The 60,948-nt window shown below is 38.1% G+C and overlaps 1 protein-coding gene across 1 annotated transcript; it reads left to right on the top strand.

Annotated features, from left to right (window-relative positions):
* Positions 1–323: 323 nt before the first annotated feature.
* PLPPR4 (phospholipid phosphatase related 4) lies at positions 324–31,471 on the top strand. The gene is made up of 7 exons (XM_036387467.2): positions 324–648; positions 13,704–13,889; positions 18,170–18,299; positions 19,985–20,180; positions 23,226–23,283; positions 24,555–24,728; positions 26,693–31,471. The coding sequence occupies exons 1-7, from the start codon at positions 571–573 to the stop codon at positions 28,028–28,030; spliced, it is 2,160 nt and encodes a 719-aa protein (XP_036243360.1). The 5' UTR covers positions 324–570; the 3' UTR covers positions 28,031–31,471.
* The last annotated feature ends 29,477 nt before the right edge of the window (positions 31,472–60,948 follow it).

The raw sequence follows: 60,948 nt of genomic DNA, 5'->3' as shown, positions 1-60,948 counted from the left end.
TCAATATTGCACATGGGGTTGAAGAGCTCAGTTTGGCTCAGTCCCAGTCACACTACTCCCCCTGACTGGCACTAAGACTGAGGTGAGCTGTCATTAACGTCTTGATTTCAAAAAGAGTACACCTGCAAGAAAAGAACATTGGTTGTATAGGAATGCTATTCCCTGGAACGTTCTACTGCTCTGTTTCAGAAAAAATATTTCCCAGAAACAAGATAAACGCCGCAGACTCCTCAAGGAGCATCCCCAACACCCTGATGCCCTCAGGGATCCCGTTCAGGTCTCTCGAACCCGTACGTGTGCGCACTAATCTCCCGCCGCAGCCAGAGCATCCCCGTGGTGCGGCCGCACCGCCCGGGGCTCCCCTGCCCCGGTCCCCGCGCGGCCGGCGCGAAGGAGTTAAGCTGGCCGGGACCCCCGCCCGCCGAGCCGGCTCCTGACGTCAGCCCCGCGCACGGCGCAGCGCTCGGCACGGCGGCGGCGGCGGAGGAGGAGGAGAGCCGCGGCGGCCGGGCGGCTGCGAGCGGCCGGGGCAGCGCTTGGCCGCGGGGCCGCCGCCCGCAGCCCGCCAGCATGTCCGCGAAGGAGCGGCAGAAGGGCAAAGTGACCAAGGACAGCGTCACTCTCCTGCCCTGCTTCTACTTCGTGGAGGTGAGTGGCCGCTACGCCGAGCGGGCTGGCCGGGGGCTGGCGGCGGGCGCGGGGAGCGGCGCGGAGCCGATCCGCGGGGAACGCGGTGCGCCCGCGGGGAGCGGGCTCGCCTCGGTGCTCTCTCCGCACCGTCTGATGCAAAACCCTTACGCGATGTCGCCGGAATCAGCATCGAAGCTCCCCATAAGGAGCAGGGATAAATTAATCTCATCTTTCGAGCCTTTTGGAGCAGGAATTATTTCTAAGAATTACTCAGAACATGAAAGGGTTTCTCAAATAATTCGGACTATGTGCACAGGAACCTCTCGGGAGGAAGACATGTTTCAAGAAGGGCTGGCTTCCAGGCAAACGCCGCTCGCATTGCTTTGATAGAATAAAAATCGCGTTCATAAGGAAATGCTTAGAAAAATAGAAATGTTCTTAAATTGGTAATCACTGATATATTTTTGCTGACCCCTGAAGTGTATGTTTCCTCTATCAGAGCTTAAAATGTCTGCTTGGATAACAGAACAAGGTTCTCAGCACATCTTCTAGGGCAAAACCTGCTATGGCTGCTCAGCTGGTAGCAGGTGGAGTTGCAGAGACACTGGCTGCTTGGTGTGTCACTTGGAGGCACTTAGCCTCCCTGGAAACTACAGTCACTTAGGTACTTCTGGAAGATCATGTGTAGACACAGTTCAAGCTTAAAGAAACAGTTGTGATGTGGATTTGTTTAACGGCACAGCAGAAAGAGGAAGGTACAAGTGTTTTATGGGTTGAGCGAAGTGTTTCATGTGACCCCACTCACAGGGAAGAGAGCCTGAGGTACTTTGAGGTACCTTTGAGGAAACAGATGGTGAAAATAATGTGAAGAACTTAATGGTAAAATGTGATGTAAGTTAACTATACCTGGCATACTTAATATATAAAAATATGAAAATATAAACATAGGGTGAAATATAAAACAAAATGTATTTTCTCTCAAATGCTCTTGAAGAGCTTTGGAGGTTCTCTAAAAGGTAGAAGGGGGTTGGGCTCAGAAGGAGTTTTAGGTAACAGTGGTGTGTTTCTGTTCTGTAAGCACCTTGATATGGTCAGCAGCTAACACTAAGCTACACTAACTGGAAAGCTTAACAGAGTTTGGTTATATGGATGCACCAAGTTCATCGTATCCATGTGATTAGGCCTGCTCAAAAAAAGCCCTTTGATGGAAGGTACTTGCTGTGCCATGTATCTTATATTGGCTTTGCACAGGAGGCAGAGGTCAAGCTTGGAGAAGCCCCTAAGAAAAGGTAAGGGGTTCTTCACTCTGTGCTCTCTTTGCTGCTTTGGGAATCCAGACAGGAAGGGAGGTTGCTGTACCTCAGCCTGAGGAGGACTCTAATGCTGGAAATGGTGTAGAGGTCCTGCAAGACACAACAGAACTTGTGCTGTGCTTTGGCCTGCAGCAAGATGGGATGAAATGCAGAGCAACGGCACAAAGTGTGTGCTTGCTGCTCTTGAGAGTTGCCTTATGTAATACTGATTGCATACATATACTTCCCCTAGAAGCTCCGTGCAGCTGTTACAAGGAATAAGGTAAAGGATTCTGTGAGCAGCGAAGAACCTACACTGAGCTCTGCTTACAGCTCCCACATGAGGCAGGCAAGTTCTCCACTCAGGTCTAGACTGTTAGGTCCCTCAGCAAGTCATTCCAAGCTTCATTTAAAAACAGGTAGAGATCTTTTCAACACCCAGTCGCTCTGAGGAGTCAAAGCCTTCAATTAACAGAAAGGTCTCCTAATGAACCTTTAAGACTCCTATGTTATTCAGTCACAGGAGCAGTCAAGAGCCTGTGTGAGCCCTTCCCCACCAGGAGTAATTTCTAATTACTGAACTGCAGACTTACAGCCCTTCTTGAACTGAAAAGTAAAAGCAACATCAAGAGAAAAAACTGATTGCAATACATCCGAACCTAAACGTTGATTAGGAAACTTTTTTTGTGATTTATCAGCCGTGTCCAATTACATAGCATGAGGATTTGAAACCATTTCCCCCTTTTCAGCTGAGGACTCAAATCACTTGGGTGAAAGGGTAACACCAATTCATGTGATTCTTAAAAGAGCATGCAGCCTGTGTCCCCTGTGAACGCCCACTGGATTTGACACATGCGCACCAATTTTAATCAGACTAACGAGAATGCCTTTCTGAAGCTTTGGAGCACAGCAAATTGCCAGCACTACAGCAGCATCAGGGAAAGGACATGACTTAAAATCTCCTGTTGTGATTGGCTCAAACAGAACTAGATTGAGTTGTACTCCATAAAGAGGGATTTATTCAGAGATCACTTAATTGCAATGAGAAGTTTGCAAGTGTAAGGGATAGAGGAGTCACCCAGTGTGGTTGATGGACATTACCGTGTAATAAGGATTTCCTTTGTAAGCAGGAGGTAAGGTCCTAATGCAATCCAACAACAGCCAACTACTTAGACCCAAAACTTACCTACTTTAAATAAGGCTTTCTGAATTTTAAAGCTTTTACTTTAATAAATGGATGGTAAGAAACAGGCTTTCAACCTCTTGTCTTTGAATGCTGTCAATTCTTTTATGTTTTTTTTTTCTTTTGGCACTCATCCACTTCTATCTTCCCTCTCCTGTTCATAGAAGACAGTGCCTTCCCTCTCTGAATTGCAACAAATAAAAAACCCATAGCCCATTAAGTTTCCATCTTCAAACAAGAAAAGTAGGGCTCGCTAACATCCACTTTCCAGCAAGATCTATTTAGGAGGTCTAGGCCCAGGGAAAACCACATTTTTTATAAAATACATTTCTAAAAATGTGCTTGTTTTTTTCCTCTTGGATGCTAGACAAAAGCATAGACTTGGAAAAAAAAAGATGTTGAGTTGAAAGTTAAATTTTTTTGCAACATGGTAGGAAAGGGATGTATTCATGTTATACAAGTGAAATATATTTTAAAGAGTGAAATGAGTGAAATAATAAATGTAACAACCAATATAATGCAGGCCTGCTGAACTTAGAAACAGTAACACACAAACACAGTTCAGACACTAAGGGGTTTCAACTGTTAAGATCCTTAAGAATGTGTTATGAATGAGATTAACTCCAATAAACAAATGTGGTTAGTGGTAGTGACTATCAGGCTTAGATAAAAATATGATTACACAGAATATAGGCAGGCCAGCTGACCTGGAGAAAAGGAGACTGAGATGAGACCTCACAGCTGTCTACAGCTTCTTCACTAGGGAAAAGATGAGGGGCAGGTACCAATCTCTCCTCTCTGGTGACAAGCAACAGGACCCAAGAGAATGACAGGAAATTGTGTCAAGAGAGGTTTAGGTTGGATGTTACACAAAGATTCTTCACCCTGAGAGTGGTTGAGCACTGGAACAGCCCCTCAGGGCAGTGGTCACAGCACAAGCCTGACAGAGTTCAAGAAGTGTTTGGACAATGGTGTCAAGCACATGGTGTGACTCTCGGGGATGGTCCTGTGCAGGGCCAGGAGCTGGACTTGAGTGGTCCTTGTGTGTCCCTTCCAACTCATATTCTCTGAACTGATGGATATAATTCAAACCAGCAGGTGTTTCCAACAAAAGAGTTAAAACATAAAACTAACATGCTCCTCTTAAGATCATTAGAGCTATTCTTCATTTACACAGGAAAGGCAAAAGGAGAATGAGGGTAGAGCTTTGAAAGACAGGGAAATGGAAAGAAAATGAAGAGACAGCTTCGAAAAAATGTGTATGGGTCATTCTCTAAAAGCATTAGAGGCAAATAAACGTTATGAAGTAAATCTCAATATGTTTTCAGTTACATGTTATCAAGTTTCATGATTCATAAAATAAAGTAACTTGATGCCTTATCCTATGTCTTGTAGGAATATTTTAGAGGTTATTTTAAAGGACTGGTAATAGTTCTGCTTAGCAGAACCTCTGATTAGCACACACTCTTGAGAGCTGAATAATTTTAGATTGCCTTTTGCACACTTACCTGAAGGGCATGGTAATCATCACCATCAGGCAGTTAGGCCTCTTTTATTCCTAATTGTGCTTAAAGCATTTTAGGGTTCTGTAGACTGACTCTTCTATGGGTTATCTGAATTTCATTTGCATAGCTGAGAAAGACAAAGATTTCCTTGAAAATTCATAGTCCCTCTGGCCTAGTGGGAATTAATATTCATGGTAAAAAGTCTACATACCTCTGGGAGATCTTGAAAATGAGTATTCCTGGAATAAGTTTTGGGTTTTGTTAACTGACTTTGTTTTCAGCATATTCAGAGACTATCGTTATTGTATTCACTTAGAGAAAAAATATTGATGTCTTGAATTTTAATATCAATCTGAAAAACCTCCAGAGTTATGTAGTTTCCATTCCTGGCAGAGTGGTCACACTTTGGAGTCAGGACAGATAGATTTCTCTCAGTGAAGGAAATAGACTGTCTTTAGTCATGCTGTCCCATTTCAAAAGCTCCTGGTTTAAATTCTGCTCTCATGGAAGTTGCATAAATTTTGCCTTTGACTTCAGTGGCATTACAGCTTCGTCCTGTGCCTAATATGTGGAAATGCAAAAGGCCAAGGTGTTGTCAATCTGCATAACTTGATGCATTTATTCTCCAGCTAAATTGTTTTGCTGTAGCACAGCCTTCATCTGCTGGTTGTGTAACTTCCAGGGACTAAAACTGGAGATATTTTAGACACTGTCCCTTGTGCAGTTGAATTTTCTTCCTTATGTTGTCTTCTAGACTTTGTGTTATGAATGCATATGGATACAGCTTCTTTTTCTACATTTTCCAGAGCTCAGCCAGGCCTTAGTCAGTTTGGAAACACTACTTCCAGTGGTAGAAGACCACTTATTTTCCTTGCTCCCCAAAGGAGTTGGAATTCTCACAAGCAGAAAGCACAAAGATCTGTTATCATTGTAGAACTCCAGGCTGCAGAACTCAGGAGATCATGAGACCCCTTGAAATAAGTGCATGTAGAGAATGGCTGCCAAGTCTCAGTAACAGATGCTTTACTTCCTTTTTTTTTCTAACATACGCTGAGAGAGCTGGGCTTGAAACATCATTTGAAACTCAGTAGCACTTCTTAGTCACATCTGGAATGCTTTCCAGCTGTTCAGCCATGCACAACCCACAATATTTAAATTAAAATGACCCACAAGTCATGTATAGGTGTGACTGCAAAAGACAAAAAAAAAAAAAAATCAGTGGAGTGCAGTGATTGGAATAAGAGAGAGAATAGGCTGTAGGAATAAATCTTTCTTCCTAAGAATAGGATGTTTGGATCCAATGTAAAAATTAAACTGTAATGCTGTGCCTTGGAGGCACAGTGTAGTCCTCTCTAGATTGGTTTTCTGTTATACTTAAATTAACTGGGGGTTGCACCCAACAAAGATCCCAAATGGCAGAAGATGAAATTATCCCTTTGCTACTGTCAAAGAAGCATAGTATTTTCCAACCATATCTTTTTCTTTCAAAAGAGTCAACCATGTGTGAGAGGAGGAGAAGGAGAAATACACTTAGTTCTCTGCTCATTGAGCTGACCTAGTCATGTGGCTGACTCTCAGAAGATAGATGTCACATGTGTTTATAAAGCTGCATTACAGACCAATATCCCCAAAATATTAGGGAGCTATCCAAGACCTGAGGAGGCTGCTATGCATTCAGAGCAGCTATATAATTCATTGGCCAAGTCATCAATGTTGCATTCTCCCTGTCACTTCTGTGCTTGTAGAAAAGTTGTACAGCCTAAACAATACCAGTTTTAGCAGAAGATGCCCATAAAAGAGGAATGAAAAGGGAGATGTCACACCTGTGCCAAGGCTGTCTTTGGGAAACACATGCAAATGGCACAAGCTAGATGTCCCTTCTGGTTTTGGCTATGTGCTTGGGTGCTGTCATCTTATTGCAGGGGTTCCATGCTGTTATCTCCGTATCACAAAAGTTTCATACCTTCTTGCTGTTTCTCATGGACAGCTCCTCAGAGCACTACCTCTTTCTTCTTCACAAAGCAGCCAGCTGACTCCAGTTCCCTTCTCACCCAGCCACCCCACTCTTTTATAGCATCTTCTTCTCATTGGTTACAGCTGTGGCCTGTTAAAGTCAGGCCTGTTCCTAATCTTTGATAATTGGCCCAGCTGCAACTCCTTAGGGGTAAGATTACTTGCTACACTATCTTTATTTTCTTATATTCTATCCTCCTACACTTGGCAAGTGTAGAGTTTGAGTATTTCTCAGTGAAAGAAGGCCTTGCTTCCTTTTCAGTTCAGCAACGTCCTCTTGACCTAATACTTCCAGTAGTAAAAAAAGGCCTGAATATGTTGGAAATTAATGGAGATACATTTTTCTGAATTACTACCTCTTCCAAAAATTTATAATTCTACCATCTGTGATCTTCTTTTATAGTTGTTCAAAATCTATTACTCTGAAGCCAAAGTTAATAAAAGCCAGCATATTGTGGAACCTTAACATGCCCAGGAGCTGAGCTATTACAAACATGGTATCTTGTCTGATGGTCCTGTCACTTAAAAGTTCAGTTTGTAGGGAGTTCAGAAGTGGCTAAACAGCACGGGAGGAAGCCACTGGAGAAGGGCACCTACAGGATTAATTTTTTTTTGTATGTAGGGAAATCAGCATGCTTTAGAGAGTACATGCCTTAGAGAGTACAATAAATTGTAGCATTGTGTAGGGACTGGCAGCTTTGTCCCTTAGACATGGGGTTTTTGAAGAAACCTCTAGCTGAAATTTGGTGACAGACCTGAAAACGACCGCCTTTTGTTGATGTACTGCTGTTCTTGATTTACCATAACATTGCAGCAGAAGCATAAATTTTGTAATCAACAGTATGTGTAATATCCTAAATCTCATTGTATATAGTTATTAATTGATTATAACAATTATTAATTTAATTATAATTGATATAATCAAACAATAATAATTAAGATAAGGAGTCATCAATTATGTTTGAAGTCACACCAAAAAGAAATGCATTACTGGTGGTTTTGTGTTTTAAATTTCTGCCTGAAAATTTACTTTAAACACATATATTTAATAGAATATATGTAAATATATAATGTAGAAATTTTGTAAAATATTTATAGATTTATAGACTCCCCAAAAATATTTTTGTTGAACAATTTTTATTTTGTTTGTTTCTCCCTGTATAATTGCTGCTTCACATATATTTATAAAAAAGATAAAAAGAAAAAAGCACTTTTAGGGTTACTGTGCATTCAGCATGACTGAGATTTCTGAAATAAATAGAAATTGTATCACTGATATATCAGCTCTGTTTTAGGTCTTACAGGTACTGAGACTTTTCTTTCAAGATCTGGTAAAATATAAGGATAATTTGAAATTACATGAAGATAGCTGTTGTATTTCCAAAGCTAGACTGTAATTGACAGTCACAAAACAATTAAGTTAAATTCTAAATCCAATGCTGGAATTATATATATAACTTAATTTTACAAAATGGTAATTATAATAGATTTCAAAGACATCTGGGATTTGAAATTCAACTTTAAGTTGAAATTAAATCAAATAGCATTAAGTCTACGAGAGGAAAGACCTTTATATCATGTATCTGTACACAATTTCCACAAAAATTAGACAGTGGTGAGGCACAAGTAGTTTAGAGAAAAGACTAATTCCTTCTAGCTTTGGGCCAGCTGAAACTTGCATCCAAAAAAGGGACAAGGAGCAGCAGAAAGTCAAGTTCAGGCAGAAAAGCAAAAAAGCCTTTATACAGATGGAAGCCTTAAATTTCTGAAAAGACAGAATACCTTCTTTTATAAGCCTGCAACATTTAAGAATTAAGTTTAGAGCATAAAAATAAATCAAAAAATCTCACTTTCTGTCAAGCCAGTCTCCTGCTCTATAGGCATCCCCTGCTTAGTGCTCTCTCTTCAGAGAGTCATGGGTTCTCAAAAACGAGAAAATGGTAGAATTTGGCTGATGCCATTTCTTAATAGTGACCTATTCTGGAAGGTGTTCATCACAGTAACGAGCTCAGTATTCATCCCTGTCAGGATAAGAGAAACCTCTATCCTCTTTCCATTCTCTTCTCCTGTCCATTTGAATCTTGCAGCAAGGTACCACAGGACAGCAGCCAGGGTGGCTGAAAGCTGCAGTTGCTGTTAGGAGTTGGCTAAGGAACACCTTGTCTCCTCCAACCCACTACAGCCCTCTTTCTTGTCTCATCCATCTGTTGTGTCTTGTCATTTAGACCATGAATTCCTTGGCACAAGGATCGACATTTATGATAAATTTAATAGAATCTTCCACAATGCACAGCCTTGTCATGGGAACTAAACATAGTTATTAATTAGACCATCCTTCTCTGAAAGACTTGGCTGATATTTTTTCATGCTGGGAAACCAGTGGCATTCATTTATCATCTCTTTGAGGCAATCCTGTTTATTTACTTGATCGCTTACAAAGATTCCCAGTTCCCAGAAAGCAAGAGAAATATCAGGAGGCAGTTCCCATACTCAGGAGCCTGTTGCTTGCTGTGGAAGGATTGCAGAACAAGCTAAGAATCTGAGAAGTTCCTGGCCATCCAAGTCTAAAAATTATTTACAAAATACAAAATATCCAGACAGCGTATCAGGCATTCCATAATCCTTTCTTTCAACAGCTGCTCTAGTCATACCATCTTTAGTTTGCATCTGGCAGATCATCTTGACTCTCTGAAAGCTACATCCATGCTGCTTCTCTCTTTTCTGCCGACCTTTTATACAGGCAACATCACCATGGGATCTGGGTATAAGTTCATGGTAAGAGAGAACCCTCAGACAGTGCAATTTAGCAAAGCAGAAGTCACATAACTGCAACCTACAAAACAGATTCAGACATCTGAGTACGTGACATTCCATAGCTGAATCCTCACGAAGCCATGAATTTTAAGATGCTATTTTCCTGAAGATAAATAGGGACTTTTTGCTTTGTTAAGTGCTGATGAATATGAGAGTAAAATATAAAACTAGCAGCATACAATTTTAGAGAATTTATAGAAGCCAGGGATTGCCAGGTTCTATCCACTCCAATAGGACTTACCTACTAAGCCTTGACCTTCCACTCTTCATTCAGATTTCTGTGATAGCTGTCCGGTGGCTCTTGGCCAGAAGGAAGATTTGTTACATGCCCCATCAGTTCAGAGAAGTTGTGTGCTGCTGAATGCTGCTTTGGTTTGTCCTGCACTATGTAACACAGGAAGTTTTCTCCTTACAACATCTCTGGGTATTTGCATCCTTGTTGAACTCTTGGGAACAGAGAACATCTTTTCTGATGCTTGGACTATTCCTCACTCAATACAGTAAAAGGTTTTAAAATATTAATAACGTCAATTATTATTAATAGCAAAGTTCTGGGGTTTAATGAAGGCTTTTAACTTAAAGTTTAAGAAAATTGCAAGGAGGGAAAAGACGGAAAACCTCTTCTTAAAAAATAAATAGACTACAAATCAAACTTTTTCAGTAGCTATGCTGATTATCCTTGTGACTTTAAGGCTCTAAGCTGAACAGGGTTTGACCATTTGGGTTAAACTTTAAATTTACAGGTCTAAATTAAAAGCTAAACAGGCATCTTTTTCCCTTATCCATCCAAGGAAGTAAGAGTATAAAGACTTATTAGTCAGGATTAGTCAAGAATTGACGTTGGGGGTTTTATTATTCTAATTAGGCACAGGAAAATTCCTATTCCATTTTGTAATTAAAACAATACACATTCTACCACCTAATTATATTTGACATTTTCAAGGTGTTGGGCGCCGAAGTCTATAATTACAGAAATGCTGCTGCCTTAAGCAGAACTCTCCATAAATATTCATGTATTAAATAGTCAGTTATACTGTTTAGAAGACTTTAGAAACATTTGCCTTTTTCTTTTTATAAATGTGAGACTTGTAGAAGACATATTTTATATTTGTATTATTAAAAAGATGGGAATAAAAATGTTCTTTGGGATATGACATACTGTATATAGCAAATTGACTACAGACTTAATCATTAGTATTGTAAGCAGTTATGTCTGAAGTTCATAATCCTTTAGAAGTATATATTTTCTTTAGCAGGACAGATAATTACAGTCAGAAATAATACAGGAGTCCTGTACTGAAGTCATAAGACAGTAAAATGCAATTCCTTAAATTCCTTGATTTTTAAATTAATAATAGAGTCACAGCTTACATACAGTAGTTTAAAGAAAAAGTTATTCACTACCTTTTATTTTAGTGTTCCACAATAAAATACCACTTCAAATATTGCCTATTTTTGATAGTTGAATACTGCCATTTAAAACAGTTGCCTGTCTAAAAATACTGTGATCCAAGTAGAGTTTGCCTTGTGGCTAAAGCATACAGTATTGTTCAAGAAGAGGCTTTCCCTTCCTGATATTGGAGAAATGGAAAAATATTGAAGATGAAACTCTGAATGTAAGGTGTTCCATGAGTGGGCCTTCTCTGTGTTTCTGTTTTGGGAAATTAACCTTTGGGGACATCTTGATAAAAGGGCATAATTTCTCAAAAGAAGGGACAATAGGTATCTGCTTGTTTTGTCCACTTAGCCCACTGAAATAAGTTTGTGTCCTGTTGTAGGGTGCTTTGCCCAATGGGACCTGGACCCTGACTAATTCATTAAGTATGACTTTCAAATAGTTATTAATAGAGGACATTGCAAATGTTTCAAGAGTTAAATGTAGTACAGAAGGGAAGCTGAGAGCTCAAATGCTGTGCAGAATTTCAATGTCCTAGCACGAGCAGCACAGAGTTAGTGCAAGCTCTCTGCACACCAGGACAGGGTACACTGTGGCAGCCTTTGGGTCCAAAAGCCTATGCCAATCAGCAGGATCTCTGTGCAGGCAGGTGTTGAGAGAAGGCCACCCAGTTCCACAACAATCTAAATTATTCCCAGAGTATGAAGATATCAGGGAAGGCCTATTTCATCCTACACATCTGTGTAATGACTGGAAGCAGACTAGCCCATGCTGACAGATCATGAATGTTTGCATTATGGTCAATCAGGCTGCATTCAGCACAAAGTGAGGATTATATGTATTTTTGATATATATATATATATATATATATATATATATATATATATATACATGTAATAAAATACATCCTGCTAAAGAACTGGACTTCTTCCTGTGATGGGCAAGAAGCAGAACTTAATTTAGTGACATTGTATGTAATTACTCCATACATATATACATATTTCTGTCAGATTATACAATAGTTATATATTATGTATTCACATAATATGTATTACATATTTTTTATGTTATATGCTGTACATAATATGTATGTATGGTATAGTATGTGAGTGCAAATAGGGATGTGGTTGGGTTATACATATATATATATATACATATATATATATATACACACACACATACATACATACATACATACATATGCACACTATTTACTGAAGCAAACTTCCTAGATGCCTGGTCTTATTTCTGTAATGCTCACAGCACTTAAGAATGCCCATCCATATTTCTTCCCTTTGTACACAATCACAGCCTCTATACTATGTGATATTACAAGGCAATCAAGGTGAACACAGATTTAACCAGACAAGCAACATTCTTTCATTCACCACCCTCTTCAGATTTTGCTTGTAAACTTTGAAGACAAAATTCACCCTTTTCAAATCAGCAAATCAAAGATAAGCTGTTCTTTTTTTAAAAAACTCTCATATTAAAAGATGTTTCGATTAAATTTAGCTGGAACCCTCCTTCTTTAATCACCCAGAATTACAGTTTATGCACAAAGAGCCTGAATTTTATAAGCTCAGTGCTTAAAAAACTGAAAATTGCATGTTAATGCAAGAAACCATTGTCCCTCTGCCCTGTAGAGCCGATTTTATTCATAATTTTCCCCAAATGCACATGGGTCCCATTTTACCTCTGCTTTCATATTGCAATGTAGAATGGGATAAATGACAATGATTTTAAACAATCAGTTCTATTTGTAAATTTGAACTGGAGATTGCAAAAATAATATAATTTAAGTACGCTGAAAATTCTTTTAGGATAATTGCTGTTTCTCCTAATCTCAGGTGCTGTTAACCATAAGTACCTTCATTGCAGGACAGACAGAAGGACTCCTTGCATCTCAGTGGCAGAGCAGGAAGTTGTTTTGATATTGCCTTGTTTGTGAAGGACTCTGGAAAACAATAAACAAAAAGTGTTTCTGAGTGTTTACTAAGGAGGATGCAGAGAATAATCCCATCCTGCTGCTCACCTCTGAATGCCTCAACGCCCATCTGCCAGGGCAGCAAGGCTGTTCTCTTTGTTCACTTATAAACCAACAGCTTTAAAATGCCTTTTTGCTATATTTTCTGTTAAATTACTTCCTTCCACAGAGATTTAGTGCTTTAAGGAGCTCATGGTCAGCAGAGGTGAATTTGGGCTCCAAGAAGGGCCAACTTTGCTCTTAATAAATTAGTGGAAGTAATTGCAAAGGGTTAGATAACTAAAAAGCTAGAGGATAAAAGAATTGTGAACCATAGTCATCAAGATTCTAAACAGACTGAATCTTGCCAAAGTTAATTGCTTTTTTGGTAGAATTGGGAAATAGTTGTGCATTATCACATATTTAGATTCTAGGGAAGGACTGGATACTGGTTTTCATTAACTATTACTTTGAAACTTAATGCAAAATGGCTTTGATGTAAAGACTGTCATACATGACAGAGAGTTGCTGAAGGACCAAAAAGGGTGATTGATGAACAGCAGAGTGCTGAGGCCCCCACATGGGAGACTGCAGTCCTGATACTTTCCTAAAAATAAAATTAAATCAAAGTTTTTCTATTAATGATTCATAGATGAAATTATATGTGCTAAAGATTGGGCTGGGTGTTTTGACTAGCTTGGTAGACAGCAGGGTTATTGATATCAACTGAGTAGTACCATATCTCCAGAGAATTAATTATTTAGAGATAGTAAAGAGGCATGACAAGGAGCAGTGAGCTATAAACAACAAACATCAAAGAGATTTATTAACAGACTATGTTGTCTTTGCAAAAGCATTGCTATTCCATTTCCAAACAGTAATTTGTTGCTTTCTTCTCTTCTAGTTGCCCATACTTGCATCTTCTGTTGTTAGCCTCTATTTTCTTGAACTTACTGATGTCTTCAAGCCAGTTCACTCTGGATTTAATTGCTATGACAAGAGTCTGAGTATGCCATACATTGAACCTACACAAGAGTCTGTTCCCTTCTTGATGTTGCTTAGTCTGGTTTTTGCTGGACCATCAATTACGGTAAGTTTGAAGTGCTAATGTCACTTAATAAAGATTTTGAACAGAGTTTCAGTTGGGATAAAGAAAATAACTCCTTTGGTTTCAGTTAGGCTGTAGAGTGTCATGCAGGTTAGTTTCCTTAGGATTTTAAATTCATGTTTCATTCTTCTGTAACAAAAGGAGATACACTCCTTATAACATTCCCTGTAGCACTTCATCTACTCTCATTGTCTTGATGGTGGGCTTTAATGTTAAGAAACAGCATCTACAGTTGGATGAGAATAGCTTGAATCATTCTGTTACACTGTACAAATATTTGAACCTTTACAGACAGGACATCTCCATAATCTCAGATATAGCAAAAATCATCAAAAATGCAAGACTTTTTTTTTTTTTTGAATGCAAGCCTTTCACAGCCCTGAACTTGCCACTTTTGTTAGAACTAGCTTTATTCAGAAAGAAGGTATATCAATCTTGTCAGTGAACTCAATTACATTTTCCAAAAAAGCACTGAAACACCTCTAAATTATAAGTTAGTCATTAAGAGCAGGCAAAAGTGGGCTGGTTTAATCATTCACCCAAAGGGAGGAGATGATTTCAACAGAACCGAAATATCCTGTCAGAATGAGCAGCTGGGTCAGTATTTTACATAAAAGAAAAGCAGAAATTGTCTTTATATATATAAATTCATTTTGTCTGATTTTAGTAGTTCAGATAGGAGCCTTATTTCTCACACCACTCCTGTCTGGAACATGGAGAGACAAATTCACCTTGAGTGGGTGATTCTCTGCACCTAAAGAACATGATCGACCTTTTGAAAGGATCTCTTCTTCCCCCTGACAGCAATGACTATGCATCTCAGTAAGGCACTTCTCGAAGGCCAGCTGCAAATATAACTCTGCTTCTAGCTCCTCTTAATTTCCTTAACTTCAATCAGTTAATTCTTTTAATTATACTGTCCAGTTTACAGTTACAAAATCTATAAAATGTGATGCCTGTATAAAAATTATCAAGTGCTGTTCTCTCTTTGCTTCTTTGCTTTCCAAAATGTTCTTTCTTTATTTGTCTTTTTTTTTTTAACTGAACAGTTCTTACTGCATTTGGTTTCCGTTGCTTTAGAAACCATTTTTGAAGGATTTTGCACAGCCAGCAGGCTAAAAATTGTACATTTAGGAACTGGGAGCTAAGACTCTAAGTGATCCTGGTGCAAATGATTTTTGCACCAAATACTACGATAAAAGCAAAACATTAGGACTGGGGTTTGGCTGCGTTTCTTAAGTGTTTCTGCTGAGAACAAACTGGACTTTTCTGAAACACCTATAGAAGAAATGTACCTAGGCTTACTTGGGCCCCAGTAGGTGGGAAAACCTGGCTTTTACTTGAGAGAGTTTCTGCTAAGCCTAGGTAATATCAAACACCTTAAATCAGGATAAAATATGCCTTTTTAATTATATATTATTTGTTAAGGGCTTTGATTATAATTCAATTCTTTCATCACTGCATGGAATTTTGCAATAGAAAATGTTATTCTTGCTTGAATCATTCTACCAGCAGTATAGAAAATTAATCAGAAGCATAACATGTGAAGAACTCAAACCCATACTTGAGCATGCCTATAAAAAAGAAGGTGTGCTAAAGAAAGTAAATCCCAAAGCTTCAAAGTACAACTAGCTAAAAGCTGCAAGCCTTGGAAGATATAGTTCATTTGTATTGGTGTGAGCATGAATGTGATACCTGTGTTGGTTACAGGCTGGGCAGTGACAGTGCAAAATACACAACCTCCTTCAGTTGTACCGAAGGCATTGACTCCTTATTATTTGATACAACTTTAGAATTAAGGAACTAGGAGACATTTCTGTCCAATCCTTCCCTTTTCTTTGGAAAAATAGGCCAGTGAAGCTCAGTGTAAATAAATTACAATTGTGCCATTGTCATATTGTAGAGTTTAGCATTTTGTAAGTTAGTTTTCATAAATATTTAAATTGATTACACACTTCATAAAACCTGTAAAAGATAGAAAAGAAAGCATGAGCTGTTTGAGGAATTGAGGATCTCCAATAATGTTGCATATCCTGGCCTCTGTCCACACTTCAGGAACTTACTGCAGTATGAGACAGAAGCTCAGCAAGACTCAATAAAATACAGGTGTGATTAAGCCACATTTTAAATATTATCAAACAGTGTATATATAAGAACAAAAAGGAAAAAAAAGTGTGTGTGGGGAGCAAGACAAGAAAATTCCAGTGTCAATCCCTCTTTAAAACCCTATATAAATATTAGAATAGGATTTTTTTCTATGTTATTTTTGTTCATATAATACTTTTCCCAAGACTGGAGAACGTATATAAATCCATTCACTTTAGAGTAATTTTTTATACAAAAAACAAAAATCTAACATTTTATGACTTCTTTTCCCAAGCCACTATTACACAAGGCTTGTGTTTGGCTTTGGGGCTTTGCATTTTGGTTTTTCTCTTTGGGCTTTTTTTCTCATTATTAGTAAGTAGAAAATGCATTTTAAAAGGTCTGTTCTGTAGCCCTGAAGGGTTACAGAAAATAACTACCTGTATTATTGACATATGTCTTATAGCTTGTGACAGAGATGAAATTTTGTATATGTATTCAAAAACTGCAGGAGACTTCAGTGTGGAACACCTGGACTTGAAGAAATTATCAAGATAGATATTTTATGTCTGGACCATAGATACACCTGGATTGCAGCATTTCACCTGGATTTCAATTTGCTTCAAAGAACTCTGAGTCTGATTCTCTGATAGATTTTCTCTCTAGTTACCCATTCAGAAATGTTAGGACCAGTTATTTAATCGTATCAGTGAAGGTTCACACTTTTATCAGCCACTGACTAAAAACCTGTTTAGAAGAAACAATGTCCTTTCCAACAGAGATCACTAGGACATCAGATCACATTGATTTGGGAAATGAATTCTCAAGGAGAGAAATTCACTGCTGGCAGTTTCACTCCTACTGCCCATTCTACTCTGGGAGTTTTTTCCTCTGGAAATGCCAGCCTCTGAATTTTCTTTACATGGGCCTTGTTGTTTTTTGCTCTATCACACAAGGTAATCCATCTGTCTGGTGTTTTCCCTGTACCAGACCATTCCCTAGAACTTGGCTAAAAACTGTTACAGTTTTTCTGAGTTTTAAGTTTTGAATACTACTGGTGTCTCTGGGAAGCTTCAGCAAAAACTTGATCAAATATAGACAGATAATAGTGGCCATAGTTTTCAGCTAATTAGAATTCCTTTACCGATGTTTTTTCCATGTCATAGGAGAACCTTCACTACTTCGATCTTCCTGGTCAAGAAATTTCAATTTATTAAAACTTTAGCTAATAAAGAATTAGACTAAGCTTTTCCACTTTACCTGACTTTTCCTAGGGTGGAAGTGTTACTATAGACAAATAGCACCAGCAATTACAGCAGATTCAGCATAATTCAGATGCTTTGGCATCTCATTGCATTATAAGCTTTGTGCATTGCATGGATTAGTATTCACTGCAGCTGTGGATAGGCAAAGTGACTCTTCTTTTGCTGGTGAGAACTGCCTCATTAATTGCAATATTTCAATCCAACCCTTACTCTGAACTCTGTACAAATCCTGGACAGAATTCAAAATAGTCACACTACTGAAGAAGGAAAACAATAAAATCTGAGGCTGAAGATGTATAAATGTGTCTGGATTTTCCAGCAAGCAACACCATTTTTTATTTATATCTTCCTTTTAGAAACTCTTGTCTAGGGTTTTGGTCATAATCTGTTTTGCTTGGTCTGTTGCAAGGGTCCATAAGGACAGAACTTTTTCTGCTGCTGTGGATCAGGTTAAAACCCAAGCCAAATTAAACAAATACAGAAGAACAGGCTGTCCCATAATTAGAAGCTGCTCAGGATTGCTAGGCCTGTGGCCAAGACTGAATGCTAAACCACTTCAGGAGCACTAAGATATTGCAGTGGCTCTGGATTATTTTAGAGGCGATATTTTATAATTACTGCTTTTTTGTTGTGGAAGCATCAAGTTTCAGCTGTAGATCAAGGCCTGGATACTACTGAGCACTATATACCGTATGCCATTTGCATTTAATTTCAGGGCCATCTTCTTGTCTGCCCTCATTCAGGCTAAGTTACATTATTTTATGTTTACATATTGATATAAATCTTTTAAGGTTGAGTGCATGTCAGTGGATGACATTGGTTTTGTTACAGTTATATTACAGCCCTTTAAATTCAATCAGGATCTTCCGAGTAAGTGCTGCATTCAATTTAATGGCTCCTTTGTCATTGCAGATAATGATAGGAGAAGGAATTCTCTACTGTTGCCTGTCCAAAAGAAGAAATGGGATTGGAACAGAGGCCAATATTAATGCAGGAGGATGCAACTTCAATTCTTTTCTTAGAAGAGCTGTCAGATTTGTTGGTGGGTTTCAATTGTTACTCCCAAAAAAGAACTTTCCACATACATTCAGTTTTCACCATGCAGGTTTGCTTCTCTGAAACAGCCTTTCAGAACAGTGCAGATCTGTCACTAGGACAGATCTGCTAGAAAACATGGGAAGAAACTCAGACTGCAACAGAGCAGCCCCATACTCAGTAATGCAGCATCTACGCTTTCCATTTCCCCTTTCCTCTCCTGTACTATTGTCAGTATTTCTAAAAGAGTAATTTTTTTCCTTCCCTGCCCACCTTGAGCTGGCTGCTTTTTAATGATCTCAGTGTATAGCTTCCCCTGCCTGTCTTCAGTGCATGATAAGGATTCAACCCACCTGTCACAGTATTCAGCATGACAGTGAAAGCTTGTCAGAAACTCTCAGTAGGTTTGACATTCTTTTTCTGGAATGTGTTTATCTGCCTCTCAAAAAGGGCTAGAATCTGGCAACTTAAATGATGGAGGAACATGTCACATTCTTTCATTTTACTTTAATTGTCATTTATAAAAAACTTCACTTTGAAAGGTAACTGGACTTTGATCCCCTTCTTACAGTTACTTTCCTCTCCCAATGAGTGGCTAAAGAAAAGGTTTCCTCTGTTTCAGAAATCTTTCATTAGAGAAGGCAGCCTAGGCAAAGACAACCAGCAGGACAGCAGACTGAAGACCTGGTAGAACAACTGTTCCCTGGGTTTTGGTAGTCTGGCAAACAGGGAGATAGTGGCAAGTGAGGCTGTGCAATCTATGACCAGTAAAGCTTCATAAGAGCAGCAGTGAGGAAGAAAGCAGAGGCTTTGTGGATTACACCATGAGCAAGGAGGACTGTAAACATACCCCACATCCACTTCTCCTGTTTGGTATCACCAAGGAAACAAAGACACATGAATTTCATCCCAAATTCCCACTCTGATTTTGAAGTTTTTTTCATATTTTAATGGCTTTAACATTCTTTCAATTTTAGGATGAAAAGTAAATTTATCTCTATGAATAAAAGTAGGGAATTATAGGTAAATCTTTAGGAGAAGAGCAGTTGAAAATGTTCAGTAAAGCAATTACATTACTTCAATTCTCTTGTGAATTATTAATCAGTCTGAAGCATTGATCCCTTCTGAAATAGACTTAAATATTTGGATTAGTGACAAGGGACACAATACTCAAGAAACATCAGAGGTGTGAAGATAGCCAAAGTTATCACCAGCTGATGATTCTGTGGTAACAAAAAGAGAACAGGTCTTCAGAGCAATGATCTAATGGGCAGTTGTCCACACTCCTAAAAGCCTGTCTTCCAGTGAGAAACTCCATGGACTGGATAAGCACATATGCTCTCAAATAGTTGGCTACTCTTTAGTTAATTCAGAAAAATTCTTTCCAAACTGAAGCAGCTCCAGTGTAGCACTCTTTGATGAAAAGATGTTGGAGGACATCAGGACATTAAAACAAAATTTTAAGTATCAACGGGAAGAAAACAAGCATAAACAATTCTAATTTTTATATTAAAGAATTCAACTTTGCAATAAGCCTTTGTTCTGCATTTAAATTCTCTTATTCTGCATTTAAATTCCCTCAAATCCAATAAAAAAAAGCCATCAGAGCTCTGTTGAATGTAGTTTGCACTATTAATCAACCTAATTAATGCATATTATATAATTAACAAGCTCTGTTGATTTCTTTCCTAGGTGTTCATGTATTTGGTCTTTGTGCAACTGCTCTTGTTACTGATATTATACAGCTATCAACAGGATATCAGGCCCCATATTTCCTGACTGTTTGCAAGCCTAACTATACATCCTTAAATGTATCTTGCTCAGAGAATTCTTATGTTGTGGAAGATATTTGCTCAGGAGCTGATCTCAATATTATCAACGCTGGAAGGTTGGTTCTATTCTTCAGTGTATACATTTTTAAGTATTCATTTTATTTTTTATTTTCTGTCCCAGTTTCAAGATTTTTTTCCATCTACTTAAAGTCTCTGATTTAAAGGTGAATGCATAAATGTCTATTTAGTGATGTTCAATTTTCTCCATAAAGGTATTTGTCTAGCAGTGGGCTTTGGAAGACCTTGTCAGGTTCCAAAGCAGTCATTAGCAGCTGTTCTGCTCCCTCACAGGAGGCAATTTCCTATAAATTTATCACTATGTATAGCTTCTACTGCTGTTGGAAGTGGTATAGGAACAGAGTAAGTTCCCTGTAACAGGCAGGGGAAGAAGTCTCCCAAGTGTTTGGTCTGAGACCTCTGTATAACATACATTGCAGCTTGGATGTTTGGGAGTTGTTGGATAAGTTTGTTTTCTGTTTCTCTAATTATTTTTTTTTATATAAACGGCATTAAAAAGTATCTTTTTTAAAGGAAATACCACAATAGTACAAAGCAGTGTGTTCCCAAACCAATCTTTTCTTGCATGGTATTTCTAACTGTTTTTTTTCTCTCTTTCCCCATAACCATTTGCTGATACTGGCATATTGCCAGTGAAGCCTGATGCTTGCAAGCAGTGTCTTGCAACTGCATGGTGTCCCAGGGAAATCAGGACATGATTACATAGGAGCAGGCAGGAAAATTTTCACAATTACATCTCATTAATTTCATTATCTCAAATATGATGTCTACTGCTTTGAATTGACTGCCTGTAGCCATTCCAAAATCACCAATCACTCCTAAGTTTAAATACCATCACTTCTAAAAAGCCAGTGAAATTAGTTGAAACATATTAAGACTAAGCAATCAGGTTTGGGGTGTTTCTGTTTCCCTAGAAAAACAACCATGTATTGATATCTCAAAGTTATTCCCATCATAGAGGATACATTTGGCTATCTCTAATATTCTGGCACTACCCAAAAATTATCCTTAATTCAATTTTATTGCATTTTTTCTTTTTTATTTGTTATTTCCTTATGCCAGTCTCAACTTTACCAGAGCAAGCAGCACTTGCTACTCGTTCTTCAGTAGCAAGTGCTAATTCCTTCAGTCACCTATGTAGAAACTATGGTATAACTTCTACAGTACAGGAAGTTAATTTGACTTCAATAATTTCAGTTTGGAAGGAACTTGTTCTGAGTTTGCTAATGGCCTTCATTTTTGATTTGTACTTCCCAGAAACTTTGGCTCCAGAAATTTGCCTCTGGACTGCTGTATGAAAAGCATAGAGAGCAGCACATAATTATCCAACTGATTACATCAAATCATTTTTCTGCAACATCCCAAAATATCCAATGGTTCATTTTGTCCATCTTTTTCTCTATTATCTTCACAGAGCCTTTTCAATCACTTTTGTTCAGCTCTCTAGTGAGGTCTCTGTCCTCTGTCATCTCTGATGTTCTGACTCAGTGTGACTCTCTCTCTCTCAGCAGGACTCTCATTGTTCCCCCACTACACATCCTCATGCATGAGCATTTAGAGTGATACACTGTCATCCAAGTTCAGGACATGTTTTCTTTGAGACCTTTGTTCACCTTTTCAATACAGAGCCATACAAAAAGGCTACATATTTTTAGCTGGAGTTATTTTAATTTGAGATTAAAAGATAACAAATAGAGGAAGAAAAGCAGTGACACCATTAGAGAGTACTGAGAGTGCATTTAGTCTGTTTGCCCTGAAAGCATGTGAATAAAAAAGAGAACAAAAAGAAAATTGACTGTGCCATTGTGACACACCTTATATACTATTAAAATGCCATCAAATTAAGGTTAAGTGCTAGAAAAGTTCATAAGACTCAAATATAAACATTAGCTCCACAGAGATGCTAAATAGATTTCTATTTCATTAAAGAATACTATTTGTGAAAGATTTGTTCAGGGAGGTCAAAAATAAGATGAAGAAGAATTTATGTCTGTCTTTAGAAATGCAAAAGGAGCCATGCAGATTTCATCTTGGCTAGAGTCATGAATCTGCTGGAGCCATAGGCTCAAATTCAGGTCAGCAGAGTGGCATTTACACTGAACTGCATGCACATTTTTAACTGCCAATTAATTATGTAGAACAGACACGGCAAAATGCATAGGAAAGAAATTTAGAAAGCAGACTCTGGTGCTTTGCAGAACAAATGTTTGTCTAAAGTTAAAGAACTGTGTTTCAGTCTCTGCTATTTTAAACTAGCTCACTCAGGTGTTGCTAGGAAATTGACTGTACTGGAGCCCAGTTAGGGTGGCAAGACCCCCATCTGTGAAGCCAAATTATAGTTGAAGTATTTATCCCAAGCTGAGCTTTCTCAGGTGAAAGTTCTGTTGTGACTACAAGGTAGACATGCTCTTCTTCACCAAGACATGCAGCATGTTAAATTGCATATCTATACCATCAAAATCTTCACTGTATCTGACTCATTCCTAGAGCTCAGAGGTCACAGACTTTTTTTAGGGCTTCTGTGATCTCGATGTCCACTGCAGAATAGGAATTACTGAATTCAAACCCAGCTTTTTTCTCTCTCTACTATGTAAAAACCTCCTTCGCATTCACATCACTTTTCTTTAGTTGTTTTTAGAGAATTGAAATGGTCCAGTCCACATCATTCAAGTCTCCAGGTTTTCACTGGGAGCAGAAGGCCCTCAGCAATATCAAGAGCAGACCTAATATTGTCTACTGTCTCAAGAGTTTGGACATGTTTTCATTTATTCTCTTTCTCTGGCCATCAAGAAGGGGCCCAGTAATTCTTAAAATACCCTCCCTATGTTGTTGTTCTCCATTAAGTTCTGTCATGATGTAAAGTACTGTTTTGTTTTTTTTTTTAATAAACCTATAGACATAGCAAACAAAGATGTAGTTTGCCTCTCTCTGAGAAAAATGTCACCCAATGACAAATGTTACCGATAGATCACATATTGCTTAGGAAGTATAAGATGGCTGTGCTGCTCAGTGGTTTTTTTCAATGAGCACTTGCACTGTGCATTTGAACTGAGAAGTATAATTTGAGTGTCCTTTCTTGGCAGAAAGTCATTCCCTTCTCAACATGCCACCTTGGCAGCCTTTGCAGCAGTGTACATTTCGGTGAGTAACCAACTCTGTTCAGTTTCATTTATACAAGACAAAAGTCAGAAAGTAATTTGCTGTATATTGTAAAATTATGTGTTGCCTGGATATCTTAGATGGATGGATGGATGTTTTTATCCTACTAATCTGAAAGCAAAATAAAACTACTGATAAAGCTGATTTTATTGTAGCTATTAAAGAATAAGGAAAAGATTCAACTGCTTCATATTCTTTTTTAAGAAGCAAACAAAAGTGTTATGTTAAAGTATGTTTAATGCCTCATATTATCCTCATATAAAATGCAGTGTTTATCTGTCTCACAGAGTGATACTTTAACTTACCAGTCAAATTAACTGTTATGTATGCTGCCTTTTCTTTGTTGCTATCTTCACTTGATTTGCTGCTTTTAAACTTGAGGTACTAAGGGCCATACCTTGATGTGATGTAGTTTGATTTCACCTCCAGAGATTTGCAGCATGGATGAAATGGCACAATCACTCCCAGAGGCCTTCAAGGTGTTACTGCAAAGTGAATAAAACCCATCAGTCACTAGCAGAGAATTGTGGGACATGCTGCAGCAATCACAGATGATTTTGCACTTCTGAGCAGTAACATTTCTTCAGTATGGCCCACAATGTCTGCACTATAGACAATTTACTTGAAGTTTAAAAAGTAATTCCATCACTTGTGCTGTAAAAGTCAGAGGCAAACAACAGTAACAACCAGTTAATGACATTAGATAATAGTATTGTGCATGTACTGGGAGCTTGTCAGTATTTATTCTGCCCAGAGAAAGGCCAGAATTTGGAATAACGCTGATGAACCACCTCCACTTAATTTTTGTAACCTCCCTGAAATTATGCCTCTCAGTTGAGAAATGGCTCTCTAAAGCATCTGGTGGCAGTTTTGTTGGAACAGGTTACTGCGTTCATCTGGCATGACATCTGGCTTCTGTATTTCACAAGTGGTGGCTCCTTAGTCACATTTATAGAACACTTAGGTGCTGATTGGGAACAGTACTGAGGCATAAAATACTTATCCTAATTGATGTCAATTAGCAACACTGCTTATGTTTCTGAAAATCCATTCCTTGTGATTTCAGATCTTTCTGAAGAAAGTGAGCAAATTTTAACAGGGCTGTAAAGTAAAATTAAATGGATTACTTGTAATATTACTGTGTACTAGTGATCTATATATAAAAGAATATATATATATTAGAATATATATTAGAATCCTCTTAGGTATATTTAAGTTTCTTCAACTGCTTCTTTATTTCTTTCTTTTTCAAGATGTACTTCAATTCTACATTAACAGACTCCTCAAAACTTCTTAAACCACTCTTGGTCTTTGCCTTTATCATCTGTGGAATTATATGTGGTCTGACTCGTATCACCCAGTATAAGAATCATCCAGTTGATGTTTACTGTGGCTTTCTCATAGGAGGAGGAATTGCTCTCTATTTGGTAAATATAATAGTCATGGTTAAGTTTAAAAAAATTAAACTTATAAGGCTGGAATAAGAGTACTGGTTATTTTTATGAAAACTTACCATCATGCTCATATGCCATAAGTATAAATAACGTCAATATGTGTTGAAAATGATGAATTAGGGATAATGACTTTAAAAGCAAAAAGGAAAAAGCAAATAAGTATTTCAATGTAAAGTTCCATAACAGTGCATAAAGCAGAATATAATCATCTGGCATTGTATACAGAAATGGTTCTGACTTTATGGGCTTTATTAAATACTTAAAAATACTCATCTCTTCTAATCCACACTTAAAAGCATAACACAAGAAAAATATTTGATTAATTGGTATTTGTTGCTGACCTGAGTTGATATTGACAGTGTCTGCTTTATGATCTAAAAAAATTATTGAATTAGTATGAGCAACTCATCTGTGTGAATTGCTGAATCTGCAGGGAATTAAAGGCAATATTATACACTTGTCATTCTTTGGAGTTCTCAGGGAAACCGTGCAGGGGAAAAAGGATGGTGAAATCAGGTTATTCCTATGCTTTTCCTATGTACTGTGTCAAAAGAGATGGAGCACCTTGGAAGGGTCCTGTAAGGAAGCATGTAGGTCATACCTGTCAGTAGGAAGTTCATCAAGCATTTACTTTTGCTTGCTGCTCTCAGTATGTCTCCAGCAGGAATTTGCTGCCCTGGCTGCTCAGAGAGCAACACAGGTGCCTGGGAGCAATCAGAGCTTCTGCTGACACCACTGCTTGAGTGTAGGCAGATGAACAGAAGAGGCTTAACAGGCAGTGGGATGGTTTTACCCCCAAGAAGTCAATGATGAATTTTACTATAATACTAAAATAAGTTCATTTCCTGACCCCCTTTTTCCTGTGATAACATAAGCTCAACTACCTGCAGATGGTCAGTGAAGGTGACCAGGGAAAAATGGCTTTCACAGTGGCAGAAGAAACAGCAGTCAGAATAATAACAGAAACCCCATGAGCTACTAAAGTCAGCCTCCATGATTGCACTGTGAGCAGAAAGGCACTCTGTTGAGAATATTATTTCAAATGATTCTCTGTTGTAGATCTACCTAAATGGAGCTGCTGTCCCCAGGTTTGATATATACAAACAAGTATACTTTGTTGTGTGAGATCACACAGCAGAGAGTATGTTTTCCTGTATACCCAGAGCTCAGTAAATCTGCCCTCAAAACTACACACCAATAGGAGGATGGGGAGGAGAAATAATGTGAAACTACAAATAATTCTGAAAGGAGTATAAAGAACGAGTAACTCAAGTGATTGAGTCAGATATTTGACCCTCTCACAGATTACCCTCAGTGGAGTCTTTTTAAAATGACAGCACTTTAGAGTGAGTCTACTGATTAGGAAAATGTTTTAGAAGTAAATCTTATTAAAGTTCTGCACAGCTTGGAAAGCAATTGATTTAAATTTGATAAACTTTTCTGTGATGTAGATATTATATTACATGGTTATTGTGCAGTAAAAAGAATCTGCAGACGGCAGAGAACAACTCAAGCTATAACAAGATTCAGTAAATCAGGGTGAATGGTAGTATAGTTGTAAAATAGCTTTGCCTAAGAGACTACAAACATCTATTTTACTATTTTTCTAGCAAAACATTATTTCTGTATCTGTATCTGTTGCTTGATAAAAAGAAAAAAGCTTGTGGAGGCTAAATCCTTACCTCAACTATTTATTGCCATGAATAATATGCCCTAGTGAGACTACTTCACATGTACCTAGAGGTACCAGATTGAGGACAGAGTCTGGGCTAAGTGAGGAAACAAACTAGTATGCTTACTTGCATACCTGTCAGTTTAGCTGGAGTAATTATGTCACTGAATTCTATTGAAAAGCAAAAGAATGCAATTACAGTACCTTAAAACGTGTCCTTTTTAACTTTCTTAACCGACTGTTGATGCTTCTGTCCAAATATCAGGGCATCTATGCTGTGGGGAACTTCTTACCAAGTGACGAGAATGTGTTTCACCCAAATTTTCACAGAGAACCTCTAAGGTCATTGACAGACCTCAGTCAAGATGCCAACAGAATCCTGCCAGGTAAAAATGGCAGCAGCAGTGATGGCATTGTCTCTCACCGTACAGAAAGTATCCTGAATAGAAACCACAGAGATTCAGGCTCTCTGACCAATCTCAAGAGAGCAAATGCTGATGTAGAAATAATAACACCACGAAGCCCAATGGGAAAGGAAAACATGGTTACTTTCAGCAACACTTTGCCAAGAGTCAACACACCATCCTTAGAAGATCCAGCAAGACGCAATGCAACAATACACGCATCAATGGATTCTGCCCGTTCCAAACAGCTGCTGTCCCAGTGGAAGAACAAGAATGAAAGTCGAAAATTGTCCCTGCAAGTGATAGAGACTGAATCTGGCCAGTCACCACCAAGGGCTATCGAAATGCGGTCAAGCTCAGAACCCTCCAGAGTGGGTGTAAATGGTGATCATCATGGCCCACCTAGCCAATACCTGAAAATCCAACCTGGCAATGTTCCAGGTTGTAACAACTCAGGTCTTACTGGCGGGCCAAGGGTCTCTATTCAGTCCCGTCCTGGCTCATCCCAGCTAGTACACATTCCTGAAGAGACTCAGGAGAATGTGAACACATCACCCAAAACTAGTTCAGCTAGAGCTAAATGGCTGAAAGCTGCTGAGAAGAGTGTTGCATGCAGGAGCAATAGCCAGCCAAGAATCATGCAAGTAATAGCCATGTCTAAGCAGCAAGGAGTGCTTCAGGGCAGTCCAAAGAGTTCGGAGGGAAGCACAGTGACCTGTACAGGAGCCATCAGATACAAAACCTTGACAGACCACGAGCCAAGTAGCATTGTTAGAGTTGAGGCCCATCCAGAAAATAACAGACCTGTAATTCAGATGCCATCAGAAGGTGAAGGAAGCGGGTCCTGGAAATGGAAAGGTCCTGAAAAAGTCACTCTTCGTCAAACATATGAGCTAAATGATCTTAACAGAGACTCTGAGAGCTGTGACTCCTTAAAAGACAGTTATGGGTCAGGTGACAGGAAAAGAAGCAACATAGATAACACTGAGCATCACCATCATGGAATCACTACGATAAGAGTCACACCAGTGGAGGGAAGTGAGATTGGCTCAGAGACTCTGTCCATTTCTTCTAGCCGGGACTCAACACTTCGAAGAAAAGGTAACATCATTTTAATCCCTGAGAGAGGGAGCAGTCCAGAGAACACCAGAAATATCTTCTATAAAGGCACATCCCCCACACGAGCGTACAAGGACTGACAGGAGACATATCAGCTGGTCCATGCCACCACAAAGTAAACATGTCTTGACACAGGTTCTGCTCCCTTTATTTTGAGCTGACATTTACCTTTATGTGCCAAATTATTGACCAGCAGCCCTGCATTGCTGATGTGCAATGGGCATGAGCCTGTGAAAAGCATGTGGTGAGGGGAAAAGCACAATGCCAGAACTAATGTGAAACATTTTCATGCAACTTGTTTCTTCAGATTCAAAACATTTATCTGAGGGTGATGATGTCAATTAAAAGAATGGTCTTGATCACAGACACTGTATTTCCTGAATGTGCCAACTTTTTATTTTATATTTGTGTCCAAAATTGACTGACTTTTTCACAGCAAAGGCTGTATCAGTGGTATATATTCACCTTTGCAGAATTTGCACCAAATCTTTAATACAGGATGGTGCTGATGATAACTTTACATGTTTTGAAAAATTGCATAATTATTAGACTCTGCAAACATGACATATTGATGTGCAGTTACTTTACAAGTAATATTGCTAATACTATGATGATGCTGGCTGCATTCATTTAGCGTAGGAAATATTTACAGCTTTGTTATAGTGGATCTGTCACATTCAAAGATTGCAAAGGTTTTGTGTAGTTCTTTAAGATGTCTACTGCAACAAAAATGTGTGGGTGACTTTCCATTAGAATGGAATTACTATCTATTTTGAATAGTTTTGCTGCTACTGCTCAACTTTTGTTTAAGAACAGGTGCTACTAATGAAGAGGCTGCTTCTTAGTGGGCTAACTTGTAGAATTGTTTTAAATTACATTTTTAAGGGGTCTTATCAAGTACTACAAGTGATTCAGATTTTACATTTTTAGACTTCTTATTCTGTCCTTCAGCAACCCTTCAATTTTTCTATTAGTTTTTAAACAAATAATGCAGGACACCAATAACTGCAAGGTGTGCAAATGTGAAAGGCGAGCTATGAGAAAATAAAAATAGATGGCAACTTTTCCTGACCAGCTTCCAAGGAGACAGGAATTATTATCATAGCTCACACTTAGAAGCAGTCATCCACCTCACTTGCTTAGTATGCCACAAGAACAATCACAATTTTCACCCCAATCACCATCACACAGGGGGGTTGTGCTTCGCTTTAAAGAATGGAATGCCTTGGTATTGCAGAATCACTGAACAAGTGTTGCATTGTGCCACTACTACAGTTCACCTCCCTTGAGACACCCTCCAGAGCCTTCTTAAGCATGATATTTTTCCCACCACTGCCACTTAAGAATATAAAAGCTCTCTTCACCTGAGAAAACATGAATTATTTTAGTAAACTGAGCTTTGGATATAATGAAAAAACTTGCCTGCTAAAAATCTCCATTGCCAAAAATTGTTGAAAGGATAAGCTCTGAAGGGAATAAGCATAGCATGTCCCAGAATGGGCCTGCTAGAAGAAATGCCTCATTTCATTTGGCTCTGACTTAAACCTTGAAGGAAGCCAGGGGCAGTGCTCACCCACTGCAGCTCTTCATTCTCTCTTAATTCTACCTGAAAGAGAGCTACTGTCAGATGCCTGGCAGCTCCCCTGCAAGCAGGGGAAGGGAATGGCTTAGCAGTCCTCTCACTGAAGAAGATCAGGTCTGTTCTCTTGCTTCTTGAGAGAAGTGTTTTGGTCTATGTCCTCTTCTCATTTAGGGCATCAGAGAACCAGATACATTCTCTATAGTCAGAACCTGTCTACAGACCCTACCCCACAGAACTCTAAGGAAAAGCCCACCCAACCCAAGTGGGAGGTAGAAGGAAGAATCATCCTGTTCAAGAAGATAAACAGCACAACACAAACATAGACCAAAAAAAACCAAAAAAATCCCCAACAACAACATAAAACCAAACAACAAAACAAAAACCCAAAAAAAAAGACCTCCAAACCAAAACAAAATCCCAAACCCAACCCCAAACCTAAGTAATTTCACAAGTATGAGGATGGTGTTTGTGAGTCAATGGAAAGCTTTACGTGTACTTCCCAGTTTAGAGGTGCTCCAGGCTTAGCTGAATGCTTGCTGTCAAGCCAACTGTGCCAAGCTATGCTTCCCTCACCTGCCCATCACCCAGTGCTGTGGAAGAGTGTCAGTCCTTAAGGAAATCACCACACTCTTTCTGTTATTGATACAAGATGACCCCATCACACTTAGGATGATTGGGAGAAATTATTCTGCAGGTTGCATGTAAGAAGCTACCCAGTAGGGTTGCAGCATATTGTGTATGTTAAAGGCACTGTATGTTGAAGACACACTTTAAGGCGCATCAGCTGGGAAAAATAATCATAGATACCAGGAGAAAAAGAAAAAAAAAGTAATTTTTTTAGAAATAGGTTCTCAGATGCTAGTATTTACAAGTCAGGATTTGTTTTTTTCTTTTCAAGAGGATGTATCTTTAGTCCTTGGTATTTAATATGAAATTTTGTACAAGATTCCTAGGAATTAAAAACACTTGGACTGTCATGGACAAAATCCTTTGGCTTTAGTTTAGTCTAGGTACAGGGTAAAGGAGGTAGGATTAGCTTTAAAGGAAAGGGTGAGACACAAACACTGTTGGCCTATCAGTGCAGGGAAATAAGATGCAATCATTTGTTAGTTTGTAAGTGCAGGGGAAAAGAACGTAAGTAGATGAACCTGGAATTAAAGGAAAATTGAAATGGAGAATAATGGCAATAAAGCAAAGATTAGAAAACGGTCCCTCTGGCAATTTAGCTGTTTTGGAAACAGCAGGATTCCTGGTGGGAGTGTTTGTTCTTTATTCCTTGGTTTTAGTCAGATATATATTGGCATATATGTTGCTTTTATTACTCTAAAACTTGCTGCACTATTTCAAGTGCAGTGTGATATTTTTCCTAAAGTTTCCTATTTCTTAAGAAAAGATTTTAAAGCTCTTGTGTAATCATTGAAATTATGTTCTATACATAAATATTGATATATTCTTTTTTACTCAAAGTGCCAAAGGCTACTGTTTTTAATAATGGCTTATCAAATTATATTACGTTAGAGAGCAGAAATGTAATAATATATACATTGGAACTCAGACCTCTGCATGTATATTTGATAAGGAGCCTTTTGTAAAATTACTCTTTGTTTACATTCCACTGGTACCTTAATTTAAAATTAATCAAATAAATCGACAGGTGACATCTTCTTAGTGTTCTGATTTTCTTACTTGCTAACAGGCACGATTTTCTTTGTTAGGCTGTGCTTTACTGAGAAAAGAAAATACTTAAAAATAAAATATGTTTTTAAATGAGAATTCTCTATATAAAGTATTGTGTTTAATAAAATGTTATGCCATGTTTTCAAATGGAAAATAATTTGTAAATTGCTATAAATGTATTTTGTTAAATAAGTACAGATCAATGCTACTGTGTGAGTTTATTGTGCTAACATCATGAAATAAAGATAAAATTCCTCATTGATGCTTGTTTATCTCTGTGGTGAAGCAGAGTCTCACTCCCCCCAAATTGATTAATTTACTTTTCATTATGTATCTCATGATGTGTAAAAGTGGTCATTAGTGAGAAACCTTGAGACCTTGCACAGTGGTAAGAATTTATAAGAAACAGTGTCCAAACAAACTTTTTCTCTAACCTAAAAACATTTTACAAAAAAAACTCCAAGTGAATTGGGATCTTCAAGCCATGTGAGGATGTGTCTGCTCAATCATTCTGCAGCACTTGTTGCATTGCTAAGCCCCTAATGCCCCTAAGCCACCTTGCTAGTTTTGGGTAGAGCTGCCAGACATGGTGAGGCCAGCCTTGGATTTGTGAATGAGGACAGGGCAGATGTCAGAGGCAAACCTGAGAGGACAGGCTCTCCTCAGTGGAAGAAGTTAGGATGCGGGAGTCAGCAGGTGTCATCATACACCCTTTGCTGGCAACAATGAAAGACCTTAGATGTCCCAGCACACTCTGACAAGCAGTGTTACCTAGAAGGCACGCAAGGTAGTGTGGTAAGCAAACAGCAAAGACTGTCTCCAAGCCTGTCTTGAGACACCCTGAAACAGCAACAGCAGGGCCCAGGTGCCTGGGGTGGAAGACACAGCTGTAGCTGAGACATGCACTGACATTGCCAATGGCCTAATTAAGGACCACAGGGAGTAGCATGCAATGCATGGCAGCGCAGCAAACTGACTCTGAGAGGCTTTCCCAAGTGTGCCTGGGCCTTTGTGCAAGTTTGAAGATGCAAAAGGGAAGAGTAAGCAGCACTGAAAGAATAAAATCATAATTTTTAAATTCGCATGTGATTTTTATCAAGCAGTGTAGGCAGCTAATTAGTAAAATCAGTGCTTTCTTAATTCCTCTTCAGTTATTCATCAAATAAATGAAGACTGGGACACTGCAACACAATTTTCTGCATATTAAGATACAAAATGTGCCCAGTTTACAAAGTCCTGAGCTCTTGTCATTGAGAAGAGTGAGGGACCAAAGGAACTGGTGAGAGTATATCTTAACCTGTGAAGTGAAACAGAAACTACATGGATACTTTATGATATTCAATTCCAAAATTTTTGAAGATTACAACAAGAGTCGCTAATCTAGCACTGGACATGCAGCTAACACAACCAAAATACTTCAGAACCTCTGAAGGAGCATATTACCAGTGAAGCTCACTGAGTGGAGTTGCAGCAAGGCTGGTGAGTTGGACAGTATCAGTTGTATGCCATAAAGCCATGCTAGACTACATAAAGTCTGTTGTTATAAAGGAAAACGTGTGGAGAGACACAGCAAGAGATCTGCTGCCATAGAAACAGAAGTAGCTGCTAGATGTGCTGCATCATTGCTACACTGAGGAAAAACCATGGATCAGCAGTATACCACAGACTGCATCTAACTTGCTTTGTTCAATCAGAATATAAAACCTGAAACAGATAAATGATGATCAATTATTTTTTATAACATAACGTAGCTGCACAGGTTTAGCATAGTTTCTATCAGGACTTAATAACTAGTGGAAAACTGGAGATGAAAAACTAAAAAATTAAGGAATAAATATAATTCAAAAGCTTTAATGTGATGTTCATAGTGCTTTGCATTCTCAGAAAAATGAAAAAAGATATAGTGCGTGATCATTCATTTCTTATCCAGACATTGCTCCTACAGCAGTTAAAGAGTGCTTTACTTTTGCAGTGTTTGTTCCTATTTGCTAACAAATGAAGCTGAAAGTCCATATTCCTAATCCATCTCTCCTATTCCAGTTGATACTTTCTTTTTCATAAGGAATCCAACTGCCAGAACCATCCACTACAAGAGTGCCCATTCCATCTTCTATTACACCCAGTCTTGCTGCAGCCTTGTAGAGACTTAACCAGCCTGTTTCACCTACAGTGCAACTGCTTTATGTGGAATCAGTGAACATTTTTAACAAATAAAAATAAGCTGCTGTCTAAATCACTGCAGAAACACGATTTTAAAGTTTACATTTAGAAAAAACTATAATAACACCAGCTAAAATGTGTTTCTCTGTAGTCAGTATCTCATTATTCATAACTCTCTTGAAAAGTGAAAATGCATTTCTGCTTTTAAATTATAGCAACATGGAGCTTTGGATTATCCAAAGAGAGTTTAGCACTGATATACAGCTGATAAATTGAATTCTGAGTCCACCTGATTCTCACTTCTTAAAAGATGGGACTGCATAAAACAAAGTTGTCGTATAATAAATTACAGGCAGAGATATAATATCTGTTATGTGTATTACATTTAGGGCACAAGGATGACATTTGGTAGATGCCATAATCTTCTGCAACTGTATTAATCTTTACTGAGTGCTGCCAGTTCCTGTTTGAATTCTGATGTTATCATCAAAAGAGGAAAAAAATTGTATGTTGGAAATTTATTCAGATTTTTCTCTCTTCCGTGAGACAAAAATAAAGTGCTCCATTTAAATGCACTCCTACATGGTTTTCACTGCATAATGGTACTCTGTGGCAGCAGCTTGCACAGTAATGGTGCTTTCTACTAAAAAGTATGAATTGACCTTATGCAAACTGCAGTAATTGTCTCCTGCATTAATGAAAAGATCCTTCCTTTTTCCAGAAGAGGAAATTCAATTGAATTGAGGTGCTATGAATCCAGAAATTCAGATATTTGCAATACTTATATGTCTCTGGTGCCAATACCATAGAGGAACCTATGAAAGCAGAAGCTTCTGGATATGAACATCACAGATCTCTCACTTAAGCAATAACGTGCTGAAAGTGCTTTATGTCTTTTTAGCATATACTTTCCAAATATGTATTTTTAGAACTTTCACTGAGCATCTAGTTGATTATGTTGTCCCTACTAAACACAAAGTTCAAATCTATGTCCTCTGCTACCAAGTGCCTGAAAGGAGTCTTAAGAAAAAAACACTTTCATTCAGGTTGACCTTGTTTTAACTCCTTGAGAGTGCTTAGTATATATATCAGAGTAACGAGCGCTTACTAAGAAGATGAGACAAAAGGACAGAAGATTTGCATATTGTTTCTTTTCAAACTGGGATGTACATCACCTTAAAAAAAATTAAAACCTAGTGGTTCTTGGGATAGTGAAGAGTCAGTTACAATAAACAAGAGCCTTTAGTGTTGCCATCTTATTGCAAATGTTCCATATCTTCTCAGTGATTTCTCATGTGCAGCGCCTCACAGCACTGACTCCTTCTTCTTCTCAGCACAGCCAGCAAACTCCAACTCTCCTTTCAACAACCTAACCCACTCTTATGTAGCACTTGTCTTCTTATTGGACACAGCTGTGGCCTGTTAAGGGCAGGCCTGTTCCTAAGCTTTGGTGATTAGTACAGCTGCAACTCCTCAGGTGTGAGATTCCCTTATGCACTATCTTTATTTTCTTAAATTCTATCCCTCCACGCTTTAGCTGTCATAGTGAATGATAAAAATTTCTGGAACTCTCTGTATTAGCTACCATAATCACTCAGTCTTTTCAGCATCTGAAGTCCACTGGAACCAAATCAATCTTGAGGAAATGTAAACTGTCAAGATTAAATAACCTTGTATGTTTGAAGACTAGCAGGAAATCTTCTAGCTGTTGCTACAATTTACAGCTCTGCCCAGATAAGCAATCATAATGTCAAAATATGGCTTACACATGGACACATTGATAGGCAGATTAAATTAATTCTAAACAATTTTTAAAAATAGAAAGAAATATTCCCTTGAAATTGCCAGAATTACGTTATAACCGCCAGTAATAAACCTATTGCACTATCCGTATTATGATTGTATAGAATTCATATTGTAGAATGTGGATTCAAATTGGCTGAGTGCAGCCCTGCCTGTCCTTGGTCCAGCATAAGTAGGCTGTGTGAGGCTTTGGGTTTTGAAAATTGTTAGCAGTAAGAGGCTGGGAAATGATAAAGCTGTAGGAGCAGTAGCAGCAGGGTCAGTGATTCACCAGCATGGACAAGAAAATGGACAGAATATGAACAAGAGGGGAAGACAATGAGTTATGGTACTGTGTATGCTTCCAATTCCCACCCCATCACACTTAGCTTTCAAAACAGGAATGTCTTCCAAAACAGATCAAATAATCAGCAATAACAAAGCCATCAAACCAAGCATTTGATGCTAATTATTAACCCACACCAACAAACAAAAGCAACAGCATTTCAGCTCTCCCCTTAGTGTAAAAATTCAAAACTGTGAAATGAGAAATGTTCTAGCTGGAACCTCACAAATGTCCTAACCCTACTTCTCACCGATCTGTCTTTCCTGCCTATCAAATTCAATTGACTGACAGGCAATTTTTATGAGCCTTTGGACTATGTAAGCTCCAGTAATTCCTTCTTTAAAAAGCTTTTCACTCCTGCTCACTGCAAGAGGTGAAAAAATGTGTCTGTGTGAAGAAAACAAGCAAATTTGGCAGAAAGGAATCCATCAACTGCTATTAGCACTACCCTTAGGTATGGCAGCTGGGATGAGCCAAAGGCCATAACTGGCAACTTTGTTATTGTTTTACCTCATCTCTCAAGAGATAGTGATGAGATCTTATTGGCCCAATTAACATCTAAGTCGTGTCAGACTATTTTAGATCAGATTGTCAAGATTGTTTGGACAGATGAAGATACAGAGCTAAAAATACTGAGAATGACACACTTTATGACATGAATTGGCCATTCCTTTAAGGAAGAGAAGGATTATTTCTCTCTCCCTTTTTCCCTAGCAACCGTGAAAATTTTGGGTTCTTTTTCATTTCTAGAAGAGCCCTGATTTCAGGATTGCCAGAAATTAGACGCATCTGCTTGTAGCCAAGGCATCTTCTGAATTGCACGGGAATTCAGTTAAAGCTTCTTAGACCCTATGTCTTATTATGGAAATTATTTCAGCTAAAAGGAAGTTACAAAGCCTGAAGTATGGGAAGGCTTTCATCACTCCATGGAGTGCTCATATTATAATCCATCCCTAGGAGAGAACTTGCTTGACAAATACTATAAATGGGAGCCTCTACAAGAGGATACATAATTATTTATCTGCTGATAGATTCTCACAGATCATCTTTCCTATGCAGCTTGAGTAAAAGACATAATCAGAAAGTCCTTGATCTGTTAATGGGCTAATAGCACTCTAAATCCAAACTACTGTGAAAAACACTGACAGTTTTAAAATACTATTTTACTTTTTTTTTCTTTTCCAGTGAAGTAGTATCACTGAACTCTATGCATCATATTGATATTGCACTGAGAGTGTTGTAGTTTGTTTGTGTGGTTTTAATAATTTTTCACTCAATTAATGTTTAGCAGAGTTATTTTCATTCCCCTTAAATTCAGCCTAAGTTCTCAAGCAATACTTTTTGTCAAGGTGGTTGGCCAGTGTCTCAGGGTTAAAAGGAATAAACATTAGCTACTTAAATGAGTATACAGAATTTCTTACCAACTGCTACATTAGTTCTTTAAGTCAGAGTCATTTTGTGTCAAAAGGACAAACAAGTAATATTGAAGGAAAAAGGAAAAAAGAACCCTGAAACCTCCAACAATAATCCCATTATACAATCATTGCTGGAGACTCCAAACCAAGAATGTCAGCCAGTCACATTCCTAACAGAGACTGAAGAAATTCCTAGGCAAGGCACTCAGGTGACTATTTAAGTACATGCCATTAAACAGAACCTAGAAGTGGAAACAGATACAACCTCCACAGCTTCTTTACTTCTCTCCAGACAATTTGCAGAGAGAGGAGGTGACTAGTGCTGAAGAGGAATGAGAGAGGTATTCCTCCTTTTCAGCCAGACCAATTATTTTATAGTCACTGTGCTACTGAGAGTTTGGGGCCTGCTGTGGTTGTAGATCTGAAAAATCAGAATAACATATCTCTAGTGCAGAAAGAGGTAATGATTTTCAAAAAATTCAAAAATGCATGAATGTCTAACAACCTGCATCCTCAAAATCTTCCACGGAATCCATGGGGAGAGGTAGCTGCAAAGTAATAAAAATTTTAACCATATAAGATGGTCACATTTATTTTTATATTTATGGACATTTTTTGGAACAGTCTAGGGTTTAGGGGCTTTACCATTTTGCCATGAAATGAAATATATAAAATAAAATTAAAATGAGCCCTCCATGACAGATCTCTGAAGCATAATGATGCTAAAAATAAAATGTTACCAGGGAAACTGAATGGAACTGAAATTAGTGATACGGCCTGATCTAAAGCCACTGAAATAAAATGAGAACAGGATCAAATTACACTGAAGAAAATAAATCAAAAGTAAAGCAGTTCTTCAACAGCAAAAGCTTTACTCTGATATTATCTCTGGTTAAACCAAAACCAATATAAGACTCCTAGAATGGTTTTTTCAATGGTCTGATTGTCCTCATGCAAGGCTTTGTGTGTGTGTGTGTGCAAAACAACAACTGAGCACCAGTAGCCTAGAAGGGGTCTGCAGCCTGCACTGCAATGGTTTCTTCCTCAGCATAAGAGCTCATAACTTGAGTCAGCTTTACATAACTAAAACTTCATTTGTTCTATATCACATGTCAGCAACTCTTCCATCTTATGTTTTTAAACTCTTACAAGAGAAAGTTAAAAGGTGGAAAATTATTAAAGATACATTTCATTAAGAGTTTAGATACTCTAATTTCAGCAGACATACACATTTGTAAGGAACATAGAGTCACCTACCACTCCAAACTTCTCTATTTCTGAAAATGTTAGTCTACTGCTATAAAATGGCCAAATAGCTATTTTCAGACAGAAGACATTACTTCAGGACTAAATTGTTTACTGAGAAGTACAATGACTCCAGACTTGACATCTCCATCCTACATTTGTTAATTTTATCATCAAACTCGAGCTTATTTCCTCACTTCACCCACAGCTTCACAGTGGTATTGGTATAATATGTCTCTGCCACAATATCCTCTCTTACCCAGTGATGGCAGGAAGGCTCCCTGTTTGTACTATTGCTCCTCAACTAAAAAAATCTTAATCATTATGTCCTCCTTCAAAAGAGCAAAAGATTAATTCTCACCAGAGCAACTACCTGGCAGCTGAGCATTATTTTATCTAAAATATTATTAATGGGTTTTTTTTTCTGAAATGGGACAGTCTCACAATATAGGTGATAATCAGTGATTTTTAATGGCTATTCATTTTACTCATTTTTGGTTCTTGGTTCAGATTTCAGCTGAACAACATAGGTCCACGACACTACCTTTCTTTCATGTGACTTCTATCCTTTAAGTTATATGCTGAAGCCAAGGAAAGAGTGGCCTTGATGGCAGACACCAAAGTCTGCCATTGTCACAAGGAAAGTTAATATGCCATCTTCACTTCAAGGCATATTAAAAAAGAAAATGCACACCTTGGGTTTTGATGGTTTTTGACATGTAAATGAGTATAGCAGTGACACTTCTATGTTTTATTTATAAGACATAAACAGAATTAATCTTGAGAGTTATTCTGAAGCATTTTGTTGAAGTAGGCGGTCTACTATCATGCTGTAGAGCAGAGAATAGTAACATTTACCTTAAAAAGTTCACTTGGAATGGCATCAGGACTAAAATAGCAAACCTCTGGCTCGAATTATTCCATTAACAGCTCATTTGTTGCTTCAGTATGAACTGAGTTAATTTCTCTAGTAAAAACTTCTTAGAAAAGCAGTGGTCAGAGAAGAAGAATTGATTCAAAATGCATACATTCCCAGTTGTAGTTTAGAGTTCACATGTTTGCTACCTTTCTTGTTACTCATTTATTATTATTTTTAGGTATTATTTTATATATATAATCTCCATTATTTCAAACCTGACCTCTGTTTAAATGATGTTCAAGCATCTTGCAGACTTCTACTACCCTAAATGCAAGTGCAGCTGCTGAATATGTCAACGAAGCCAAATGGCAGCAGCTGTCCAGATTCCACTCTGGAAAGGTGGCTTATGAGAAAAAAGGAGGAAATCCCATGATACCCAGGTTTTATTCTCCAAATGTTTTTGTAAAATCCTACAGTGCAGTATAGTGGCAAAAGAAGGCTTACTGAACCTGATAAAAGCAGATTTCTGGCTGAGATCAAAGCAAAAGTATAGTCAGAGTTGGAGTAGCTTTGCCTCTACCAACAAGCTCACCTGATGATGAAAGTATCTCTTGTATGTTCACAAAATCTGAGGAAAAAGAGCTGATTTCTAAATCAAACTGGACAGTTTGAGAAAGGCATTGGTTTCTCACTGAAAAATGCTTTCTAGGTAGCACTGTAGCAGCAACCTGGCTGGTGGCAGGACAGACAGATGGCTGCACATCCACCTGCAGGACTGAAATAATTATATCACCAAGGATTTCTGAGTTACAAACAACAGCACAATGCAAAAACAGCAAATAAAATGTACCCTCCTACAATTGTACCAACATTTTTTCTGGATGCTTTGATTGAAATGTAAGCCTAGCAATAAAGCACCCCCAGTGATTGTGATTACCAGCTGGCTATTACCAGAGACAGGCATGACAGCATTCCTGTAAATCCAGGACTCACCACTCCTCAGCATTCTCAATTTTGTAACTCAGTAAAAGAAAGCCTATGAAACTCTTTTCTTTGCCATCAGCTATGGCTGCTGCACTCCACACACATCTAATGTATCATATTCAGATTTCCTGACATCCCTCAAGTTCTTTGATAATAATTTAGTTTAAATAATCCTGTGTGCTTGTGTATCTTGTAATTGGGACTGACTGGAGCTTCAAAGGGAAAATAAAAAGTGCTACAAGAATCAGTACTAGAATGGCTTGATGGAAAAAAATATCTCAGGATATGGAAGACCAAGCAGAAATATCAACACAATTATGTAAGAAAAATCTCAACTGCTTGACAGTTCATGGTTCAGAGCATTCTCAAACAACACCTTTGTGGCCTGTTGCAAACTGGGTTTAGTGCAGCCATGTTAAAGGACTGTGATTTCCTAAACCAGAGCCATCTTTAACAAGTGTCTGATTTGAACTCACAAAAACATTTACTCTGCAATTTTCTTACATTTTTTATGCAATTTATTATCATCTACAATTTGGTCATGGATAAAACCTTTCTTCTTCAAAGCGTACAGCTCTACTGCTCATCCATTTTTGCTATTCTCTTCTAAGAAAACTTCAGCTGCCACTATGAATACATTAAGGCTTCATAAAACATCTGTCCTTAAATGTCTCATCACACCTCTCCATAGACAAGGATGGCATAAAGCCATATTTGTGGTTTTGTTCTTTACATCCAAGTCAGTTCCAGATTCACAAATTCATACAGACATTTTGTGATAAATCTGATGAATCTTGTTACTCTTGCAATAACTTCCACTTCAAAGTGCAATTGCAAGGCACCCAAAAGAGAGAAACTAGAAAAAGTAGCAAAGCAGACATTTTATTTCTGCTTGTTTCCTAATGGCTAGAAATGCAGACTTCTTTAGGTTTGCATCAAAATATTAATGTTAACTTCCCTTTTATATTTCCAGATGAGACCTTGTTTACAGATTCTCCTGCAGAAAGCCTCTAAAAGGCAAGTTGGGAAGCACAAAACCCTGAAAGACTGACTTTTATGACTCATTTGAAGCAGTAACACAACATTAAAAGCAGCTGAGTGCCTGAAAAATTAAAGATTTACAAGAAAATTACTACAACCAGTTACTGTTTAAAAGGCAAAGACTGATCAAAGCATAAACTAGATTAAAAGCAAATATAATCTGTCAATTTCTATAATTGCTAACATATAAAACTTATACATATTGAAGAAACAGAGCAAGTTTTGCTACAAAATCAAAACAAATCTTTCTAAATCTTGTCTATATTTCCCTATTAGGGATTTTTTTTCCAAATGAGACAGATTTGACAGGAATCCATTCAGTTCTATTAGGAAAACATTAATGTGCCTGAAAATCTCAAAGAGAAACTATCCTAATCACAAATTTATAGCACATGTCACTTGTTCCAAACATCCTTCTAAAATAAACCAACTAATAACTTCATTGTTCATGACAATGTGTCAACAAAATTACACTTAATAACAGAGAATAACACAGACTGCACTGTGGGGGAATGCATGTGAATTCACCATCAGGAGGATGTGGTGCATGCCCACCACAGGCCTTATCCCAACCACAATGTAGGACAACCTAAGATTCAGCTTTAACCTTTCTGACATCCCTAATGAAGTAAACCTAGAAATAAGGGGAGGGGACAGAAAAGGAAAATGGGGTTTTGGGGTTACCCACAGATCCTTAAAATTGGATGGAAGGTAGGGAAGGTAATGAACACAAAATCCTCCAGTCTCCTGCTCAGATCCAGTACTTAGACTGCTAAAAGCAGGAATTTCCAAACGTATTTGCAGCAACCCTGTAGGCATCTTTGTATAAAGAAAACAAAACAAACAAAACAAACAAAAAAAAGGGTTACAAAGAGAACATACAAAGATATGCTGATTTAATGTTCTTACAGAAGTAACCTTCTAGTAACCTTCTACCTTGCTCTAGCTGACATAATCACTATTAGCTATTGTCAGTGCAGAATACTGATTTAATGTGGGATAACATGTCCTGCACCAATGTTATTTATGCCCTCTTTCTTCCTTTTAATTTTTTTGAAGATGTTTCAGAATTGATGGCACATGGCAATAATTTAATGAGACTCTTAGAATTTTCATCATAGGTTTGTACCTTAAAGTCACATCTGTCATAGGACTAATTTCTGCTGTTATAACTATAAAACTCAACATTTATCATCTTTTAACTGATCTTACTTATGATTAAAATGGTTTCTAACTGTAATTAGATAACAATAAAAATACATTATGTGTTTTCACAATGGATTGATTGAAATCACATTTGCTTTGTCCTCTACATAGCAGAAAAACCAAAGTAAGACATCAGTCTCTTACAACTGCTTAAAAGGTTTCTGTCCTGGACTTTTACTTGTCTGTCCATCTATTCCATCTTCATGGCCACTAGGTTCATCCTAACACCTTGCTTATGCTGGTAATGCTAATTACAAGAGTCAGAACCATAATTTCCAGAACACTGTTGTCAGATTGGTTGTCATTCAAGACAAGGAACCAGCCATGATTTAGAGTTCCCACTTCCTAGCAAAATATTCCCACGCCATAATGTGAGAATAAAGAATTCTGTCTCTTTCTCTTCAGTATATTACATTTCTTCTTGCTTTCCAACAGTTAATGTCACACTTAATTCACTCAAAACTTCAGAAAATACTATTCTAAACACTTCTCTTTTTTGCAAAAAAATTAATAAATTTTAACTCATGCTGGTCACCTACATTATGTATTACAAAAAACTCCCAAGACAACAATTTTAATATATTGCAGTGGGGAAGAGATGGGGAGGTTCACTGAAGAATTTTTTTATCATTTTCTTGGGGTAATTTCTTGTGTTCCTCCTTTACAGTTAGAATAACACGTATTCTGTTTAGTTCTAAATAAAACATGCAGTAAGGTGAGATATTTCTTTGGCAGACCAGAAGGCTAATTTATGCATGAAATGCAATTTATAAAGCTGTTTAAGCACTTCCAGAAGCTCACATAGTTTCCATAATATGGAATTCTCAACCATGAAGGACAGGCTAGGGCCCACATACAGGTATAAACAGGATACTGTGACATGATATACAAAGGTAGTCAGGCATAAACCAGAAAATGATTCATAGATAGAATTTTCTTCCATCAGTAGTAAAACTCTGAGTAGCTTCAGTTAAAGCAGCATGTCTGGAAAATCAGGACCAGAAGAGTTTTGCACATCATTTAGACACATCTCCCTGCTGATTTTTGCCTTGTAAAATGAAAGTGCAGGTCTGATTTGAGCATTTTGAACTGCTGTAGTCTGTTGTCCACTCTCCTTTATCAGAGCATGAGAGTTAATCACATGTGGTCATTAAGCTACAGCATGTCACCTAAAATTAAGAATTTACACAGTTGACAAGAAACCATAGTGCCCAAGATGGAGGCGCTGATAACCAATATTCAGCTGTAAGGTGATTTACATTTTTAAAAAATCCAATGATAACTTTTTCTATGCCACCAATGTTCCATGTATTGCCAAAATGAAGAAGTAATAATAATTACAATACACAGACTCTAAACAGCTATGAAAGTTTCTCCTTTTCCTACACTTTGTACAGGTCCTTTCACTGGCTTTTGTGGCTTCCACAAAAGCCACCAAATGTCACTAACACAGATTTTGTATAAAATTTTCACAAATGACTGCAAAAATTATGTTAGAAAACCAGATACAAAGTCTGTGGGAACATCAAAACTTTCAGTACTTTGATTTCCTCTCCAAAAATTAGCATTCAAAATTGTGTCCAGTACTTTGTGCATGCAGTTATTTAGCACCCTGTCATATGAAACCTGAGCTTTGCTGATAGAGATCTTTAATACCTTCTCTTCAGCCTTCCACAGTAGGAGCTCACTTACAACTGCGGTCTTTCCTGCAAACAATAATCTAAAAGCACAAGGCTGACAGCTCGGTAAGAGTAGGTGCCTGTCATAGGCAATGACAGATAGTCATCCATCCACCCATCTATAATGACAGAGCCTAAAATTATTATTTTTTAAAATCATTTGCTGTTGTTAAAATGTCTTACAGAGAAGGAAACATAATTTTAAGAAACCGTTAATGTTTAGAGCAAATTAAAACAGAATTCTTTACAGTACACAACTTTTCTCAAATTCATTTGAAAAGCAAGATCTGCAAGAAAACAGACATTTTCTCTTCTGCTTTTGTGAGCCTGAAATGTGTTTTTCCTTCTCCATAACCACAGGAGTGATCAGACCTAAAGTAATATTTTATGAGGTTGGCCTGTCTAAAGAACATTGATTATTTCCATCAAAGTCACTGTGAAAAGGTACATGTAATTAACAGCCAAGCTACTCAACATCAGTATTAAGCTACAGTGGTTTTGCTTTGATTCTTTGCCCATAAAAGAACTAACAGGGGGCCTCCAGCAGGAGCCAAAGGGCACAGGATCATCCTAATAACATAAAAATATTTCTAAACTAAGAAGATGTGCTGTCTTCAGTCTAGTTGTCACAGACAAAGTATCTGATGCTAAAATATAATTGTGTTTGGGATGTAAAACACTCTCTTTAACACAATGGATGGAGCAGCTCCAAAATTCTCTCTGTGAAGGGAATAAAAATTCTGATTGTGATTTTAATAACATTTCTTTTTAGAAGAAGTAGGAGCAGAATGAATAAGATAAGCCCAGTCTTAGGAGCAAGGTTGAAGAGGAGAGTACTTGGGCACTTAAAAGCCAAGGTGTTAATCTCAGTTCTCTAGGAAAAAAATACTGCCCTAAAAAGCCACCAATCTATCAATGATTTCAATTGCCACTGCTATCTTTCAACACAGTTTCACCAGCTATATATGTAAAGAATGTTATATGTAATATGTAATATAAATAAAAAGTGGAGAGGGCAATTTAGATATATCAGAAAGATGAAATTCCACAACATTTAGGCCAGCTAAAAGTCCTGAAGCCTTATTTTTCATTAACAGACACATATAATACATACTAGGATGCATAAGCTAATATGGAGATGCTGATTTTGATCAGAATAGAAGAAAAACCATTACTATCTTTTAGTCTATAATTAAAAATAAAATTTGAGGCTTCTGCAAATACTAGCAAATGCTCTGTGGGTGTGGGTGTGGGTGTATATTACCCTCGGTGCCTTAAGTCAGGAATAAATGCACATTTAAACTAACCATAAATGGGATTGTAGCAATGACACTCCTATTTCAGTGTACTACCTTGCCATAAGATGGCCATGACTATACTACACTTCTCTGTGTGGTAGAATGATAATATTATTTTACATTTCAGTACCATTAATGCTGTTTAAATACTGATACAACTTTGTACCAAAGCTCTGATAACATAGTTAAATATCTGGAAGTGGGCTTCTAAGCTGAGTCTAGTTTCCCAGCAAAGAAGACTCTCCACATTTTCAGACCCAGGTTTTTGGCTGTGAGGCCAAAATTGTAAAGCACAAATGCCATGCAGACACCCAGCCTCTATTTAAATATCCAGCTTGGATTCATGGTGCAAGTAAAGGTATTACATTTTAGCTACCAATTCTCATGAAGCATAATTTAATTTTCAAGAGCACTGGTTGCTTACATCTTCTATTGAATTTTATGAAAGCATTAAATAATACTTAGTTATTTTTTAGATACCTGAATTTGCATTAATTTCAATAATAAAGAACATCAGCTAAGAACAACAAAAAAAGGATTATATGAGTTGGGAAAGATCAAACAAAGAAAGATTAGAATTATTTTAAAAGATTTAAGTATTACAGCACCTTCCTAGCGCTTAGCAAATGCATAATGATTCTAATTCCCTGCTCAAGGAACCACATAGCCTAAAGTCATGGCAGATTTGCTTTTCACAGTCGGCTGTCCCAACAAGTTCTGATGAATTAAGAAAATCTCTCTGTGCTGTTTCTTAGAAGAAGGTACCTATGGGGCAGCTGTGAGGGTCCAGGGAACTGGGAGTGAGAGATTTATGCTAATAAAATCTCACTTTAATCTTTAACACCCTTAAGTGAGGATTTACATGAAATCCTCTCCTTAATGTTCTAATTCTAAGCCAGGAGGAACAATTTCTGATCCATGGTGTCCATGACACAAATTTAATCCACTTGGAGATCAGGATTCATCACACCTACAAAACATTAACCATGTTGTGTTGTGAAACAGCAAAACTTTCATTAAATAGCATTCTTTGGCAGAAAATTTGACATCAGTCTGTCTGGGATCCTTTAAGGTCTTATACTAGTTTAGTCTATTTTGAAGATACCCTATTGAAAATACAGCCAATGGAGCCTGATGAATTGCTGATCTAGAATACCTTCTGTTATTCCACAAAGACAAAAAAGCACTTCTTGAAGAAATCATCTCCTTGTCACAACCAATGCAGCATTAGCATGGCATAGTGCCCAAGGGAGCTGTGAGAAATGAGTCTGGAGGAGACTGCCAGAACTCAGCATTGCCACATAAACTGAGCACTGAACCTCAGAAACATAAAAAATTTCTGAAGCAGAACACATTTGGTATATTTGTCGCTTTCTTGTCCTACTTCACACAACCAATCCCCTATAAAATGTTTACGTGCTCAAGTCATGCTTAAGCAAGAGTTGGAAGCTTCACTTTTCTTAGAAGTACCATAATTTGAAACAAGTTATGAAAAAATTATGACAGCTGATGAACTTCATGAATTAAACTAGCAGAGACTTTAGAGCTGATTTGTGGATGGCCTTCCATAAGTAGGTGAGTTGCAGGCCACAGTATCTAGCATGCAATACACACGAAGAATACATTTATAATTCTGGCTCTTTTGTTTCCACTAGGAAGGATCTAAAAACTAAACTAGCAATTCCAGCAGTTACCCAGAAGAGAACACTGCAGGCAGTACCATGAGAAAAAGGGTTGCCTCACAGTACATGTCAAAGGTCTCCAGGACCCAGTCTGTGCCTCAGATAAGAGATACAGCAGTAGCTCATCTAGCAAATAGCTACAGTGAAAGCCTAGAGGAACTGCTCCTGTACTGCCCAAGTTGCCTGCTAAGTGCAGTCAGCTTGTATCTCATGTGCATGGGACTGCCACAGGGCCCTGCTCTCCTGTGACCTGCTGACAAGGCCCCCAGGGCTCTCAGTCTGTCAGGGTCTCCTGCTGCAGGATGCTTGCTAATCCATACAGGTATGTGTCACCTTTGGGGTCCTATCTCTACCAGATCACCCTACACTTTCTCAGCTGACAGGACAATGCAAGTTTTTACAGTGGGGAATTCTCAGCCCCTGAGCTAAAACATGATAGATGGGAGATTGTCCTTCTCCCCTTGAACAATGCCAGAAATCTGTGGAGATCAAGAGCCCAGCCAGCAATCCCATTAGGTGACATCCCCTTGTTGCTCAGCCCCTGTTTGCTGGTGTGTCTGATGAGGTGCACTGATCATGGACATTGTTGACCTGGAGACACTTCTGGCATTACAACTGAAGTGCCTCAGTAGTTATTTTAGAGGACATTTACTCATATGAGCAAAATCATGGCATGTAGGGCCACCCCTGCTGTCTGCTGAAGAGAATATTACCTATCATCCCTCTATTACTTTGAATATGTCAAGTGTTTTTTGTGTTCAGCATAGACACAATCTGTCCAAGACAGATCAGCACTGTGTCAATGTGAAAGCTTTGACAGAAGTTTTCATAATCATATTTTGGTGACTAAACTGCTGCAAAGATCAATAAAATAGTGGGTCTGCTCAGATTCCTGAAATAATTCAAGATATGGTAAAGGTCCTGTATTGTCTCCTTTTTTTTTTAATTAAACTGCAGTAAACAAATCTAGTATTGATTGGCTCAGAAATAGATATAAGAGTGAAGTCTGTAGTGCAGGAAGATGAGAAGTGTTTGACTAGATATTTTCAATTAAAAATATGGCATTTTCAGAGCTACAACATTTTGTGACAAAGAAACACTAACTGATTTCTTGATTAAGTGAAGTGGAAAAATATCTATGGGTATCCAAATAGTTTATGCTACTTTTTCAAAACACAGAAAATACTATTTTTGGTTAGAATTTCTTTTTTATGTCTGTACATATAAACTTAGCATATAAACTGAGGATAAGAAATAAATTTAGTATTTCAAAGTCATTTCAATTAGATGTTTCAAGTTCCCTGACTGCATTTTTCCACAATATAAGTTCATTAATGTTTTAAAGGGTCCATATTTCATTATGGGAAAGAAGATATTTAAATAGTGAATATTTATAGGGATAGAAAAAACAATTTCCTGCCCTGCTGCAAAGAAACAGGTTTTATTAAAAATTGCTTGGCTTTCTTTAAACCATATACAAAATTATGCTTTTATTCACTCTAATTAATTAGAGTGAATAAAATAGATAAGAACTCTATCTCCACAATCATGACTTTTGTGGCATAAATGTTATATGCAGGGGAGAAAATTGTCACACAAAATCACTTCATTTCCAGCAGGTAAGTTGCCTGTAGAGTATCTTATACACAAAAAGCCTTTTAAATTGCTTGTCTTTTGTACTTCTGTAAAATGCACAATCACTGGGGAAAAAAACAAGCTGAGAGAGATAATGACAGGCAGGCTAAGCGTACAGTAACTGGCAGGAAAATTTCTTTTCCAAGTCCAACATATTTGGCAGGCAGGTCTATGGAACACACGTATTAGCTGGCATTTATATTGGAAATCAGAAGAATGTTCTGGTAACAAGTACAATCTTTTACATTCTGTCAGACTCATATTTATTTTCTTCAGCCCAATCATCCATTTCTCACTTTCTGTTATTATATCCTGAGCCCCAGCTAGAGACCCAGCTGGTAGACATAGCAATGTTAAAGCCAGGTAGAAACACTAATGAAAGAGCTGAAAATGACAACAGCATCCAAAATCACATAAGTTCATTAGTGAAGAAAAAGCATGGCTGAATTTTAAAATCCTTCCTGGTTCATTGACTAACATGAGAAATATAGATTTTAGAAAAAAAAAGCCAAATCCCTGCTATCCATAGGTTAATACTTAACCAGCCCAAAGTTCTCAGCAGGAATTTTCCCACATGATGGTAATGAGCTCTATTAAAAACTTGGTGGATTAACTACATGATTTTTAATCATGTCATATCTGTCCAAATCCATACAGTAATTTAATTTGTGTCCAACATGATATTTTCTCCCTCCAAATCAAGCCTTTTTCCTCCAAATAATTTTTCTTTGATCTTTTAACAACCATTAAAAAAAGATTCCCATACTGGAGTCTCCCACCACTGTCTGCACTTGACAGTGTGCCACCCACAGAGTTTTGTGCAAGTGTTAAGCCTACAGTATTCATAAGCTCTCTAAACTGTGATTCAGAATATGTTCTACAGCAGATGTTTTTCCTTGCCTCTGCTTTCATATTTAGTAAGATTTTAAAAAAATTAAAAATCAGCATATATTAAAAATAAAGATGATAGAAATATAATTGCAGCCAGCTGAAGACTGGAAGGAAAACCTCAATTCAAGGACATCTAAACAATCAGCATCCAGGTCTAAGCCCAGCTGCTAAGAAGTGAGATCATCTTTCAGCCCCCCATTTTTACTTCCACTGAAATGATTAAGAGGGTGAGAGCTGTTTGACACACACCTTCTCTGTTTGCATTGCTCCAGTCTTTTCGTGTGTGTATACAATGAGTGAACTTCTGTGGACAAATCAAATAATCAAAGATAGCCCAGTCTGTTCTGTGTGTTCAGTAACACACATGAGCATTTGAATTACTAGATGGGGACAGAGAGGCACCTGCTGTGCCCTTGTGTGAAAACAATTTGTTCATCTTTTTTAAATGTTGAACTTTAGAGTTGTAAGGTTTTTCCACTGAACTCACAAATGTTCAAAGACTAATGCACTTATTGCACACACTTCAGCATTCTTGAGTAAACATGGTCACAGTGCATATATCACTTTGGTGGAGGGGAAGGCTTTGAGCAAATCAGCCAGATTCTGCTGCAGGGTAAGCTTAAGATCTAAGACTCAAATCCACATTAAAATGTATCAGAATACGGTATACATATGTCACTATTTTACTTTCCCACAGTTTCATATCTTTGTTTAGTTAATGTTAAGCTATATACTGAACTCATGCAACCGATCCTGAATTTAATAGATAAATTCAAAACCTCATGATACCACACCCAGTGCTGATATAAACAGTTGCAATTAATTAATAACAGATGTAGGAAGTCAGTCAAAATAAATTTCTCTCACTCTGCTTTCACTACCACTCTTTATAAACAAAGATATAAAAACTTCAACACCGGAATTAGCGTTATTCCTTATTTGACTGTGTGTTTTTTACTGAGGAACAAACAGATCTAGAGAGTTAAAATGTAAATAACTACAAAACAATCCTTACTTTGCTCTTGAAATCCTAATTTTAAAGTCACCCTTATATTCAGGTACACCCAATGTGAAGCAGAAGCATTAAGACTTCATTGGTTGTGAACACAATACCTCTGTTATGAGAATAATTTCACCAACATCCTCTCATACACACTTCACATCCAGATTGAATGTTAGTTTGAATGGAATTACAAACCCAAGAAAAATAAAAATTTACCTTTTAACTTTTGATTTTGTTTTGGTTCTGTTCAGTTTTGTTTGTTTGTTGTGGTTTGGGGTTTTTCCCTATTTCTTTTTAATTTCTTTCACACACACTCAGGAGCTTGGAAGAAAAAAAAAATGCATGCTTATTTCTACCATAAAATCTGAGTTTATGAAAGCTTGAGATTTAAGAATAAAAAATATTCGGGGATGTTTCCATGCATCTTGCTCAATGTAAATGCTGTTTCACATCCTATTATGTAACATTCAGGAGAGACACAGGTGAAATAAACAAACATCTTCCAGCTCCCTGGCAAACTGCCAGGGCCAGCAAGCAGCTCCTGGAGGAGGCAGAGCCAGGACCTTTACACTGGTGCATAGCAGGAGAGTGTGAGGTGGTGGGGATAAACTGAAACAAGAGAGGTTCAGGCTGGTTGTGAGGAGAAACTTTCCCTCTGTGAAGCATCAGGTAATAAAGCAAGTACCCCAGGGATTCTGTGCCATCTCCTCCATGGAAGTTTTCAAGACTGAAAAAAACCCTGAGCAACTTGGTCTGAGCTGATATGTAACCAGGCTTTGAGGTTTGAGTAGATATGCCTGTAACTTAATCATTGCAATAAGATGCTATAATGGTAAGTCCTTCTTTTGCAGTTTTAAAGATGTGATCAAAGTTTTCTTCTCCATGCACAATTCAGTCTGTTAAGAGAGACAATTCTCCAACTGTATTTAGCTTTGGTACAATCTCACCTGGAGTTCTGTGTGCAGCTCTGGGCTTCACCATTTCAGGAGGATGTGAAGGTGCTCAAATGTTTCAGAGGAGGGCAACAAAGCTGGGGAAAGGGCAGGAATGTTCTGTGAGAGCAGCAAAAGACTTTGTGTTTGTCTAGTTAGGAGAAAAGGAGGCTGAGGGGTAACTTCATCGCCCTATAGAGCTTTCTGAGGAGGGGAAGTGAAGGGGAATGTGCTGATCTCTTCACCCTGGTATTCAGTGATAGAACACATGGCAATTGTTGAAAGCTGTGCCAGGGAAGGTTTAGACTGGACATTAAGGAGCACTGGTTTACTGAGAGGGTGGTCTTGCACTGGCTCAGGTTCCCTAGAGAGGTGGTTGCTGTACCAAGCCTGTCAACATCTAAGAATTTGGACAATGCCCTTAATAACAAACTCTGACCCTTGGTCAGGCCTCAGCTGGCCAGGCAATTAGATAAGATTCTAATTATAGGTCCTCTCCAATTGAAATATTCTACTGTAATCCAAAAGGCAAAAAATCCTCCTGATCTTAGCTAGGTCACTATACCAGTACAACTAAGACACACCAGCCTATAGAGCCAACTCCACCCAAGGGAATGCTTCCATTTAGCATCACAGCTTGTCACTTGTGCCATCCCAGCCCAAATAACTATTTACCAGACATCTATTTGCAGATAGCTCATGGAAAACAGTCCCTAGCACAAGTTCAGAGGGAAGTTCGAGTCACAAAAAAAGAAATTAATCATTCTGCTTCAAGTACTTCCACATGTAATTACTATTACAGACCTGAGATGAAGGCAGTTATATAATTTATCTAGAATTTCTCTCCCATGCCTTCAGTGACAAACTTAACAGAATCCAAGAGCAACTGACTGCATTTGATTTCAACAGCAAACATGCTCTCTTTTGGGACTGACCAAGTCCATTCATATCAGGGAGCTGCATAATTATCCTGGAACTGTAATAGAAAATTTAAGCTTTGTGTGCCAATTGGACAATAGACAACTGACACATCCATGTAACTGCATACCCTGTGGTCACTTTGGATTACACCAAGTGCTCTTCCTCTCAGACACACCCTTCTGCAAAGACATCTGAATATTTATTTGCCTAGAATTATTCAGAGTGCACACTATAAATCATCTTGCTCATGTGTACAAGCTGCTGAACTGATACTTTAAAATCCTACAGAGACAAAAAAAAAGAAAATAATTATGATAGAAACGAGTACTCCTCACAAGTGCAGTAACCAGCAGAAAAATTATAATTTTTTCTCATTCATGCTCATATGAATTGGCTATGCAAACACAGGAGTAGATATTTATTCAAAATGGTTCTGCACAAGCTGCTGTGAAATAAGCTCTAGAGAAAGAGTAGTGAAGCTGAAGTGCTACATGAAAATCTCATATATAGTATATTTTATGTCTCAGTAGAGATACCACACAGTAATGACTGACAGAGAACTTCACAGAGCAACAAATCTCTCCTGAATATTTCATCAGGGACGTCCATCTTAGAGTCCTTAACAAATTTGGGACAACTGTGTTAAATTAATTTATAAAGTAATCTCTGTTAGATGTATTTCAGAACACTCACTCTGCCTGCTTGCCTAAATAAAAAGTATTTTTTTAAAAGAGCAGTAGTGTGTAAAACTAAGTCTAGAAGCATTAATGGGTAGTATTTTGCTTAGCTGATAAGAACATGTCTAGCCATTGGCTGAAAAGAAACTGCTTACCCTACTTTTTTGTACATATTTCAGTTTAGTGAAATATAATAAAGATATTAATCTTATGCAATGGAAAATAAAAGCTAAGAAAGTTGTTTAGACTAGTAAAATTTTCTGAAGTCAGTATAGGTGTCTGTCAGAGTTTGCACTAATCACTGTCAGTCTGGTCTTTTTTACTGCTAAGCTTCAATTAGCACCTCAGAGAGAAAAAAAACCAAACCAAAACCAATTCATTGCAAATTTCTCATCAGAGAAGACTTGCCCTTCTCACTTACTATGCGGCTAAGCAGTGTACTCATGGCTAGCAGGCAATTTCTCTCAGCCCCAACAAAGAGCAGACAATGGCTACTAAGCCAAGACACCTGTTTGTGAATTACCAACTAAAAACTACTCCTTAGCAAAGTGTAAGATAAATAAGATGTACTATGGCAAAACATTATCCTGACAATGGAGGTGAAACCACTCAGCTTTACCATAGTATTATTACTATGGTAATAATACTTAACTTAAACACAAATACAGTTGCTATACAATTGAAAGAATAGGGATCCCATCAAAATAGAAGTATCTCATAGGGTTAAAATATTGCTTCATACCTATGAAATGATATTTTAGAGCTCCAGTGTGATATACTCTGGGTTCTGATTGCATATATTCAGGATATTTGTAGATCAAAAAAATAAGGAAGAAATTAGGAAACTACTACTGCAACTATATGCATGGGAATTTGAGGGCAAAATACAGACAAAAAGAATATTTCTCTGTTTCCATTTACAAAAGAAAATAAAGGCTTTTTTACAGTGCTGGAAAAGGCTATATAAAAGACCTGCAGCAAAACCAATACTGTTGATTAATGCTCTCTAAAAAAAATATTTTTCAGAAGGCTGTCATTGTCTTAATCCTTCCCTTACCAAAAAGGAGCTTCAACACACAATGAGAAAAAGTAACAAAGGAGCGTGTCTCAAAGAGCGAAGGAGTCCATCTTGCTCATTGTGGTGAAAAATAAAGACTATTTTAATAGCTATGCAGAAGGATCAGTATGGATCTAAGCAGGCTACTGCATGTCAAGAAGGAGTATTGTGATGCCTAAGTGTGCCCTGTTCAGGCAGCTGATGGTGTATCAGTGCTTTTGCTCACACCAGTTATTTCCACCAATGTAAAAGTAAGTCTCTGAGAGTTAAGTATTCTACGTCTCCATAACACCACCATAGGTAAAAACAAATGATCAGCTGCTGAATTTCTGACCACAATTAGGGAGATAAAGGCTGCCATTCAGTCTGTAACAACATTATATCCTAGAAGCAGATACAGATTTACTCTCCTCAGTAGTACAGAATGTGATTCAGTACTCAATCTTCCTTTCATCATGTGTGTTAGGAAAGGTTCACAACTCCTATTGCTCTCTGCACCCCATCCATGCCTGTAGGAATGGACCACAATGGATTCCAATGCTCCTGCATATTTAAGGTATTTTTTTCCATACCTACTCCATACCACTGTGGGAATCTGAACATGTTTTGCACAGGAAGGGACCGTATGGGCTGGGTTTGTTTTGCTCTTTTTTTTCCCCAGAGCATCTCCTAGGGACAACAGCTTTGTGCCTACTGCTGTTCAGAAGAGTCCATCCCAACAAGAAAAATGACACCAAGGAAGAATTGTTTACTCTTATATAGAAGAGATTTCAAATTAAGCTACTTTAATGAAAGCAATTTTAATAAATATCAGCCAAGATATCTAAACTGACAAAAGCACGGCTACAAAATTACTGAATTTAACAACATCTTTTCCTGAGGTTAAAAACAATTGGCAGATGCCAGAGGGGGGAAAAAGTGGTGTCACATATTGCAACTTTTTATGGCAGATGGTTTCAAATGGATTAATGAGGTGAGTGCTGAATTTCTAGGTTGTGGTTAATATTTAACCTCCAGTCAGCAGAAACTGCTAGGATTTTTACACCTGAGTGGTCAGGTGGCCTACCTAACTGACCTGTTAGAAACACTGTGTGCTAATTTAAAGAGTATCTACCAAATGAAAAGAAAGTTAACAAATATTGCAGAGTGGGGAGGGGATTAGAGAGACCTTGTCACAACACTGATATAGAAACCGAACTTCAATCCATTCTTTTCCTTCTGAGGAGCTGAGGAGAGACATACAAACTTCATTGAGCTCATATTATGCAGTGACAGTCAGGAGGAGCATTGCCCCAAGTTGGGGGAGGTGATCCTGCCCCACTACTCAGCCCCAGTGAAGCACATCTGGACAGCTGTGACCAGTTCTGGGCTCCTCAGTACAAAACAGACAGGGAGCTCCTGGAGCTCTGCCTGGGTCTGGCAGAGGTTGACAAAGGCAAGAAAGGGACTGGAGCATTTCACCAGGAAAGGCTTAGGGAGCTGGGACTGTTCAGCCAGGAGGAGATGACTGCGAGGGGACCTCATCACAGCAATGTCTATCAGCAGGGAGGTGTCAGAGGATAGACCAGGCTCTGCTCGGTGGTGCAGAGCAGTAGGACAAGAGGCAATGGGCAGGAACTGATGCACAGGGAGTTCCACCTGAACATGAGGAAGAACTACTTTACTGTGCAGCTGACCACACACTGGAACCAACTGACCAGAGGGGGTGTGGACTCTCCCTGCCTGGAGACATTCCAGAATTGTGTGACACAGCCCTGTGCCAAGTGCTCTAGGATCACTTGGAGCAGAGAGGTTGGACAACAGGACCCACTGTGGTCCCTTCCATTCATACCCATTCTGTGATTCAACTGCAGTAATAAGTCTCTCACTGCATTTAGGATATCACAGAAGTTACTTGCTTGATATAACCAGCAGACATGGCCTGCTTCAATACCTTCATTATCTCCTGACTTTCCCCGTTCATTTGGCTAAGTTACACTAAAGAGTATCACACTACAGTAGATAGGCCCTTTCAGACACTAAAATAAAGTTGAAAAACTGAAGCACTAAAATCAGGGTTTGCAGCTAAACCAATTTGAATTTGATTCATATCTGTAGAGTTGTTACTTAAACAATTCACTGTGATCATCAATATTCAGTCATTTGTATTTTGAAGGAACTACTGGAAACACAGTGTACAACAGTATCTACAGGAGTTCAGACGTGAATGAGAGCACAGTCAAATGAGAAACAGTAACATTCACAGCAGCAAATATTTACCATCCTAAAAAAAATTATCTGGACATTCCATTTCGCTACCTGGCTCCTGAATTTATTCTTTTCCTGGAATATAGATGAAGTCATTCTGAAGTGACTTGCTTGTATATTGAACATCCTTCATTTCTCTAGGAAAATGGAAAAAAACAGTGGCCTGGTCACACACTCTTATTCTGTAGCTATTTACACAGTACCTGTTTCACAGAGAGCCTGGGCATACCCTAATCTTTAAGAGCATAAGGAATGTTCCTTGTTCTCTAATAAATTAGGAAGAAAGAGATGAAGAAACAAATTGCTAACTTAATAAAAGAAAAAATATAGCTAATTAAGAGGATAACAAATTTATTTTGGTTTCAAAATTCTTAAAGAGAATACTGCCAAATGATCTGTGACAAAACAAGAGTGATACTCTTAGTTCAAACTGCAGTCCATATATCTGCATACCCTTCTTTAAAAAATCTTTGTACAAAGCATTAATTTCTACAAAAAGCTGTCACATAAATTGTTATATAACCTATTTTTGTCAGTCTTTGAAAAGAAAAAACACACATATGTGTAATATACAGAAATACAATATATAAAATGTTCCATATAGGTTTAATATTTTATACAAAATGTATTTTTATGTAAATTAAATGCAAAATATGCTCCTTGATGACTGGTAATAGTCTCATCATTTACCAAATTTGTCTATTGTGCTCTGTTTGAGCATATCCCAAGTAGACATTCAATAAGTAAAATATTTAGCCAAACTGGAATACACTGTGGTAATCTGAAATGGTACTTTGAATGCTGCTCTAATAAATATGATGAAGCCCTTAATGACTTCAAGCGATGGGGGGAGGGGGAAGTGAAGAAGAGAGTTTGAAGCAGTTTTCATAATGAAAACCGACAGCTCTTGGTTCCAATTTCACCCCAAACTGCCATAGAGATTAATATTTTTCTCTCAAAGCCACATTTTTATAAGAGATTACATTTTCCTCTGAATGCAGAAGAGCTCCATTCAAAGACATGCCCATTTGTTGTTGTCAGCTTCTGCCTAACTGGGCTGAAAGCCTACTGTAGCTCTGCGGATCTGTGACCTGCACTTCACTCCCTCCAGGCACTATAAATAATTTCCATGGAAACAGCACTGAAGAAGATATCTGCAAGCCAAGAAGATATCTATAGCCTTTCTGTTGAATTTATGTCTTTTATTTTATCCTCTACATTTTCTGAGTTAAACCAATATTAAATACATTTATTCTATAAAATTCGTTACACATAAAACTAAAGTTATAAAAGAAATGAAAGATAAAGGAGGAAAAAAAAAATAAAGGAGATTCCTACTCCACAATATGTATGCATCTATGGAGTATTTTTATATCCTGTACTCCCCTTTGTCCCAAGGAAAACATACACTGCATCCACATTGCACTTTTTTCACAAAAGGAAGCATTCTCCTTAAGTCATAAGGTATCAAGAGGTGTATGGCAATATCATTAGGTATTTAATGAAGAGTGCTGTAATTCACACCTTGATGAAGCTGAGAAGTAGTAGATATATGTGAAATCACAGCTGATGGGCTCTGACACAGCCACATCAGACCACAAAGAGAGGAACTGAACACAGTGGAATGCACTGTGGTCTTGCCAAGTGCAAATCTGCCCTTTAGGCCTTGATGCCAATTCCTAAACAGTGAGAATCAGCTAGCTTCCAAACCATGAAAAGTAATGCTCAAAATGGGCACTTAGTAAGGACAATCTGGAAATGTACCAAATTCTGTTCCCTCATGATCCTCCAGGTCATGAGGGTCCCTGTGTGTTGGAGGTGTGCAGCGCTCCCTCCTTCTCCTGCTGGCCACAGGAATACCTAGGCTTTAGGCCCCCCTTGCAAACGGTACAGCCTGTACTGCTCTCTTTGTCCACTGAAGCTGCAGATGACTAGCCCCAAATTATAAGAGCCTCCTGACTCCAAGATCAGTCTACAGTTATGAGAAGAAACTGAGAATTTCTCTCCTTTGACTGAGCTTGTGCAACCTCCCTGTAGCTTAGGGGACAAAGAAAGTGAGTTAAAGCGTCAAATCAAAACTCAAACACAGGCAGCTAAGGAGAAAGAGTAATCCATGCCCTGTTTTATGGTGTTTTTTTTTTTCTTTTCAGTATAAAAATAACAGCCATTGAGTGCAACAATAAATTTAAATAGTTATTCTTAGCTGTGTTACAGGTATTTTTGGAGCTGGGTTGTCCAGGAAGCCCAGGAATTCTCCAGAACTTTGGAGACTTCAAAATCCTGAGGAACCTACTTTGAACACAGTATACATTATGTTCTGAGAGGTGGGTTGGGCTGGATGCTGAGTCCTACTCAGCCTGCATGACTTTGTGAGTCTGTGTACACTTAAAAGTACAGTTTATGAAGTATTCCAGGCTCTGGACTTTTAATTTTTTTTCCTATATTTCTGAGTTATGAAATGAGAAAATCATCCCAAGGACATATAGAAGAAACATACTCAAAGTCTCTGGCAGCTTTGTATCATAGCAGTGGTCCCCACCAGGGAATAATGAGCACTGATTCCATGACTGCAGAAGGCTGATCAATTGCTTTATTCTTACTACACTGTATTATACTATTAAGAAAAACCCATCACCCTTGCCAGACAGTCATGACCCACACGTGGATCCAGTTGGTCAATGAATCCAAAACACCATCACCAGAGTCCAATTAAGAAACCACCCCTTGGTAAACAAGCTCCATAATGCATTCCACATGTGCACAACAACAGGTGCAGCAAGATAAGAATTGTTTCTCATGTTCTCTGAGCTTTCTCACAGCTTCTCACAGCTTCCCAGGAAAATCCTGGGAGAGAATTATGTCTCTCTCTGTTCAGAGGATATGTGATTATCACAGCTTTGGAAGAGAACTGGCAGATGATCACAAACTTGTCATTGTGACAGAGGTGCTACTTGACTCCTGCACTGCGGTCACTTCCTGTAAAAACTTTCATCAATAAACCCACCAGCATCCTGAGCTGTTGTTTAGGTTCCGACAGGGCAGAGCACAGTGCTGAGATTCACAGTTTCAATTCAGAAGTGATACGTAAGAAATAGCATATATCAGCCTCCATGCAGTTATTTACCCCTCTGAGCATTCAGACCTTCCACATCTGTTTGCATTTATTCTAAGTACCTGCTTGGCACAGCTGACCTACCTGAATAACTTATCTCTCAAGCCAAATGCAACACTGAAGGACAAAGTTTAAATGAAAAACAAAAACTCCAGAGATACTCAAGTTATTTGAGTCTTTAATTGTGTGTCATAAAGAAAATCTTTCTCTTAAACAAAGGGGGCACTGCTTTGCTGGTAACTGCTAAAACATATTCCTTAAGCCTTTCCTTCAGCAAAGCTAAGCATATTGTTAATTTTAAGTTGCTTTTTCACTGCCAAAGCTAGGAGGGATGAAAACTCACTTCCTCTCCACATAGTTGCTGGTGCACCACGATTTGTACCTCTGGTAATATACATGTAAAATCATGACTGTCGGTAACCCACAGGTACCTGCTACAGGCTTCCCACCTCAGCTGTGGCTGTGGAATGGCCCGGTAACTAGATGACACATTTCTAGTCTCAGATGATTCTCACCTTTACCAGATATTAAATTTTGTGGTGTAATTACTAAAAAGTCTCTCAGCGCCTTCTTGCTCTGAGATGAGCACTCGAATCATCTGGGATTAGGCTATAATTAATTATGAACAGAATTCATTACAAGCACTTCCATGGCCATGAACAAACCTAGTTTTTGCATTGGGTTTTGCTCCTCATAGCTAAGCACGACGTGGTTGGGCTAAACAGCCTTCAGTCAGTGATCTCCTCCCATCAGAGCACAAGTGGGTCACTGCAATATGTTAGAAAGTAGGCTGCTTTCTGCATTATTCCTAGACACAAGAAGCACTTACAATGTCAGATTTCCCCTGTAATTGGGCATATGCTAAGCCTCAGGCTCTTCCTATGTTGTTTTTACAATGAACAATATAATGCTACAGCCTTGAATTGCAGAGTCTATCTTCCAATTTTGTTTAAGAAAAGTGATAGCTAAAACACTGCAGAGGGGATTTAAAGAACAATTTTTTTACAAGATGTGAAACAAACAGATTTATTATATAGCTCTACATAGTTAAAAAGTGCTTCTGCAAATACACTATAGGAGTTCTGTTTCTGAGGACATACAGTACCTCAGAAGCAGTGATGTGTATGCTCACTAAAGCAGAAGCCAAGCATTGTTTACATAAAACAACAACAACAAAAAAAAAAAAAGGCAAACCAAAAAACAGAATACTGCTTTCACTTAGACAGTCATACAGCTGCAGAGCTTGCGCCTTTGCAAAACTTGACGCTGGAGGGAATAAAGAGCAGGGCCGTTGGGTTTGTCCCCTTGACACTCCTTAATTTTTGTCTCGTCCTGCCCCCTGGTGGGAGCACAGGCCGCGGGTCTATTGGTTTCACAGACACATTTCTACAATGCAACCCCACGCTATACTGCATTTCTTACACTGCTTTTTGTGGCCAAGAATGTGTGTCAATTAACATACGAATTATTTAATTGAATACTAACGGAAATAAAACAAGAGTGTTATCTAATAAAATAATTGCTTTACCCAAATAATTAAATAAAATAATTGCTTTCTCTAAAACTT

This window comes from Molothrus ater, chromosome 9, assembly GCF_012460135.2.
Source record: "Molothrus ater isolate BHLD 08-10-18 breed brown headed cowbird chromosome 9, BPBGC_Mater_1.1, whole genome shotgun sequence".
Lineage (NCBI taxonomy): Eukaryota > Metazoa > Chordata > Aves > Passeriformes > Icteridae > Molothrus > Molothrus ater.
This window is presented reverse-complemented; position numbering and strand designations above follow the sequence as displayed.

Bases quoted from the DNA above. Each gene is read 5' to 3' on its own strand.
- PLPPR4 (XM_036387467.2), top strand. From the start codon at position 571: ATGTCCGCGAAGGAGCGGCAGAAGGGCAAAGTGACCAAGGACAGCGTC. The intron at 13,890-18,169 runs GTAAGTTTGAAG...TTGTCATTGCAG, and splicing joins TTGCTGGACCATCAATTACG to ATAATGATAGGAGAAGGAAT. The intron at 18,300-19,984 runs GTGGGTTTCAAT...TTTCTTTCCTAG, and splicing joins AAGAGCTGTCAGATTTGTTG to GTGTTCATGTATTTGGTCTT.